This window comes from Nicotiana tomentosiformis, chromosome 4 (genome assembly GCF_000390325.3).
Source record: "Nicotiana tomentosiformis chromosome 4, ASM39032v3, whole genome shotgun sequence".
NCBI classification, from domain to species: domain Eukaryota; kingdom Viridiplantae; phylum Streptophyta; class Magnoliopsida; order Solanales; family Solanaceae; genus Nicotiana; species Nicotiana tomentosiformis.
In genome coordinates this window covers 54,796,931-54,869,019 of record NC_090815.1, presented here as the reverse complement: position 1 = coordinate 54,869,019, position 72,089 = coordinate 54,796,931, and the positions used below count along the sequence as shown (strand labels likewise).

The 72,089-nt window shown below is 40.3% G+C and overlaps 1 protein-coding gene and 1 long non-coding RNA gene across 3 annotated transcripts; one reads left to right on the top strand and one right to left on the bottom strand.

Annotated features, from left to right (window-relative positions):
- Window positions 1-32,320: 32,320 nt before the first annotated feature.
- On the bottom strand, window positions 32,321-51,155 carry LOC104107142 (uncharacterized). Of its 2 annotated transcripts, XR_688713.4 has the most exons (7): window positions 50,554-51,155; window positions 41,490-41,588; window positions 40,009-40,186; window positions 34,058-34,155; window positions 33,187-33,247; window positions 32,905-32,966; window positions 32,732-32,809 (listed from the first exon to the last, which is right to left on the bottom strand). XR_688713.4 is itself a non-coding variant. In XM_009615874.4 (6 exons), the coding sequence occupies exons 1-6, from the start codon at window positions 51,007-51,009 to the stop codon at window positions 32,686-32,688; spliced, it is 1,017 nt and encodes a 338-aa protein (XP_009614169.1). In that variant the 5' UTR covers window positions 51,010-51,154; the 3' UTR covers window positions 32,321-32,685. The 2 variants fall into 2 exon arrangements, 1 of the variants encoding a protein (XP_009614169.1); XM_009615874.4 differs by lacking the exon at window positions 33,187-33,247 and having other exon boundaries at window positions 32,321-32,809; window positions 50,554-51,154.
- A 2,525-nt stretch (window positions 51,156-53,680) lies between these two features.
- LOC108947011 (uncharacterized) lies at window positions 53,681-69,128 on the top strand. The gene is made up of 2 exons (XR_001971399.3): window positions 53,681-54,384; window positions 68,851-69,128. It is a non-coding gene; the product is annotated as an uncharacterized lncRNA (long non-coding RNA).
- The last annotated feature ends 2,961 nt before the right edge of the window (window positions 69,129-72,089 follow it).

Below are 72,089 nucleotides of genomic sequence, written 5' to 3'. Positions count from 1 at the left end.
ATAATTCTTGGGTATGGGAGTTGTTATCTTACATGCATGTGTTATCAAAGAATGTGGGAAGGTTGTGAGCTAAAAATGATAGAGAATGGGTTTGGGATTGATGGAATCTTTTACAAAAGGGCCTTAAAAATATTAATGCACACCTAGTATTTTATAATGTGCTCAAATGAGCTAGAATTATGACCATCTTCCTAATTTTGGTCCAACTTGTTATATTTCTAAAATAGATTGAAGTTGCTAAGAATTCCGGAATGTTTTAGAGTTTAAAGGAAGCTCAATTGAGGTATGTTGGCTAAAGCCCCTTCTTCTTAGAATCGAATCCCACGGTGTTCATGTAATTGGTGTAAGTCCCAAATTGATCATAATAGAATTGGCTATTCTGAATGTGCTTGTGTTGAAGGATATATGCTCAATATGTATTGTAAATGCTTCATCATATAACCTTATCATTGAGGATGTGTTCAAAACATGGAATATGTGTTAAAAATGTTAAGACTTCAAGTCAAGATCGGAATAAAGGTTGTTATGCCAAATTGTATGAAAAGTCTCGATGTGCCTAAGATTCCCAAATTTCTCATATGTGAATTTAACATCTTGAATGGAAAGCCTTATTGTTGTTGATAATGATAATGATGTTTGAATGTGGAAAGGGGAACTGGAATTATAAAATACAGCCAAGTGCCAAGAATGACTTTATAATTGTGGCCACTAGTGCCAATGAATCGAAAGGATATGAAAGAAGTATGATGTGAGATGATTGACTGAAAAAGGTAATGTCTTGGGTGAGACGGCCTAGCCGATCGGGCCGTGATCGGATGCCATGCCGCACACATGGTGGTGACTGTGCAGGAAATTATAATAAAATTGTGGTTATGGTTGATGTCTCAAATGAGACGACCAAGCCGATCGGGTAGTGATCGGACTCCGTGTAAGAATACGGTGGTATTGTAAATTATGGTATATCGGCACTAAAGATCACCCAACCTAATAACATGAAAATTGACTTGAAAACTTATGTGATCTTTAACTTGATGTTTTATTATTATTTGAAGCTCTTATTGAATTCTTGACTGTTCCCCCTTGTATTATTATTCATTATATTGAGATGGTGTTTAGTTTTACATACTAGTACTATTCGACAATACTAATGTCCCTTTTGTCGGGAGCGCTACATCTTCAAATGGATGCAGTTGGTTCCATAGCAGGCAGTGTTGATCAGCGATAGTGGTACATCCTCTTCCCATCAGACTTGGTGAGCCCCACTTCATCCAGAGGTCACATATTGTATTTTTTGTTCATATTATTATCATGTCTCAAGGTATAGCCGGGGCCTTATTGCCAGCACTATTATAACACTCTTTTATATCTCTTTAGAGGCTCCGTAGACACTATATGGATTGTACATGGGTGCTAGAAAAGTCAAACAAGTTATGTTGTATTTTGATCACTTGTCCCACTCAAACTATAAGAATATGTGTATTTTGAGATTTTAAAAAATAAAGTAGCAAATGGTAAGGATTGGTATTGCAGACATGATCACTTTATTGTTTGATTAATGAAAATATGTATTCTCTTTATTCATAGATGAGTTTGGGTAGAAGGAAATCCAACAGGCTTGCTCGGCCGGGTTCACTCGGTTGAGCGCCGGTCGCGCTCCCCGAGTTTGGGGCGTGACAAACTTGGTATCAGAGCCTAAGGTTTTAAAGTATCCTAGGATGTCTCGGAGCTGTGTCTAGTAGAGTCCTTCTTATCGGTGTGTTATCGACCACATCTATAAGTTGGAGACTAAATGGACATTTTAGGAATGTTACCCTTCTTCAACACTCTAGATCATGCGATAGAGCTTGACTATGAGATTGTCTTCTAACTCGTGCGTTGAGGTTCAAGGTAAGTTTAAATGCTCTTTTGTTTATTCCAAGTAATGTTGTCATATGACATAACAAATGGGTAAAGGCCTGAATATTAAATAGATGGCACATGTATCATGTTGAATGAAATGGTATGGACATAAAAGATAAGTATATAGTACCATGAGCATACTTTATATGAGAAGAGTGCTAGAAGTGATTACCCACCTCCAAAGAGGCATTGACGTGATAAATGAGACCTAAGCTTAACTAGTGCATGTGGATAGTGTGGGAACCATGTATATGATTCTAAGATGTAATTTGTTACATAGGCACATGATATATGAAAGGCATGGCCTGGAGAGTAATGATAAATGTGTAGGTGTCTCACGGGAGACAAGAAGTTATGAAAGGAGAGTCAATTGAACACACAATGAGAAGAACCTAGCACTATGAATATTTTAAAAATCCCAGGAATGTGCAAAGTTGTGTTACACTCCAAAAAGGATATAGACACGAGGAATTTGGATCCCAAGCCAATGTGGTTGAATAAGAGTAGAGAACTTATGAGGTTACTACCATGGGGACTTAAATCTCCCTAGTAGTCAATCATATACAAGAGGACTAGAGATGTGAAACATGTGTCCCTCAAATTGCTAAATTCAAGACTTGTGTCGAAATGTGAAACATTCACCCCAAGTGGGGAGGGAAGGGCCATGGTGAGGCTACTTAAGTATAATAAAATGAGAGTAGGGCTATGTAGCAATGATGTTTGGATATTTTGTTGAAGACATGTGTAGTCTAGAAAAGTGGTAAGGGATAACGTGATTCTCTAAAAGGATATGCAAATGATAAACCACTAGTAAGAAAATAATATGGAAGGTTAAGAAATGTAAATTCTTCATACATGACAATATACATGACAGGGTCAACGATACTAGAAACTAAGAGTAATGTTTGCAAAAGGGTTTTATACTTGTTAGAGAGTCAGGGACAATGGAACCCAAGGAAGTACTACAGATCAAATGTGAAAGGCTTGCGAGTTCTTAGAATGAGTTAATCACGGATTTGCGATTTAGCTAAAGATCCAAGGCTTTAAGAAAGACAAAACGAGTGGGAGAGATAAATGTGATGTTATAATAACCCAAGAGTGCATCTGGACTTGATAGAGAGTCTCTTAAGAATCTTACAAGCAAGGAAGTGTTAAGTGATACACGGATGAAGACACTTTCCCATGGATATCCCAACAAGGGTCGAGAGGCGAGAAGGATGAATTTCCAACTAAGGGAAAAGACCACGTAATGTATGGAAGAGCGCATAGCTATTCACTAACTAGGAAGAATGAGGCGAGAAGAATTGGAAGAAAATCTATAAATTGAGATGGTCATGATTATCGCAAAATAGTTCATATCAGAATGGTGGACTTGCCTAAAGCACAAGTGTTAATAGAAGATATAAAGGATCAACTGTAATGCAGCCGACTTGAGTGACACTGAATATCAACTAAAAGATTTAGAGGGAGTTAAAGTCTACATATTACATTGGGAAGTGAGACTACTGGTGATGAAGTGGCGGTGTGATAAACTCAACAAATCAGGCACAATGATACTACGAGTTCATGGGAGGCAGACAAGTGTGTGGCATAATAAGGCATCGTATCGAGTTGTTTGTGTCTAGATTCGAGGCGTTCAGAGGACGATTCGCAAGGCAATGGCTTATTGGAGTAGATATTTGCACGGTTTGAGGTAAGTAACACTTCTAAACTTGGTTATGAGGGTATGAATCCCTTAATTACGTGTTACGTGGTTGGTGTTGAGGTGATGCATATGCTAGATGACGGGCGTATGGGCATGCACCGTGGTAATTGTAACTCGGTCGATTTCGTGGTACTGTGTAGTCATCAAACCTTGTTTCTATTCATGTGACCCCTATGTGTTAGAGTAATTGAGCTGCAATCCACGTTTGAAATCATGTTAGGCTTTATGCTTATCCGGTTGAGACCCACTGGGGTCATTTGTGCTGTTGAATTATTTGCTTAGATGGAAATTTTATACTCAGTCACATCCATCATTTGCATATCATATCTCAATCTCTGTTACTATTTATTATTGTATCATATATAATTGTTTGGGCTGATTGGCATGAGATTTGTGAGCATGAGAGACTGGAAAGATTATTAACTGAGTTGGGGCTTGAGAGCCGTGTTGTGAGTGATATCTGTGGATCGGGTTGCACGCTGCAGCAGGCCTTATGGATTTATATATATTATTATATGGATCGGGCAGCAAACTGTAGTTGGCCTTTTAGCTTTATTATTATGGGATCGGGCTTCACACTGCAGCAGGCCATATTGGCTCTATATTAGCGCTTGGGAAGGATCCGCTCCTCCGGAGTCTTAGATACCAGCAGTGTGCATAGGTACCGTACAGTACTGAGTGACTGAGTGTGATGAACGAGAATTTAGACAGACAGATTGAGTACTCTAAGAGGGTGAGTACGTGAGGTTTTCATTGTGATGCATCACATGTGACATGCACATTGACATGTAGATATATAGATGTAACATTCCTCATATCGTCATACTTGGCATATTTTATCTGTATTGAGCTTAACTATTAAACCTGAAAGCATGTCTACATTCTTGTACTTTGTACCAACAGATTTCGAGTTTCTCTTAGATATTATTGTCATATTTCTAGACTTATCTGTATTGTTTAAAAAACTGTATTTGGACTGTATTGGTGAGCTCGTCACTGCTTTCAGCCCAAGGTTAGTCTTGTTACTTATTGAGTACGTTGGTCGGTTGTACTCATACTACACTCTGCACTTCGTATGCATATCCAGGTACTTCCAAGCACGGAGGTTGCTAGTGTTGGAGCTTATTCAGTTCGGAGACTATCGAGGTAGCGGCCTTGGCGTCCGCAGACCTTGACTCTCCTCCTTTTTCTTTTAGTTTTATTTATATTGTTCTACCTTCCTAGACAGTATTTCAGCAGTCATACCATGTTATTGTATAGATGCTCATGTACTCAGTGACACCTGGATTTTGGGGTATTCTGTATTGAGTTGCGGTGTTTTCTTCCAGTTATTATGATATTTTATTTACTTAAGCCTATATGAGAATGTTTTAAATTAAAGATGCCCGTATTTGTGAGTTGTCAGCTTGCCTAGTATCGCGATAGGCTCCATCACGGCACATGTGATTTTGGGTCATGACAAGATGGTATCAGAGCCTAGGTTACATAGGTCTCATGAGTCATGAGCAAGTTTAGAAGAGTCTTGCGGATCGGTATGGAGATGTTTTGTACTTATCTTTGAGAGGCTGTCGAACCCTTAGGAAAACTTCACATTCTTATATTCTTGTCGTGCAAATTTATTGATTTCGAAAACTAAACTTCTGTTATTCTATTCTCTCACAGATGATGAGGGCACATGCTACCGGATCAGGTAAACGACCACTAGTACCACCAGTTAGGGCCACGAGAGGCCGGGTCTGCGGTAGAGGCCGAGGTGTAGCTTGTATAGCAGCTAGAGCAGCACCTGTAGAACCACCAGTTGCTCCAGCTCAAGAGTAGATTCCATATGAGGTTGAGCCGATGGGACCATCTCAGGCACCAGCTGTGCCCATTGTGATTCCAGGCCTTCAGGAGGCTCAGGACTCCTTGGATAGGTTCCAGCGGATTCTTCACACGGCGGGTATTATGGAGACTAGTGAGGTCTCATTTACTACCTTTCAGGTGTCGGGGCAGCCTTTAGAATGAGCGGGGCAGGCAAACCGATGCTGCACCACTTTCATGGCACGAGTTCTCCGTTCTCTTCTTGGAGAAGTTTGTGCCACCGACTCGCAGGGAGGAGTTGCGTAGGTAGTTTGAGCTGCAACACTAGGAGGGTAAATCTGTGACCCAATATGAGATGAGATTTTCAGAGTTGGCTCGTCACGCGATCTGGTTGGTTCCCACAGAGAGGGAGAGGATTAGGAGGTTTATTGATGGCCTCAACTATGGACTGCTCTTTGTTATGACTCGAGAGAATGTATCAGGTGCTAGGTTCTATGAGGTGGTTGATATTGCTTGGGCTAGAGTTAGTCCGTAGTCAGGAGCGGGAAGAGAGGGAGGCTAAGAGGCCTCGTGGTTCGGGTGGTTTCAGCGGTGTTTCTTCTAAGGGTCAGTCCCACCACAATAGGGGTCGTCCTTATAGGTCCGCTTAGATGACTTGTCTGGTTCATCATGGTGCATCAGCTAGCCATGGTTCATACAGTGCTCGCCCGGGGCAGTCATCTATAAATGCATTTCCCAACTTATAGTTCATCTCATGCTCTATCAGTTCAAGGTATCAGATTCTAGCAGTTATTCTGGTTCTCGAGGTCCGATTTAGTCCCCACCACCATTGACATATCGGAGTTTCTACGAGTGTGGGAAGTTTGGACATGTGAGGAGGTATTGCCCCCCGCCTATTGGGAGTTCCAATTCAGCAGAGGGGTCAGTCTATGACTTCTGCATCAGTTAATTCACCACCCGCTCAGCCAGCTCGGGGTGGGGCTCAGGCAGCTAGAGGTCACCCTAGAGGGGGGAGGCTGGTCAAGTGGTGGTCAGGCTCTATTCTATGCTATCCCTGCCAGGCCAGAGGTTGTTGCTTCAGACACATTGATCACAGGTATTGTCTTAGTATGCCACAGTGATTCTTTTATATTATTTGACCCTAGTTCCACTTATTCGTATGTATCATCATATTTTGCTCGTTATTTAGATATGCCCCATGAGTCCTTAGTTTTGCATGTTCATGTATCTACACCGGTGGGTGATACTATTGTTGTGGACCGTGTGTATCAGTCGTGTGTGGTGACTATTAGGGATTGGAGACTAGAGTTGATCTCTTATTGCTTAGTATGGTTGATTTCGACGTGATTTTGGGTATGGATTGGTTGTCCCCATGTCATGCTATTCTAGATTGTCATGCTAAGACCGTGACGTTGGTGATGCCGGGATTGCCGAGGATCGAGTGGAGAGGTTCTCTAGATTATGTTCCTAACATGGTAATTTCTTATCTGAAGGCCCAACGGATGGTTGGGAAGGGGTGTCTGTCATACTTGGTCTTTGTGAGGGACGTGGGTGCTCTTACTCCTACTATTGATTATGTTCCGGTAGTGCGAGATTTTCTGGATGTGTTTCCTGTAGACTTGCCAGGCATGCCACCCGATAGGAATATTGATTTTGGTATTGACTTGGGGTCGGGCACCCAACCCATTTCTATTCCTCCGTATGTGCATCGACTATAGGCAGTTGAACAAAGATACAATCAAGAACAAGTATCCTTTGTCGTGCATTGATGATTTATTTGACCAGCTTCAGGGAGCTAGAGTGTTCTCTAAGATTGATTTGAGGTCTGGGTATCACCAGTTGAATATTCGGGGCTCGAATATTCTGAAGACGGCAATCAGGACCCGCTATGGTCACTATGAGTTCTTTGTGATGTCTTTTGGGCTGACCAACACCCTTCATGCATTTAATGAACAGTGTATTCCAGTCATATCTTGATTCGTTTGTCATAGTATTTATTGATGATATCTTGTTGTACTCACGTAGCCATGAGGGGCATGCACAACATTTGAGGATTGTACTACAGTGGTTGATGGAGGAGACGCTTTATGATAATTTATCCAAGTGTGCGTTTTGGCTCAGTTCGGTGGCGTTCTTAGGGCACGTGGTGTCCAGTGAGGGGATTAAAGTGGATCAAAAGAAGACAAAGGTGATTCAGAGTTGTCCCCGACCGTCTTCAACTACTGAGATTCAGAATTGTTTGACTTGGCAGGATATTAACGTCGATTCGTGGAGGGTTTCTCGTCTATTATAGCACCCTTGACCAGGTTGACCCATAAGGGTGCGCCATTCAGGTGGTCAGATGAGTGTGAGGAGAGCTTTCAGAAGCTCAAAACTGCCTTGACCACAGCTCCAGTTCTAGTTTTGCCCTCAGCGTCAGGTTTTTATACTATGTATTGTGATGCTTCTCGGATTGGTATTGGGTGTGTGATGTAGGAGGGCACAGTGATTGCTTATGCTTCGTGCCAGTTGAAGCCTCATGAGAAGAACTACCCTTGTCATTATTTGGATTTGGCAGCCATCGTTCATGCATTGAAGATTTGGAGGCATTATCCATACGGTGCGTCTTGTAAGTTATTTACGGATCATCGGAGTCTCCAGCACTTGTTCAAGCAAAAGGATCTAAATTTGAGGCAGCGGAGATGGTTGAAGCTACTAAAGCACTATGATATTACCATTCTATATCATCCCCGGAAGGCCAATGTGGTGGCCGATGCCTTGAGTAGAAAGGCAGTGAGTATGGAAGCCTTGCATTTATTCCGGTAGGTGAGAGACCGCTTGCATCAAATGTTCATGCCTTTGCCAATCAGTCCGTGAGGTTAGATATTTTGGATCCCAATCGGGTTCTAGCTTGTGTGGTTTCTTGGTCTTCCTTATATGATCGTATTAAAAAGCATCAGTATAATGATTCCATTTGCTTGTCCTTAAGGATATAGTTCATCCGATGATGCCAAGGAGGTTACTATTAGGGATGACGGGGTGTTACGGATGCAGGGTCAGATTTGTGTGCCCAAGGTAGATGGGTTACGTGAGTTGATTCTTGAGGAGGCCCATAATTCGCGATATTACATTCATCTAGGTGCCGCAGAGATGTATCAGGACTTGAGGCAGCACTATTGGGGGAGGTGGATGAAAAAGATATAGTGGGGTTTGTAGCTTGGTGCCTAAATTGCCAGCAGGTGAAGTACGAGCATCAGAGACCAGGCGGATTGCTTTGGAGGCTTTAGATTCCGGAGTAGAAATGGGAGCGTATCACTATGGACTTTGTAGTTGGGCTCCCACGGACTTCGAGGAAGTTTTCTTGCTATTTGGGTGATTATGAATCGGTTGACCAAGTCCGCACATTTTATTCCAGTTGGGACTACCTATTCTTCGGAGCGGTTAGCTGAGATCTATATCCGCGAGATTGTTCGCCTTCACGGTGTGCCGGTGTCCGTCATTTCAGATCGGGGCACACAGTTTACATCGCAGTTTTGGAAAGCAGTATAGCGAGAGTTAGGCATACGGGTTAAGTTGAGTACAACATTCTACCCTCAGACGGACGGACAGTCCGAGCGCACTATTCAAATACTGGAGGATATACTATGCACTTGTGTCATGGATTTCAGGGGTTCTTGGGATCAGTTCTGCTGCTTGCAGAGTTTGCCTACAACAACAGCTACCAATCGAGCATTCAGATGGCTCCGTATGAGGCTTTGTATGGGAGGCGGTGTCGGTCTCCGGTGGGTTAGTTTGAGCCGGGTGAGGCTAGGTATTGGCTACTGACTTGGTTCAGGATGCTTTGGACAAGGTTAACTTGATTCAGGATCGGCTTGGCATGGCGCAGTCTAGACAAAAGAGCTATGCCGATCGAAAGGTTCGTGATATTGCTTACATGGTTGGGGAGAAGTTACTACTCAGAGTTTTACCCATACCCATGAAGGTAGGTTCGGGAAGAAGTGCAAGTTGAGCCCTCGGTATATTAGGCCTTTTGAGGTGCTTGAGAGGATTGGAGAGGTTGCTTACAACCTTGCATTGCCACCTAGTCTGTCGAGTGTTCATCCAGTGTTTCATGTTTCTATGCTCCAGAAGTATTTCGGTGATCTGTCTCATGTTTCAGACTTCAGCACGGTTCAGTTAGATATGTATTTGACTTATGATGTGGAGCCGGTGGCCATTTTGGATCGGCAGGTTCGAAAGTTGAGGTCAAAAAACATAGCTTCAATGAAGGTGTAGTGGAGAGGTCAGCCAATCGAGGAGGCTACTTGGGAGACCGAGCAGGAGATATGGAGAAGATATCCATACCTATTTGAGACTCCAGGTATGATTCTAGACCCGTTCCAGGACGAACGTGTTTAAGAGGGGGAGAATGTAACGACCCGGCCAGTCGTTTTGAGTAATATAGCCTCATTCCCCTATTTATTTCCTTTTCTATGTTCATTTTTGATATATGATGTGCCGGGGTGGTTGGTTTAGTTCCGGGGATGTTTCGGAATAAATTGGAACACTTAGTCCCAAGGTCGGAAGCCAAAGTTGGAAGAGTTGATCGGATGTTGACTTATGTGTAAACGAATCTGGAATGGAGTTTTAATGGTTCTGATAGCTCCGTAGGGTGATTTTTGACTTAGGGGTGTGTCTGTATATTCATTTGGAGGTCCGTAGTTGATTTTGGCTTAAATTGGCGAAACTTGGAAAAATCGTAGTTTGGAGAGTTGAGAAGTTTGACCGAAAGTTGACTTTGTGGTTACCGGGCTCGGATTTTGGTTCTAGAAGTTGGAATAGGTCTGTCATTTCGATTATGACTTGTGTGTAAAATTTGAGGCCAGTCGGAGTTGATTTGATAGGTTTCGGCATTGATTGTAAAAGATAGAATTCATTAGTTTTCATTAGGTTTGAATTGGGTGCGATTCGCAAAAGCAGACGTTTGGAGTGCAGGTGCGGATTTGTGAGGGATTAAGTGAATTCCGCAGATGCAGAGGTTTTACCGCAAAAGCGGTTACGCATATACGGAATTTTGGCCGCATAAGCGAAATGCCTGGGCAATGTATATAATTGTAGGGTTCCAAGATTTTATTCATTTATGGATTTTGGGCACTCGAATTAAGGCGATTTTAGAAAGAGATTTCACTATAATTCAAGAGGTACGTTACTTTTGATCAGTTTTATTCATTAATATTGAATACCCATTGAATTTCCCACCTAGTTTATGTTTTTTTAAGGTTGAATTTTGGGAGTTTTGGGCTAGGGATTGGAGATTAAGAATTGAGGATTTGAGTAGTGATTTGGTGTCATATTTGAGTAATTTTGGTATGGTTGGACTCGTGGTTGAATGAGTGTTCAGATTTTGTTAATTTTGTTGGAATCCGAAACGTGGGCCCGGGGTTGACTTTTTGAGCTGACGTTTTGACTTTTTCTTAAAAACTTAGCTTTATCATATGGAATTGATTACTGTAGCTTGTGTGGATTGTATCGAGTTGTTTGTGGCTAGATTAGAGGCGTTCGGAGGCTGATTCGCTAGGCAATGGCTTATTGGAGTAGAGATTTGCACGGTTTGAGGTAAGTAACACTTCTAAACTTGGTTATGAGGGTATGAATCCCTTAATTACGTATTTTGTGGTTAATGTTGAGGTGATGCACATGCTAGATGACGGGCGTGTGGGCGTGCACCGTGATAATTGTGACTCTGTCGGTTTCGTGGTACTGTGTAGTCATCAGACCTTGTTTCTATTAATGTGACCCCTATGTGTTAGAGTAATTGAGTTGCAATCCACGTTTGAAATCATGTTAGGCTTTATGCTTAACCGGTTGAGACCCACTGGGGTTATTTGTGTTGTTGAATTATTTGCTTAGATGGCAATTTTGTACTCAGTCACATCCATCATTTGCATATCATATCTCAATCTCTGTTACTATTTATTATTGTAACATATATAATTGTTTGGGGTGATTAGCATGAGATTTGTGAGCCTGAGAGACTGGAGAGATTGTTGACTGAGTTGGGGCTTGAGAGTCGTGTTGTGAGTGAGATTTGTGGATCGGGTTGCACGCCGCAGCAGACCTTATGTCTTTATATATATTATTATATGGATTGGGAAACACGCTGCAGTTGGCCTTTTAGGCTTTATTATTATGGGATCGGGCTGCACACTGCAGCAGGCCAAATTGGCTTTATATTAGCGCTTGGGCAGGATCCGCTCCTCCGGAGTCTTACATACCAGCAGTGTGCACAAGTATTGTACAGTACTGAGTGACTGGGTGTGATGAACGAGAATTGAGACAGTCAGATTGAGTACTCTGAGAGGGTGAGTACGTGACGTTTTCATTGTGATGCATCACATGTGGCATGCACATTGACATGTAGATATAGAGATGTAACATTCCTCATATCAGTCATACTTGGCATATTTTATCTGTATTGATCTTAACTATTAAACCTGAAAGCATGTCTACATTCCTGTACTTTGTACAAACAGATTTCGAGTTTCTCTTAGATATTATTGTCATATTTCCTGACCTATCTGTACTGTTTAAAAATTGTATTTGGACTGTATTGGTTGAGCTCGTCACTGCTTTCAGCCCAAGGTTAGTCTTGTTACTTATTAAGTACGTTGGTCGGTTGTAATCATACTACACTCTGCACTTTGTGTGCATATCCAGGTACTTTCGGGCACGGAGGTTGCTAGTTTTGGAGCTTATTCAGTTCGGAGACTATCGAGGTAGCTGCTTTGGCGTCCGCAGACCTTGACTCTCCTCCTTTTTGTTTTAGTTTTATTTATACTGCTCTACCTTCCTAGACAGTATTTCAGCAGTCATACCATGTTATTGTATAGATGCTCATGTACTCAATGATACCCGAATTTTGGAAAATTCTATATTGAGTTGGGGTGTTTTCTTCCAGTTATTATGAGATTTTATTTACTTAAGCCTATTTGAGAATGTTTTAAATTAAAGATGCCTGTATTTGTGAGTTGTCAGCTTGCCTAGTATCGCGATAAGTGCCATCACGGCACATGTGATTTTGGGTCGTGACAAGTTGGTATCAGAGCCTAGGTTACATAGGTCTCATGAGTCTTGAGTAGGTTTAGAAAAGTCTTGTGCATCGGTACGGAGACGTTTGTACTTATCTTTGAAAGGTTGTCGATCCCTTAGGAAAACTTCACATTCTTATATTCTTGTCGTGCGAATTTATTGATTCCGAAAACTAAACTTCTGTTATTCTATTCTCTCACAGATGGTGAGGGAACGTGCTACCAGATCGGGCGGGCGACCACCAGTACCACCATCTAGGGCCATGAGAGGTCGGGTCCACGGTAGAGACCGAGGTGCAGCTCGTACAGCAGCTAGAGCAGCACTAGTAGACCCACCAATAGCTCCAGCTCAGGAGCAGATTCTAGATGAGGTTGAGCTGGTGGGACCAGCTCAGGCACCAGTTGTGCCCATTGTGATTCCAGGCCTTCAGGAGTCGCAAGACTTCTTGGATAGGTGCCAGCGGATTCTTCACAAGGCGGGTATTATGGAGACTAGTGGGGTCTCATTTATTAACTTTTAGCTGTCGGGGCAGCCTTTAGAAGGTGGGAGGCTTATGAGCGGGACAGGCCAGCCGATGCTGCACCACTTTCATCGCACGAGTTCTCCGTTTTCTTCTTGGAGAAGTTTGTGCCAGATGCGTAGCCAGTTTGAGCAGCTACGCTATGAGGGTAAGTCTGTGACCCAGTATGAGATGATATTTTCAGAGTTGGCTCGTCACGCGATCTGGTTGGTTCCCACAAAGAGGGAGAGGATTAGGAGGTTTATTGATGGCCTCAACTATGGACTGCTCTTTGTTATGACTCGAGAGAATATATCAGGTGCTAGGTTCTACGAGGTGGTTGAAATTTCTCGGTGGCTAGAGCTAGTCTGTAGTTAGGAGTGGGAAGAAAGGGAGGCTAAGAGGCCTCGTGGTTCGGGTGGTTTTAGCGGTGTTTCTTCTGGGGGTCAGTCCCACCATAACAGGGGTCGTCCTTATAGGCCTGCTTAGATGACTTGTCTGGTTCATCGTGGCACATCAGCTAGCCATGGTTCATACAGTGCTTGCCCGGGTCTATCATCTCTCATTGCATTTCCTAGCTCAGAGTTCATCTCGTGCTCCATCAGTTCAGGATTCATCTGTGTCAGATTCTTCTAATAGTTATTCTGGTTCTTGGGGTCCGATTCAGTCCCCACCACCATTGACAGATCAGAGTTTCTATGAGTGTGGGACATTTGGACATATGATGAGGTATTTCCTCCCACCTATTGGGAGTTCCAGTTCAGCAGAGGGGTCAGGCTATGACTTCTGCACCAGTTAATTCACCACCTCAGGGTGGGGATCAGGCAGCTAGAGGTCGCCTTAGAGGGGGAGACTGGTCAAGTGGAGTCAGGCTCGATTCTATGTTATCCCTGCCAGGCCAGAGTTTGTTGCTTAAGACACAGCAATCACAGGTATTGTCTTAGTATTCCACATGGATGCTTCTATATTATTTGACCCTAGTTCCACTTATTCGTATGTATCATCATAATTTACTCATTATTTAGATATGCCCCATGAGTCCTTAGTTTCACATGTTCGTGTATCTACGCCAGTGGGCGATACTATTATTTTGGACTGTATGTATCGGTCGTATGTGGTGACTATTAGGGATTGGAGACTAGAGTTGATCTCTTATTGCTTAGTATGGTTGATTTCGACGTGATTTTGGGTATGGATTGGTTATCCCCATGTCATGCAATTCTAGATTGTCACGCTAAGACCGTGACGTTGGCGATGCCAGGATTGCCAAGGATCGAGTGGAGAGATTCTCTAGATTATGTTCCCAACAGGGTGATTTCTTATCTGAAGGCCCAACAGATGGTTGGGAAGGGGTGTTTGTCATACTTGCTCTTTGTGAGAGATGTTGGTGCTGTTACTCCTGCTATTTATTCAGTTCCGGTAGTGCGAGACTTTTTGGATGTGTTTCCTGCAGACTTGTCGGGCATGTCACCCGATAGGAATATTGATTTTGGTATTGATTTGGGGTCGGGCACCCAACCCATTTCTATTCCTTGGTATCGTATGGCACCAGCAGAGTTGAAACAAATGAAAGAGCAACTTCAGGAACTTCTTGATAAGGGGTTTATTAGGCCTAGTGTGTCGCCTTAGGGTGCACCAGTTTTGTTTGTAAAGAAGAAGGATGTTACTATGTAGATGTGCATCGACTATAGGCAGTTGAACAAAGATACAATCAAGAACAAGTATCCTTTGTCGCGCATTGATGATTTATTTGACCAGCTTCAGGGAGCTAGAGTGTTCTCTAAGATTGATTTGAGGTCTGGGTATCACCAGTTGAATATTCGGAACTCGAATATTCTGAAAACGGCATTCAAGACCCGTTATGGTCACTATGAGTTCCTTGTGATGTGTTTTGGGCTGACCAACGCCCTAGCATCATTTATGCATCTGATGAACAGTGTATTCCAGCCATATCTTGATTTGTTTGTCATAGTATTTATTGATGATATCCTGGTGTACTCACGTAGCCATAAGGAGTATGCAAAGCATTTGAGGATTGTACTACAGCGGTTGAGGGAGGGGAAGCTTTATGCTAAGTTCTCCAAGTGTGCGTTTTGGATCAGTTCGGTGCCATTCTTGGGGCATGTGGTGTCCAGTGAGGGGATTAAAGTGGATCCAAAGAAGATAGAAGCGGTTCAGAGTTGGCCCCGATCGTCTTCAACTACTGAGATTCGGAGATTTCTCCGCTTGGCAGGATATTAACGTCGATTCATGGAAGGTTTCTCGTCCATTACAGCGCCCTTGACCAGGTTGACCCAGAAGGGTGCGCCATTCAGGTGGTAAGAGGAGTGTGAGGAGAGCTTTCAGAAGCTCAAGACTGTCTTGACCACAGCTCCAGTTCTAATTTTGCCTTCATCATCGGGTTCTTATACTATGTGTTGTGATTCTTCTTGGATTGGTATTGGGTGTGTCTTGATGCAGGAGGATAGAGTGATTGTTTATGCTTCGTTCCAGTTAATGCCTCATGAGAAAGAACTACCATGTTCATGATTTGGATTTGGCAGCCTTTGTTCATGCATTGAAGATTTGGAGGCATTATCTCTACGGTGCATCTTGTGAGTTATTTCCGGATCATCGGAGTCTCCAGCACTTGTTCAAGCAAAAGTATCTAACTTTGAGGCAGCGGAGATGGTTGGATCTGCTAAAACATTATGATATTACCATTCTATATCATCTCGGGAAGGCGAATGTGGTGGCCGATGCCTTGACTAGAAAGGTAGTGAGTATGGGTAGCCTTGCATTTATTCTGGTAGGTGAGAGACCGCTTGCATCAGATGTTCAGGCCTTGGCCAATAGTTAGTAAGGTTAGACATTTCAGATCCCAATCGGGTTCTAGCTTGTCTGGTTTCTCGGTCTTTCTTATATGATCGTATCAAAGAGCGTCAGTATGATGATTCCCATTTGCTTGTCCTTAAGGATACGGTTCATCACGGTTATGCCAAGGAGGTTACTATTGTGGATGACGGGGTGTTGCGGATGTAGGAATGGATTTATGTACCCAATATGGATGGACTACGTGAGTTGATTCTTGAGGAGGCCCATATTTTGCGGTATTCCATTCTTCCGGGTACCACAAAGATGTATCAGGACTTAAGGCAGCACTATTGGTGGAGGTGGATGAATAAGATATAGTGGGGTTTGTAGCTCGGTGCCAAAATTGTCAGCAAGTGAATTGCGAGCATCAGAGACCGGGCGAATTTCTTCGGAGGCTTGAGATTCCAGAGTGGAAATGGGAGCGTATCACTATGGACTTTGTAGTTTGGCTCCCACGGACTTCGAGGGGAATTTGCTTGCTATTTGGGTGGTTGTGGATCGGTTGACCAAGTCCGCACATTTTATTCTAGTTAGGACTACCTATTCTTCGGAGCGGTTGGCTGAGATCTATATCCGTGATGTTCGTTTTCACGGTGTGCCGGTGTCCATTATTTCAGATTGGGGCACATAGTTTACATCGCAGTTTTGGAGAGCAGTACAGCAAGAGTTAGGCACACAGGTTAAGTTGAGTACAGCATTCCACCCTCAGACGGACGGACAGTTCGAGCTCACTATTCAGATGCTGGATGATATATTATGCACTCGTGTCATCAATTTCAGGGGTTCTTGGGATCGGTTTCTGTCGCTTGCCGAGTTTGCCTACAACAACAGCTACCAATCGAGCATTCAGATGGCTCCGTATGAGGCTTTGTATGGGAGGCAATGTCGGTCTCCGGTGGGTTGGTTTGAGCCGGGTAAGGCTAGGTATTGTGCTCTAACTTGGTTCAGGATGCTTTGGACAAGGTTAAGTTGATTCAGGATCGGCTTCGCATGGCACAGTCTAGACAGAAGAACTACACCGATCGGAAGGTTCGTGATGTTGCTTACATGGTTGGGGAGAAGGTACTACTCAGAGTTTTACCCATACCCATGAAGGGTGGGTATGGGTAAAACTACCCTATTCATGATTTAGATTTGGCAGCCATCATTCATGCAATGATGATTTGGAGGCATTATCTCTACAGTGCATCTTGTGAGTTATTTACGGATCATCGGAGTCTCCAGCACTTGTTCAAGCAAAAGGATCTAAATTTGAGACTGTGGAGATGGTTGGAGCTGCTAAAGCACTATGATATTACCATTCAATATCATCCCGGGAAGGCTAATGTGGTGGCCGATACCTTAAGTAGAAAGGCAGTGAGTACGGGTAGCCTTGCATTTATTCTAGTAGGTGAGAGACCGCTTGCATCAGATGTTTAGGCCTTGGCCATTCAATTCATGAGGTTAGATATTTCGGATCCCAATCGAGTTCTAGCTTGTGTGATTTCTCAATTTTCCTTATATGATCATATCAAAGAGCGTCAGTATGATGATTCTCATTTGCTTGTCCTTAAGGATACAGTTCATCACGGTTATGCCAAGGAGGTTACTATTGGGGATGACGGGGTGTTGCGGATGCAGGGTCGGATTTGTGTGCCCAAGGTGGATGGGCTACGCGAGTTGATTCTTGAAGAGGCCCATATTTCACGGTATTCCATTCATCCGGGTGCCATAAAGATGTATCAGAACTTGAGGCAACACTATTGATGGAGGTGAATGAAGAAGATATAGTGGGGTTTGTAGCTCGGTGCCTAAATTGTCAGCAGGTGAAGTTCGAGCATCAGAGACCGGGCGGATTGCTTTGGAGGCTTGAGATTCCGAAGTGGAAATGGGAGCGTATCACCATGAACTTTGTAGTTAGGCTCCCACGGACTTCGAGGAAGTTTTCTTGCTATTTAGGTGATTGTGGATCGGTTGACCAAGTCCGCGCATTTTATTCCAGTTAGGATTACCTATTCTTCGGAGTGGTTGGCTGAGATCTATATCCGCGAGATTGTTCGCCTTCACGGTGTGCAAGTGTCCATCATTTCAGATTGGGGCACACAGTTTACATCGCAGTTTTGGAGAGTAGTACAGCAAGAGTTAGGCACACGGGTTAAGTTGAGTATAACATTCCACCCTCAGACGGACGGACAATCCGAGCGCACTATTCAGATACTGGAGAATATACTACGCACTTGTGTCATGGATTTCAGAGGTTCTTAGGATCAGTTTCTGTCGCTTGCAGAGTTTGCCTACAACAACAGCTACCAATCGAGCATTCAGATGGCTCCGTATGAGGCTTTGTATGTGAGGCAGTGTTAGTCTCCGGTGGGGTGGTTTGAGCCGGGTGAGGCTAGGTATTGGGCACTGACTTGGTTCAGGATTCTTTGGACAAGGTTAAGTTGATTCAGGATCGACTTCACACGGCGCAGTCTAGACAGAAGAGTTACGCCGATCAGAAGGTTCGTGATATTGCTTACATGGTTGGGGAGAAGGTACTACTCAGAGTTTTACCCATACCCATGAAGGGTGTTATGAGGTTCGGGAAGAAGGGCAAGTTGAGCCCTTAGTATATTAGGCCTTTTGAGGTGCTTGAGAGGATTGGAGGGGTTGCTTACAACCTTGCATTGCCACCTAATCTGTCGACTGTTCATCCAGTGTTTCATGTTTCCATGCTCCGGAAGAATTTTGGTGATCTGTCTCGTGTTTCATACTTCAGCACGGTTCAGTTAGATGGGGATTTGACTTATGATGTGGAGCCGGTAGCCATTTTGGATCGGCAGGTTCGAAAGTTGAGGTCAAAGAACATAGCTTCAGTGAAGGTGTAGTGGAGAGGTCAGCCAGTCGAAGAGGCTACTTGGGAGACCGAGCGGGAGATGCGAAGCAGTTATCCATACCTATTTAAGACTCTAGGTATGATTCTAGACCCGTTCGAGGATGAACGTTTGTTTAAGAGGGGGAGAATGTAATGACATGACCGGTCGTTTTAAGTAATATAGCCACGTTCCCCCATTCTTTTCCTTTTCTATGTTCATTTGTTGATATATGACATGTCGGGGTGGTTGGTTTGGTTCCAGGGATGTTTCAGAATAAATTGGGACACTTAGTCCCAAGGTCGGAAGTCAAAGTTAGAAGAGTTTACCGGATGTTGACTTATGCGTAAACGGCTCCGGAATGGAGTTCTAATAGTTCTGATAGCTCCGTAGGGTGATTTCGGACTTAGGGGTATGTCTAGATATTCATTTAGAGGTCTATAGTCGATTTTGGCTTGAATTGAAGTTTGGAGAGTTGAGAAGTTTGACCGAAAGTTGACTTTATGGTTACCGAGCTCGTATTTTGGTTCTGGAAGTTGTAATAGGTCCGTTGTTTCATTTATGACTTGTGTGCAAAATTTGAGGTCAGTCAGAGTTGATTTGATAGGTTTCGTCATCGATTGTAGAAGATAGAAATCATTAGTTTTCATTAGGTTTGAATTGGGTGCGATTCATGTTTTTGATGTTGTTTGATGTGTTTTGAGGCATCGACTAAGTTTGTATCAGTTTTTGTGACTTTTTGGTATATTTGGTTGAGGTCCCGAGGGCCTCGGGTGGATTTCGGATGATTATCGGACTGAAATTTGGACTTAGGAAGTTGCTGAAGCTGGGGGTTTTCTGGTGTGAACGCGCCTGCGAGGGATTGGTCGCAGGTGCGAGCTCGCAGAAGTGAGCCAGGGGTCACAGGTGAGGGCGTGAAGGAGCTGGCCAGTGGTCGCAGGTGCGAGGGATCTTCCGCATCTGCGAGCCCGCAAATGCGACAAGGCTCTGCAGATTCGAAGATGGGTAGGCGAGGCTGGCTTTGCAAAAGCGGACGTTTGGGCGTAAAAGCACTTCTGCATATGCGGATCTTGGAGCGCAGGTGCGGATTTGTGAGGGCTTAAGTGAATTCCGTAAATGCGGATTTTTGGCCGCAGAAGCGAAATGCCTGGGCAGTGTATATAATTGAAGGGTTCCAAGATTTTATTCATTTATGGACTTTGGGCACTCGAATTAAGGCAATTTTTGAAGGGGATTTAACTAGAATTCAAGAGGTATGTTACTTTTGATCAGTTTTATTCATTAATATTGAATACCCATTGAATTTCCCACCTAGTTTATGTGTTTTTAAGGTGGAATTTTGGGAGTTTTGGGCTAGGGATTGGAGAGTAAGAATTGGGGATTTGAGTAGTTATTTGGTGTCATATTTGAGTACATTTGGTATGGTTGTACTCGTGGTTGAATGAGTGTTCAGATTTTGTTAATTTTGTTGGAATCCAAGACGTGGGCCTGGGGTTGACTTTTTGACTTTTTTCTTAAGAACTTAGCTTTATCATATTGAATTGATTACTGTAGCTTGTGTTGATCGTATCGAGTTGTTTGTGGCTAGATTCGAGGCGTTCGGAGGCCGATTCGCGAGGCAATGGCTTATTTGAGTAGAGATTTGCACGGTTTGAGGAAAGTAATACTTCTAAACTTGATGATGAAGGTATGAATCCCTTAATTATGTGTTATGTGGTTGGTGTTGAGGTGATGCACATGCTAGATGACAGGTGTGCACCATGGTAATTGTGACTCGGTCGGTTTCGTGGTACTGTGTAGTCATCAGACCTTGTTTTTATTCATGTGACCCCTATGTGTTAGAGTAATTGAGCTGCAATCCACTGGGGTCATTTGTGTTGTTGAATTATTTGCTTAGATGGCAATTTTGTACTCAGTCACATCCATCATTTGCATATCATATCTCAATCTTTGTTACTATTTAGTATTGTATCATATATAATTGTTTGGGCTGATTGGCATGAGATTTGTGAGCCTGAGAGACTGGAGAGATTGTTAACTGAGTTGGGGCTTGAGAGTCGTGTTGTGAGTGAGATTTGTGGATCGGGTTGCACGTCGTAGCAGGCTTTATGGCTTTATATATATTATTATATGGATTGGGCAGCACGCTGCAATTGGCCTTTTAGGCTTTATTATTATGGGATCGGGCTGCACACTACAGCATGCCAGATTGGTTTTATATTAGCGCTTGGGTAGGATCCGCCCCTCCGGAGTCTTACATACCAGCAGTGAGCACGGGTACCGTACAGTGCTGAGTGACTGAGTATAAAGAACGATAATTGAGACGGTCAGATTGAGTACTCTGAGAGGGTGAGTACATGAGGTTTTCAGTGTGATGCATCACATGTGGCATGCACATTGACATGTAGATATAGAGATATAACATTCCTCATATCAGTCATACTTGGCATATTTTATCTGTATTGAGCTTAACTATTAAACCTGAAAGCATGTCTACATTCTTGTACTTTGTACCAACAGATTTCGAGTTTCTATTAGATATTGTTGTCATATTTCCTAACTTATCTGTATTGTTTAAAAATCTGTATTGGGACTGTATTGGTTGAGCTTGTCACTGCTTTCAGCCCAAGGTTAGTCTTGTTACTTATTGAGTATATTGGTCGGTTGTACTCATATTACACTCTGTACTTTGTGTGCAGATCCAGGTACTTCCGAACACTGAGGTTGCTAGTGTTGGAGCTTATTCAGTTCGGAGACTATCAAGGTAGCTGCCTTGACGTCCGCAGACCTTGACTCTCCTCCTTTTTCTTTTAGTTTTATTTATACTGCTCTACCTTCCTAGACAGTGTTTCAGCAGTCATATCATGTTATTATATAGATGCTCGTATACTCAGTGACTCCCGAATTTTGGAAAATTCCGTATTGAGTTGCGGTGTTTTCTTCCAATTATTATGAGATTTTATTTACTTAAGCCTATTTTAGAATGCTTTAAATTAAAGATGCATGTATTTGTGAGTTGTTGGCTTGCCTAGTATCGCGATAGGTGCCATCACGGCACATGTGATTTTGGGTAAGCTCCCCCACTTAGTTTTATGCCACAATCACATAAATCCAGAACCACAATGATGCATCCTTCTAAGTTACGATGATCTCACACTGTTACTCGGTCAAATTTCTCATAAGTTCTTGTTGCACTAATCATAACACATATCGAATTATCATTCCCAAATGCGCACTCGACCTATTGACAGTTGCACCATCTTCTCCAAGCGCGCAGTACATTCCTCCGGTTGGATAGAAAGTAGAACTCTTCATAAGAACTTCACCAGAAATCATGCAACCCCTAACATGCTAACAGGAGATAGCCCACCTGTGTAATTCCATAACGACATCTTCCAATGTCATTATCGTAGTTACACCTACTATGAAATCTGTTAGTTCTCATTAATTCGCACCCATCCGCCAGCCGTAAGAATCCATTCATTTCCATTAACATCAACTAAAGATCCAACAATGTGTTAAAGACTCGAAGTCATATTACATCCCGGAACAATAATCAAGCCTTCATGTAGGGACATTCCTAGTAAACTCTTCCCGTCGCATTCCAACTTCCTAAGCAAACCATGAATCGATGATCAAAATCCTTCTTTTAACTTTCCACTCTCAAACTTCGCTGAACGTGTCTGAATCACACTTAGACATTCTGGAATGACATCAAATTTTATATGCAAGTCACAAATCACAATACGAACTTATTCCAAGGCTTAAAATCCCAAACGGAAATCGATAGCACCAAAGTCCACTTCAAATCGAATTTAGAAAACTCTAAAACCTTCAAAATGCTAACTTTTCACATTAAGCGTTGAAATGCTCTCGAACCATCTGATACTCAACCCGAACATACACCCAAGTCCAAAATTATCACCGAACCTATTGGAACCTTCAAATCCTGATTCTGAGGTCGTTTACTCAAAATTCAAATATTGGCCAACTCTTTCAGCTTAAAGCTTCCGAATTGAGAATTTTCCTTCCAAATCAGCTCCGAACTTCCCGGAATTCAAATCCGACTACACGTGCAAGTCATAATACACATGAAGTGAAGTTACTCAAGGGCTAAAACCGTCGAAAGACATGCTAGAACTAAAAACAACCGGTCGGGTCATTACATAGAGTGATGCGATCGCAGTCAACCCGGAAGATGTCTATCGCAAACGCGAGCTATTACACGATGCAGGAAAGCTGGTAAACGGCTGGTCAAATGTTTCTATGTGAACGCGAGGTGCAGTTTACGATCGTGGTTCTTTGCCTTACTGTTTAACGCGATCGCATGGTCTTTTTCGCGAACACGTAGCATATTAAATGGGCAAAATTTGGACAGAACTGGAATTTCACGTTTTTGACTCCCAAACCATTTAATACTCGACCCATCTCATTTGGAAGGGATTTTGGCAGTTCTTTGGTCCTCTTGACTAGGAATACAAGTTTTGGAGCTAGGGTTTCTTATACCACACTTTGGAGTTGAAGATTTGAAGATTTTGGATGAGATTATCTTACTCGTTTTACTCATTTCTTCAATTCCTTGATTTGTATTAAATATCTAAGTGTGTAGTATCTATTACATTATTGAATCTTGCTTATGGAAATATTCATTATTAAAGTTTAGATTAAATCTCTTGTTATGTTTATGTATTGAAGAATTTTTATTAATTATGAAGTGAGTTATTATATCTTTAATTATTCTTGTTCTTTAATGTCTCCAAAGGGATTAGCTAACTCTAAGACTTGTACATTGACTTCGAATTAATCTTGGAAATACAACTCAGGATTGGGAAAGATTAATTAACAAGAACCTGAGGTGTTAACCCTCATTTTATAGATTCTACCTAGGGGTAGGATTGAACTACTTGTATCCACATTCGGGTGCACTTAATTCTCTTAATTATTTTAGGGATAATTCAATTAAATAATCTTGTTAGTATTCGGAAGAAGGTAATATAGAATTATTATTCGAGGCTAATTAACATAAACTTGCTCATATTTGTAAAAATTGTAAAATACATTGGATTGTTACTTGTGTAATTTCCTGTGTATCCATGCTTGTAGCCATTGATCACTTTACTTGCTTTATAGGTTAGTTTACATTTCCGCATCTAGATATAAATATTTTCTCAAAACCCTTTATTAGTGTTTGGCTTAGCATAATAAGTGATAATTCTCTTACTTGCATAATCATTTGTGGGTTTCGATCCCGATTTTGTAGTTGGGTATATTATATTGTATATGAGTGTATACGCTTACTCTTTGAGGAGTGGACTTGGACGCAACCAAAATTGGCGCCATTACCGGAGAATAATTTGGCGCATTTAGGTTATTTGGAAGTAAGTGTACGTACTTTGGTCCAAACATGTGAATATTTGTGTAGTCATTGTTTTCTTATCTTTGTTTGTTTTCTTGTTTCTTTGTATTAGATTTTGAAAATGGCATCATATAACGAAAATTGGTCGGATGGTAATTGTTCATACTTTGATGACTCTTGTCCTTATTGTGGAGGACCACACTCATGGCAAAATTATTTAAGTGATTATTAGACACCGGGGTTTTTTCTGTGCAACCAGGCATTGTAGCTCAGCCCGATATTAGACCATCCTTGATTGATGAGAAGTAGAAGAGACTAGAGAGATTTCAGAGACTTTATCCTCCTTATTTCAGCAGAGAGCCTACTGAGGATGCACAGAGTTTTCTTGATCAGTGTCAACGAATGCCACGCACATTGGGTCTAGTGGACTCAAATGAGGTTGACTTTACTACTTTCCAGTTGGCAGGACCAGCATACAAGTGGTGGAACACTTATGAGTTAAGTAGGCTAGCTGGTGCAGCGCAGTAAGTCTCAGTTCTCACTCCTCTTCTTGGAGAAGTTCATACCACAGACTCACAAAGATGAGTTGTGCAGTAAGTTTGAGCATCTATGCTAGGAGGGCTTAATTGTGACCCAGTACGAGATGAGGTTCACGGAGTTAGCTCGTCATGCAGTGTTTTTGGTTCCTACTAAGAAGGAGAGTATCGAGAGGTTCATTGAGGGCCTCAACTATGGTATCCGATATAATATGGCCCAAGAGGCTGAACTGATACTACTTTCATCGGGAGATTGAGATTGCCAGGCGCTTTCGCAAGCAGGAGCGGGAGGCCAAGAGGCCCCGTGGTTTGGGTAGTTTTGATGGTGCCTCATCTGGGGGCTAGGAACATCACAGTGGATGTCGTCCTTTCAGGACCGCTCAAGCAGCTCGTTGGATTTCTCGTGGTTCTTCAGTCGGCCATAGTTCTTATAGTGCTCGCCCTGGCCAGTCATCCTTCAGTGTACTACCAGTATAGAGTTTATATTGTGCCACATATGCTCAAGGTTCTACCGGCGGATATTCAGGTTCTTAGGGTCAGTAATAGAGTCAGCGGCCTCATCAGAGGATGGGTTGTTTTGAGTGTGGGGACTTGAATCATCTCAAGAGAGATTTCCCCAGGCTTCTGAGTAGCGTACCACATCAGGGCACCCAGTCAAACGGTCCAGTGCCAGCAGCTACACCACCCACACAACCAGCTAGGGGTAGGGCTCAGTTTATTCGAGACCCCTAGAGAGGTAGGTCAGTCAGGTGGAGGACATGCCCATTGTTATGCATTCCCGACAAGACTGGAGGCAGTTGCTTCAGATGATATGATCATAGGTATAGTTTCAATGTGCCACTGAGATTCTTCAATGTTATTTGACCCTGGTTCCACTTATTCTTTTATGTCATCATATTTTCCTCGTTATTTGGATATGCCTCATTGTTCTCTTGATATTCTTGTTTATGTGTCTACACTTGTTGGTGATTCTATTATGGTAGATCGTTTGTATCAGTCTTGTGTTGTTACCATTGGGGTTATAATACTAGGGTTGATCTTTTATTGCTCAATATGGTTGATTTTGAGGTGATTTTGAGTATGGATTGGCTATCTTCGTACCATGCTATTCTTGATTGTCACACTAAGAACATGATATTAGTGATGCCGAGTTTGCCAAGGTTGTAATGGAGGGGTTCTGATGGCTACACTCCTAGTAGGGTGATTTCATTTTTGAAGGCTCAACGGATGGTTGAGAAGGTTTGTCTGGTGTATCTTGCCTTTGTGAGAGATGTCAGTGCTGATACTCCAACTGTTGAGTCAGCTCCAGTAGTGAGAGAGTTTCCAGATGTGTTTCTTGCGGACCTAAAGGACATATGACTCCTGATAGGGAAATTGATTTCTTTATTGATTTGTTGTCGGGCTAGTCCATATCTATTCCAGCGTATCGCATGGCACCAGCGAAGTTGAAGAAATTGAAGGAAGAGTTATAGGAGTTGTTGGATATGGGTTTCATCAGAATGAGCGTTTCACTTGCGGTGCGCCGGTATCATTTGTAAAGAAGAAGGATGGTTCCATGAGGATGTGTATTGACGGTAGGCAGTTAAACAAGGTTATCATTAAGAATAAGTATCCCCTATTTTGCATTGATGACTTGTTTGATCAGCTTCAGGGTGCTAGGGTGTTCCCATAGATTGACTTGAGATCAAGTTATTATCAATGGAAGATCACGACTTCGGACATTCCTAAGACAGATTTCAGTGCCCGTTATGGCCACTATGCATTTGGTTATGTCTTTTGGCTTAACTAATGCCCCAACAACTTTTATGCATTTGATGAACAGTGTGTTCAAGCCTTAGTTTCATTGATGATATCTTGGTATATTCCCATAGTAGGGAGAAGCACGAGCAGCATTTGAGGGTTGTGCTTCAGATTTTGATGGAGAAGAAGTTTTATGATAAGTTCTCCAAGTGTGAGTTTTTGTTGGATTCAGTTGTATTCTTGAGCCATGTGGTGTCCAGTGATGGGATCAAGGTGGATCTGAAGAAAATTGAGGCAGTTTTGAGTTGGCCCAGACCTTCTACCGCTATGGAGATCAGGATTTTTAAGGTTTAGTTAGTTACTATCGTCGGTTTATGGAAGGATTTTCATCTATAGCAGCTCCATTGACTAAATTGATTCATAAGGGTGCTCCATTCATATGGCCTAATGAGTGTAGGAGAGCTTTTAGAAGCTCAAGACTTCTTTGATTATGGCTCTAGTTTGGTATTGCCCACAGGATCGGGGATGTATAATATTTATTTTGATGCTTCGCGTATTGGCCTTGGTTGTGTATTGATGCATGATGGTAGGGTAATTTCCTATGTGTCACGCCAATTGAAGCCCCATGAGGAGAACTATTTGGTCCATGATATGGAGTTGACAGTTATTATGCACGCGCTCAAGATTTTGAGGCATCACTTATATAGCGTGTCTTGTGAGGTTTACACTGATCACCGAGTCTCCAGCTTTTTTTCAAATAGAAGGATTCAAATTAGAGCAGCAGAGATGGTTGGAGTTGTTGAAGGATTGATATAACTATTCTATACCATCTGGGGAAGGCTAATGTGGTATCAGGCACCTTGAGTAGAAAGGTAGAGAGTATGGAATTTTGGCATTTATTCTAGTTGTAGAGAGGCCTTTAGATATGGATGTTCAGGCGTTGGCTAATAGATTGGTGAGATTGAATATTTCTGAGCCTACCAGAATTCTTGCTTGCGTTATTGCACAGTCATCCTTGTTTGAGCGTATTAAGGCCCACCAGTATGATGATCCCCATTTGTTTGTCCTTAAGGACACGGTACAGCGAGTGGTGCCAAGGAGGTGGCTATTGATGATGATGGTGTGTGGAGACTTCAGAGTCGGATTTGTATTCTTAATATTGATGGCTTGAGAGAGTTGATTCTTGAGGAGGCTCAAAGTTTGAGGTATATTCACCTAGGTGCTATAAAGATGTATCATGACTTGAAGCAGCATTATTGGTGGAGAAAGATGAAGAAGGACATTGTTGGTCATGTTTCGTAGGGTTTGAATTTTCAACAGGTCAAGTATAAGCATTAGATACCGGGCGGTTTCCTTCAGAAGATTGATATACAGGAGTGGAAGTGGGAGCGTATTACTATGGACTTTGTGGTAGGGTTTCCACGGACCTTGAAGAAGTTTGATGTTGCTGGGGTCATTGTGGATCAGTTGACCAAGTCGGCACATTTCATTCTGGTTATGACTTCCTACACTTCGGAGCAGTTGGCTAAGATCTACATTAGAGAGATTGTCTGCTTGCATGGTGTACCTATTTCTCTCATCTCGGATCGCGGCACTCAGTTTATATCGCACTTTTGGAGAACTCTTCAGCGTGAGTTGGGCATGCAGGTTGAGTTGAGTATTGCATTTCACCCGATGGAGGGAAATCTGAGCAGACCATTCAGATCTTAGAGGATATATTGAGAGCCTCGTTATTGATTTTGATGGTCTGTGGGATTAGTTTCTACCTTTAGCGGAGTTTGCCTACAACAACAGGTACCAGTCTAGTATCCAGATGGCTCCATATGAGACATTATATGGGAGGAGATATCGTACTCCGATTGGTTGGTTTGAGCTTAGTGTGGCTAGATTACTAGGCGGTGATTTGTTTTGTGATGCTCTGGAGAAGATGAAGTTGATTCATGAGAGGCTTTGCACAATGCACTCCAGACAGAAGAGTTATACTGATAGGAAGGTTCGTGATGTGGCATTCATGGAGGGTGAGAATATTCTTTTTAGAGTTTCACATATGAAGGGCATTATGAGATTCGGGTGGAAGGACAAGTTGAGTCCTCGATACATTGGTCCATTTGAGGTTTCGGAGAGAGTGGGTGAGGTGGCTTACATGCTTGCTTTGCCACCTAGCTTGTTAGGAGTTCACCCGGTGTTTCATGATTCTACGCTTTGGAAGTATCATGAAGATAAGTCACATGTTTTGGACTTTATCACAGTGCAGTTCGATGAGAATTTGGCTTATGATGGGAGTCAGTGGCCATATTGGATAGGTAGGTTTGGAAGCTAAGTCAAAAGATATTGTATTAGTGAAGGATCAGTGGAGAGAACAACCGGTCGAGGAGGCAATTTGGGAAACTGAGCATGATATGCAGAGCAAATATCCTTACCTTTTTGGCACTTCATGTATAATTCTAAATTCGTTCGAGGACGAACGTTTGTTTAAGAGGGGGAGAATGTTTGGTTTTGGAGCTTTAGACTAGCCAAGATGAGGTGAGTGTCTTCCTAGCTTTGGTTGAAGGAAGTTTTCCTGATAAATGATATTGTTTGCTACATGCGGGAGTGATGTATACATGAAGTAACGAGCGTATATACATATTCTATGGGTATTCGTGCTCGGGGTAGATTCTATACTACTTTATGCCTTGTTTGGATTGTGTGTTCTACTTGTTCTATGCTTTACTTGATTGAATGACTATGTGAGCACAATGAATTATGCTAGAGATAACGTTAGGTTAATTATACCTTATTTTGGGCATGATGAGCCATTCTTAAGATTGACGATATACTTGACTTGTCTGTAGTTGCACATTGTATTATGAATACACATTTGCACATATTATTCTTGTGATATGCTTCAAATTATTGTATGACTGCTTGAATTACCTTATTGTTAGAGATCGTGATTAGGTCTTTGATGATTAATTGGACATAATGATTATTCGAAAGTTGAATCACAAGAAACTAAAACAACAAAAAGGCCATAATAGCACCAAAAGGAGCATTACAATGCTCTTGAAAACAGTAATAACCAAACTATATTAAAATCACAACAAAGACAACGCAGGAAATAACAACAAACAACTTCATCCTTCGTAATTTATCCTCCATCTTAGACACATTCGCTAAATTGGCTAAATTAATGCCCTCCATTTCAGCCACCACGTTCTGCCTTTCGAGACAAACAGCATCCTCCAAGTCAGCCACATTTTATTCAAATAATTCCTTTGTACTTCTGCGCACTTCACTGAGATATTCAAGTTGTTGATTACCATTGTTACATATGGTGGCATGTTTTGCATGCGCCTATCTCAAAGACCATATGTTGATAGAGATGGAAAACGGTGCGGGGCGGGGCGGGTGCGGGGCGGGTTCTACTTTAACCCGCAAAATTTCACCTCGCCCCGCATTACATTTTCACCCGCATCCACCCACCTCGTATCCACACCCGCGTTACCCGCCCCGCCCCGCCCCGTCCCGCAAAATTTTCATCTTCTTTTTTTTTCAATTTGTCTTATTTTTATTTTTATCTTTTCAATTATGTTTATATATGTCATTGCTAATGTACAAGTTTCTATCAGAATTCAGTGGCAAACCAAGGAAGTCATATTTTGAATACGCATAACTAGGGAATAACTATAAATCCTACCGAATGCTATTAGTATGTCATTCTGATATACAATTCAGATTGTACAATGTAATGAGATCATATACCTAAACTTAGCTTAAAATAAATTAACTATATAGTTAAAAGTGAGACTTTGGAGCAGTAAATAAAATATAAAACAAGCAGCTCTTCTTCCCAGTGATGCAATTAGCAGAAGCATTCATATTTACAATAAACTGAATAGACGTCTACTATGAATCAATTTAAAAAACTAAATCAATATGAGACTATAATGATCCAATTCGTAGGAGAACGAAATTACAAGTTCAAAACTGGAAAACAAATATTTCTTGGTTGAATATTAGTGATCAATAGCTGAAAAGTTGTACTTATTCAAAAAATTTAAATCTTAACACGCACCCGCAAAAAACTGAATTTGTTTTTATGTTGACCCACCCCGCACCCGCATATGTTTAAACCCGCACCGCCCCGCATATGTATAAACTCGCACCGCCCCGCACCCGCACCGTCCCATTGCCATCCCTATATATGTTGATTCTTCATTAATACGAGGGCATTTATAAAATCTACGTCCAGCATTCATATGAGTCTTAGCCATAAAATGATTGACAATCAACCAGTAACCACATGGTGGGCTTTTGTTTTCCCCTAAAAGGAACAACTTTTACAAACCAAAGCAAGTTTGGAAGAAAAGGGAACAAAAAATTAAGAACTGAAAGGAGGAAGAAATTTTGAAGAGAAAAAAATTGAACTGCCCGAGTTTGCTGAAGAAGGGGATTGAAATCTGGGGCTACGACAATATACGAGGTTATATGGTAAAAATTGTACGGGGCGCCCTATTTGGTCGCCCCCATTTAACCTATATCTACTTTTTTAAAAAGTTTTAACTTGTACTCACTTTTTAAACAACTTCAGGCTTCTTTCTCCTCCTCCTTCGTTTTCTGAATGCTGAAATTTGAGATATTGTTATGCGTTCTAGCCTGATGATTCATATATATCTGTTTGTCCCATTATGTTCAGTTTGGTCTTATTCACAATAATTTAACCTCTTAGATATTTTAGCTTTACAGGCACATTGGTTTTTGGATCTAATTTATCTGTAGTAACTTGTTTTCATGTCGAAAATATTTTTCATTCTTTAATCTTTGAAATGAACAGCATCAATCGCTGCTAATCATGATCTATTAAATTCATTGTTGTTTAGTACTATTTCATTTATGTACAATATATTCTTATGTTGAATTCTTTTTTTGAAAGATTATCTTCCTCATTTTCGTGTGCAGACTTAGAACTTCAGCTCTAAGAATGCTGAAGTTCAATAAATATAAACAAAAATCTCAGCTCCTAGAATGCTAAAATTCAGCAAATACAAAACAAACTCCAGCCCTAGAATGCTGAAGTTCAGCAATTACAAAACAAAATTCTGCTCCTAGAATGCTGAAGTTCAGCAATTACAAAACAAACTTCAGCTCCTAGAATGTTGAAGTTCATCAATTACTAAACAAAAACTTCAGCCAAAATATGCTGTAGTTTTATTGAGCAGAAGTTTGTCATTGCACTATGAACTGAAGTTTGCGTGATTGCCTTTGCAAGTCAGGCCAAACTTCAGGCAAAAATATCTGAAGTTTTGCTACACTTCAGGCAAAACATTCTGAAGCTCAAACTTCAGACATAAATTTTTGCTACTTCAGGCCCGTATGTCTAAAGTTACCCAAAAAGTGGGTACGCTTGCAATTTTTTTTGCAAAGCGGGTATAAGTTAAAAGTTGACCCAAAAACTAGGTATAGATGCAAATGCCCCGGTTATATGGGAGCTGGGTTTTGAAAATGTTTGGGGGGGGGGGGGGGAGGGTATAATTCAATCCAATTTGGGGTGCCACGTGACCAAATAAAGTGATGCCAATGCATTAAAAAAAGACCCACACATTATTCCTTAGTCATGAGGGTATATTTACTCTAAAAGATAACAATGTGCGCAATATTGAACGAAGGGTGAATGGAGATACATTTAACCATTTATCAAACAATAGAGGGTATTTTTGATCTTCCGATTTTTTTAATCTCAACTACTCCGGATCAAAAAGTACGTTTTCCCAAGAGCAATATCTATTTATCATAAACTTCTAAATGAGTCATATTGGATTCAAGTACGAAAAATTAGTCAATTTGACTCATGCATCACTTACTTGCATTGTGTTTTTGTAATTTCCGTTTTATCATAAACGTCTAAATGAGTCCCATCACATTCAACTACGAAAAATTAGTCAACTTGACTGATGCATCAGTTACTTGTATTGTGTTCTGTAATCTCCGTCTAAGTCATCAGTTCAAATTTAAGTTACCATCCTAATTGTTTGCGCCCAATTGTCGACCAATTATAGCATTGTCCACAACTTAAGCTCAAAAATCATGTTCCCTGGCACCAAGGAACTTGTAATAATTTCTGGTGTTTGACGACTTACACCTTTGAAATACACAGGTTTACCTCGAACCAAACACATTCAACAAACACCAAGCATTTTGTATCAAAAGTGGTCTGGGCACAAAATTGAAGCAATTCTAGACCAAATTTCACAAGACCATGGTGGTTTAGTTATAGCTGCAGTTTTGGAGTTATGACTTCTCTTTATCCGCTGTTAGGGATGATGACTTGGCCCTGCAAAGGATGTGTAGGTTATATTGAGTTATCTCATCATAGTTTTGTATTACTTTCCACAATGTTCCCAACCAACAACTGGCCTACACTCAAGCGACGTGAATCAGGAAACATTAGCAGATTCATCACCCCAAACTTCTGAATCTGACTCATTCACCATCCTCTCAAGTGAATACATGTTCCCAGCTTCTGGGATAGTATGTAAACGAAGCTTTTCAGCATCCTCACTGAGAAAGATTAGGTAAGGAAAAGTAAACAGTGATCAACGGAATTCCAATGTCGCGCACAATGATTGACAAATGTTTTTGAAGAAGTCACTTACTCTGCCACTCCAAATATTTCCTTAACAGTTAAGGAGCTATCCCTTGAGCAGAATTCTGGAAGCTGTAAGAAAGACAGTCAATTGAGGTTAAACTCAGAAGCACTTCACAATAAAATAAAAAGTTCTACTCTACTGGAAAGCTTTGAGTGGGTTCATCTACAGTGGTTGAACCAAATTTTACATCTTTAAACAAGATAGGCAGACTAGAAAATCTACCAAAACACAGGAAAATGCAGAGCCACTGAAAAATTAGATGCAGCGTCTCAATATGCTAGAAATTACCAAGGAAGTTAGCTCAGATGAATCCCCTGTCCAATTTTAAGAATGCTAGTTTGACCCGTAACTGATACAAAGAGAATAGCTAAAAGAGTGAGTTATTTAGTATTTCTAGGGGAAAACGTGGGAAATACAATTATCTTTTATTTTCGGATAATAGAATAGAATAAAAGTGGTATTTCATAGAGTAGAAATGCATCCCAGGTAACTTTCGAGTTATATAAAAACTTTCCCTTTTTAAGAGAAACTAAAACCACTCTGTTACAACCCAAAAAGGAAGTACAATTCTTTTTTGGACAGAGGGAGTGTTTCTATATCCAGGCCAGCAACAATCGACCCTGAATTCACCTGACCATAGATGCTAACAAGTTTCATTTTATCTTCGTCCCAGACCAGTGGCAGTTCACACATCCTAGTTAAACATAAACATATAAATCTTTAACTTTATATGACACACAACTGAGCAATCAAGTTGAGATGTAAATGCTAGTGTATCAAAGTCACTAGCTTGTCTACAAATCATTATGAAGTTAGATCATACAGTAAAAACAAAAGCACACATCGGAAAAGAATTAAATAAGCCAACTGAGGAGGAGATACTTTTCATGGCCAATTTAGTAAAGGAAAATATACAACAAAGCATCCAAAAGGAGGGTATTTAACATGAAAGACAAGGAGAAGATACTTTTCAAAGTAAATTTAGTAAAGAAAAGAATAACCAAGCAATGTTATTCAGGATGAAGGGATCAAGATATCATGTCACCACCAATATAACCCGAGGAAAGAAAAAGAAACAATATCTGAAAACATTCTGATGCACAATATGTTAAGAAGTAAGATACCACCTCATTTGATAGCCCCCCCCCCCCCCCCTTACCTCAGAGAGATAATAAATCTTCCCAAAAAGAGCTTGCACAGCAAGTTTTCTCTTCAAACCCTTCTCAGAATAGCCTGATATATCCATAACCACTGGACCTGAAAGTTGAGAGACTTGTTTTCAGTAAATAAACTGTTGCAGAGATTAAAAAAAAAAAAAAGTTAGCCATGACAAATTTTTAGCAGATTATGTCCACTATAAGTGGCTATATGGGTGGGGGGATAATTTATGAAGAAAACAATTCAAGACCATGCTACAGAGTTCTTTCGACTGAATGCTGAAATAAGTTAACAAATGATGTCAACATTGAATTGTTTGTTGAACTCATTTTAAACCAAACCTAAACGATCATTCATTCAGATTGCAATGCAATCTTTTTTGGCTTTAGGTCCTTAAAGTAGTTGATGTCATGCAGTTTTGACCAGTGGAAAGAACAATAGATAATTGGAATGTATTGGGCCTATAGGCTTTCTGTTAGTTAGTTATTATGTAAATAAGCATAGTCCTACCTGGAATAGGAGTGGTGTAGGTATTGTGTATTGTTATAAATAGGGGTACTTGTATTATAGTTAACATTATCAATAATATAATTTTCCCGTGTACTATTTCTCACATGGAATCAGAGCGTGAGTGAGACACATCCGGAAAAAAAAAGTTGGACAGTTGTCGTGCATCAAATTCCGGCGACTTTCTACTATTTCTCACATGGTATAAGAGCGTGAGTGAGACACATCCAGAAAAAAAAAGTTTGACAGTTGTCGTGCGTCAAATTCCGGCGACTTTCTAGGGCTGATTTGCGTCAGATCAGTCTGTTGGTGTTGTGCGAAAACCAACACCACCACAGGGTCCCCAAGCCTTCCGCCTATGTTGCGCAGACTCTACAAAATATTGCCGCACCCGTGTCGGATCCTCCAAAATACACTACTTTTGGAGGATCCGACACGCACCTCGGAGATATTTTTGGAGGGTCCGAGCAACATAGCCTTCCGCGATCAAACCCCATAAAAGATCTCCGGCAACCGATCTCTCACGCGCCCATTGGAGGTCAGAAATTCCGACGACTGTTTCTCCACGCGCCGGCGCGTGTGGCCTTTTTCCGGCCAGATTTCGAATTTTTTTCTTCAGGCAGCTTGTTCGTGAGGCTTTTCCGAGCCTACCCATCCAAGTTTCACCAAAATCCGATGACTTTTTTATTTTCCGGCGAAAAAATCCAGGTTTCGGCGACTGCTTCTGATTTTTCAGGCAAAATTATCCAGATTTCGGCTTTCTCTTCTGTTATTTGCTGATTTTTTTGTTAACCCTCTCTTCAATCCAACCATGTCTCTCGGACTTGATGCTTTTAGGTCTAAAAACACAGATTCTGAAAGTTCCAGTATTATGATTACCTCAGAACTTTTAATGGGAAGTTCAAACTACTTAGCTTGGGCTTCGACTGTCGAATTGTGGTGTAAAGGTCAAGGTGTTCAAGATCATTTAACAAAAAGGGCTAGCGAAGGAGATGAAAAGGCCAAAGCACTTTGGGAGAAGGTCGATGCTCAGTTATGTAATATCCCGTGGCGATCTATTGATTCCAAGTTGATGCCCTTCTTCCGTCCATTCCAGACATGTTTTTTAGTTTGGGAAAAGGCTCGTACTTTATACACTAATGACATATCTCGATTCTATGATGTGATATCGCGAATGACAAGCTTGAAGAAACAGGAATTGGATATGTCTACTTACTTGGGGCAAGTACAGGCAGTCATGCAAGAATTTGAGAAGTTGATGCCAGTTTCTGCTAATATTGAAAAGCAACAAAAGCAACGACAGAAGATGTTTCTAGTTCTTACACTCACTGGACTTCCTAATGACCTTGATTCAGTACGTGACCAGAATTTGGCTAGTCTGAGGAATTATTCTCTCGATTACTTCGCCTTGTTGCAGCACCAAGTCACCCAGTGATCTCATCACAGACACTTGACTCCTCTGTTCTCGCATCTCAGACAGTGAAAAATCGGGCATCTCAAACTATGGAGAATAGACGAGGAGAAGGTCGTTTTGGAAGATCTAGACCCAAGTGTTCTTATTGTCATAAACTTGGACACACTCGTGAAGTGTGCTATTCTTTACATGGTCGACCACCCAAAAATGCTTATGTTGCTCAGACCGAGACTACAGGTAACCAGGGATTTTCTTTATCTGAAGGAGAATATAATGAGTTCCTTTAGTATCGAGCAAGTAAGCAAACATCTCCACAAGTAGCCTCGGTTGCTCAGACTGATACTTCTGTTGCTGGTAATTATTTTGCTTGTGTTTCCCAATCTAGTACTCTTGGACCATGGGTCATGGACTCAGGCGCTTTTGATCATATCTCTAGTAATAAATCTCTTTTGTCGAATATTGTGTATTCACAGTCTCTTCCTACTGTTACTTTAGCTAATGGGTTTCAAACTAAAACAAAAGGAGTTGGACAAGCTAATCCCCTATCTTCTGTCACTCTAGATTCCGTTCTTTATGTCCCTGGCTGTCCTTTTAATCTTGTATCTGTTAGTCGTTTGACTCGTGCCCTCCATTGTGGTATATATTTTATTGATGATTCTTTTATTATGCAGGACTGCAGTACGGGACAGACGATTGGCACAGGGCGTGAATCAGAAGGCCTTTACTACCTTAACTTACTCAATCCCGCCAAAGCATGTCTAGTTACAGATCCTCCAGAGCTAATTCAAGACGATTAGGACATCCGAGTTTATCCAAACTTCAGAAGATGATGCCTAATTTGTCTACATTAGATTGTGAGTCGTGTCAGCTTGGGAAACATACCCGAGCCTCCTTTCCGCGTAGTGTTGAGAGTCATGCAGAGTTTGTTTTCTCTTTAGTTCATTCTGATATATGGGGTCCTAGTAGAGTCAGTTCAACTTTGGGATTTCGTTATTTGTTAGTTTCATTGATGATTATTCAAGGTGTACTTGGCTTTTCTTAATGAAAGATCGTTCTGAGTTGTTTTCAATATTCCAGAATTTTTGTGCTAAAATCAAAAATCAATTTGGTGTCTCTATTCGCACTTTTCGCAGTAATAATGCCTTAGAAAATTTATCCTCTCAATTTCAGCAGTTTATGACTTCTCAAGGAATTATTCATCAGACATCTTGTCCTTATACCCCTCAGCAAAATGGGGTTGCAGAGAGAAAGAATAGGCACCTCATTGAGACTGCTCGCACTCTTCTCATTGAATCTCGTGTTCCGTTGCGTTTTTGGGGCGATGCAGTTCTCACGGCTTGTTATTTGATTAATCGGATGCCTTCATCTCCCATCCAGAATCAGATTCCATATTCAGTATTGTTTTCCCAGTCACCTTTATACTCTCTTCCCCCTCGTATTTTTGGGAGCACATGTTTCGTTCATAACTTAGCCCCTGGGAAAGATAAGTTAGCTCCTCGTGCTCTCAAGTGTGTCTTCCTTGGTTATTCTCGTGTTCATAAGGGATATCATTGTTACTCACCTTCTTAGGTACCTTATGTCAGCTGACGTCACATTTTTTTAGTCTAAACCTTTCTTTACCTCTTCTGACCATATTGATATATCTGAGGTCTTACCTATACCGACCTTTGAGGAGTTTACATAGCTCCTCCTCCACCTTCAACTACAGAAGTCTTACCTATACCAACCGTTGAGGAGTCTAGTATTGCTCCTCCTAGATCCCCAACTGTTGAGGAGTCTAGTGTTGCTCCTCCTAGATCCCCAGCCACAGGAACACCACTCTTGACTTATCATCGTCGTCCGTGCCCAGCATCAGGCCCAGCCGACTCACGTCCTGCACTGACCCTGCTCCTACTGCGGACTTGTCTCCTAGTACACCAATTGCACTTCGGAAAGTATACGGACCACACTTAATCCTAATCCCTATTATGTCGGTTTAAGTTATCATCGTCTGTCATCACCCTATTATGCTTTTATATCTTCTTTGTCCTATGTTTTCATCCCTAAGTTTATAGGTGAAGCATTGTCTCATCCAGGATGGCGTCAGGCTATGATTGACGAGATGTCTGCTTTACATACGAGTGGTACTTGGGAACTTGTTCCTCTTCCTTCAGGTAAATCTATTGTTGGTTGTCGTTGGGTTTATCCAGTCAAGGTTGGTCCGGATGGCAAGGTTGATCGACTTAAGGCCCGTCTTGTTGCCAAGGGATATACTCAGATATTTGGGCTCGATTACAGTGATACCTTCTCTCCCGTGGCTAAGATAGCATCAGTCCGTCTTTTTCTATCCATGGCTGATGTTCGCCATTGGCCTCTCTATCAGCTGGACATTAAGAATGTTTTTCTACATGGTGACCTTGAGGATGAAGTTTATATGGAGCAACCACATGGGTTTGTTGCTCAGGGGGAGTCTCGTGGCCTTGTATGTCGCTTGCGCCAGTCACTTTATGGTCTAAAGCAATCTCCTCGAGCCTGGTTTGGTAAATTCAGCACAGTTATCCAGGAGTTTGACATGACTCGTAGTGAAGCTGATCACTATGTGTTTTATCGGCATTCTCCTTCAAGTCTCTGTATTTATCTGGTGATCTATGTTGACGATATTGTTATTACTGGCAATGATCAGGATGGTATTACTAAATTGAAGCAACATCTCTTTCAACACTTTCAGACTAAGGACCACGGCAGACTAAAGTATTTTCTGGGTGTTAAGGTCGCTCAGTCTAGCTCAGGTATTGTGATCTCACAGCGAAAGTATGCCTTAGACATTCTTGAAGAGACAGGAATGACAGGCTGTAGACCTGTTGACACTCTGATGGATCCGAATTCTAAACTTCTGCTAGGACAGGGGGAGCCGCTTAGCGATCCTGCAAGATATAGGCAGGCTGGTTGGTAAATTAAATTATCTCACAGTGACCAGACCTGACATTTCCTTTCATGTGAGTGTTGTAAGTCAATTTATGGATTCTCCCTGTGATAGTCATTGGGATGCAGTTGTCCGTATTTTTCGGTATATAAAATCGACTCCAGGTAAAGTATTATTGTTTGAGGATTGAGGCCATGAGCAGATCGTTGGATACTCAGATGCTGATTGGGTAGGATCACATTCTGATAGACGTTCTACGTCCGGATATTGTGTTTTAGTAGGAGGCAATCTAGTGTCTTGGAAGAGCAAGAAACAAAATGTAGTTGCTCGGTCTAGTGTAGAAGCAGAATATCGAGCAATGGTTATGGCAACATGTGATCTAGTTTGGATCAAACAATTGCTCAAGGAGTTGAAATTTGGTGAAATCAGCCAGATGAAACTTGTGTGCGATAATCAAGGTGCCCTTCATATTGCATCAAATCTGGTGTTCCATGAAAGAACTAAACACATTGAGATCGACTGTCACTTCGTCAGAGAAAAGATACTCTTAGGAGATATTGTTACAAAGTTTGTGAAGTCGAATGATCAGCTTGCAGATATTTTCACCAAGTCCCTCACTGGTCCTCGTATTAGTTATATATGTAACAAGCTCGGTATTTTGTATGCATTGGCTTGAGGGGGAGTGTTAGTTAGTTATTATGTAAATAAGCATAGTCCTACATGGAATAGGAGTAGTGTAGGTATTGTGTATTGTTATAAATAGGGGTACTTGTATTATAGTTAACGTTATCAATAATATAATTTTCTCGTGTATTATTTCTCACACTTTCAATCAAGAAGTCCAACCATAACCCACAAGTTAACTTCATTGGCTATATAAAAACATGAGTTTCTTCTAGGTCAATGAGGCAGACTATTTTTGCTACTACTTCTCCTTTGGTGTGTGTGCCTCTGCGTGTGTGTGTGCGAGTGTGTAATCAGACCTTTCGTTTTGACAAGTGTAGATCAGACCTTATACTGTAAAAAAGAACAACAGATATTCAAGGAGAAAGAAAGAGAGAGAGAGAGAGAGAGAGAGAGAGAGAGAGAGAGAATCAAGGGCTTGAAACAAATTCAGTAAAAGCAACACCTTTGTCTTGAACAATTCGACGTGAAATTTCGTTCAGTACTACAGCTACTTCAGAATCAGTCAGCATTGATGCTTTCCTCAACTGAATTAAATCTGCTACTAAATCCGGGCTAAATGGCTTCTCATTCAAGGAGTACCGAATATATTTTCGGAAAATCTCCTCCATATCAAAACCTGCCTGCATTACATGGTTTAATTCAAGACTCTATAATGAGCAATTAAATCAATAACAGGCAGATGACATATTTTAGATGTACTGAAACAAAAAGAAAGCAATTGGGCATTAAAAAAAGATGTGAAGCAGAAACCTATCTTCTCCACCACTAAAGATGGATGCCTAATTCAAATATTTACCTCCACAAGAAAAGACTAAGTGCATTTCCTACCAGTAAAGACGAATCTCTAGTTAAAATTCATTACAACAAGCAAAAACACAGCACCTTGAGAAGATGCCAAGTTATAGGCAGAAGAAGTGGGGACTAGTGGTCAATGAAGTGGGTGAGAACTGAGAACTATGAGGTCTCAGATTCAAATCCCAGCGGAGGCAAAAAACACTAGGTGATTTCTTCCTATCTATCCAAGCCTTGGTGGATAGAGTTACTTGGTACTTGTTGCTGGTGGGAGGTGGCAGGTATCCTGGGGAATTAGTCGAGGTGCGCGCAAGTTGGCCCGGACACCACGGTTATCAAAAAAAAAAAGTGGCAGTCGGTTTAAAGGAAAAGAATATTACTGAATATATTGAAACAAAGTTGCAGAGACATTGCACCCAAAAAGAGTTTATCACAACCACTAGAGATAGGAAAAGGTAAAAGGGAGTGATTCTACTATATCATCCTGTTCAACAACTTTCTAGACAGAAATTTCCAGAATCATTAAGCTTCAAGTCAATAATATTCATAACCTCATCAAATAAAATCAGTAAACAATTATTTGCTTTGTTGATTAAAAGCTAACTAGATACTGAAAGTAATCCAAACGGTTAGCTCCTAGCAGAAGATTGTCTAAACTGCAAACTAGTTGATCAGATTCTCAGAAGCTCTCCTAATTACTTCAGGGTAAGACTGATATTTACATGAAGATAAAAGATAACAGAGGCAGGAAAGAATGAGAAGGGGCAACATGCTCAAGAAAAATTGCAATACCATGAGAACGTAGAGGAGAGACTTACAAGTATAATGGACAAAACTAGCTACAAGATGAGATTATGACCTAGAAGCATTTATTTTATTATGTTGACTATGATTATGACCTAGAAGCATCTAATCGACAATGGTACAATAGTTAAAAATATTATATCGCTATCTCACAGTAGATAAGACATAACTGTGAACCCTGAACATACAAGGAAAAAGAAACAGGATTTTGAAAGCCTACCTTTACTGCTAACAAGGAAAGCTAGATGTTGTACCGTGGAGAAGGAGAATTTGCTTGATGACATGTCAAATTAACCTAAAGAAAGAATTACAGACAATAAATCATACCTTTTGTGCCAGTCCCTTCAAACTTGCAGGCTCAACATTGTCTTTTCCTTTCTCAAATAATTCATCGATTAACTTGCATAGCACAGCATTTTTGTTGACCTAAAAAGTCGTACTTGTCAGGCTACTCATCAAGAAACACAGAATAGTTCCCCTTCTACAAGATGACCATTCACACACTACATTCTTAAACCATGATATTACAGCAAACTCAGCATATATATCTCCACAGCAGGCAAACTGCTAATAAGCAACTTGATCTTATTTGTTGTACTATACTTGAGAAGTTCTATTGGAAAATAAAAAAGAATAGAAGTGCATCAGCAGAGCTATGCACTTCATTTCTGTCATCAACACTGAAAAAGGACATTTGTTTACTAGTGTAGTCAGGTAGAGATGGAGCAAAATGACTGGATGAATATTAATCTCTTCAACAATTTCTATTCAGGAAATATTCATATAATCCTATTCCATTGTTTACCCTTTTTTTTTGGATAACAATTAAACTTATAATGTGGTTCTAAGGACACGTGATTTCACTTAATATCAATTGATAAATATGAAGATTAATAACAGAAATGAACTATAAAGTAAAGCAAACCAGTGTTACAATGGAACTCGGCCCTCGAGTTTGGATACCCTCGAACCGGTTGATGCAAAAACAATTAAAATATAACAAGCTGATGAACAATAGTATAAACGAGAAAAAGAATTATATTGCTTTGATATCTGTGAACAATGTGTGTTACAAATGATTAGAACCCCCCTTTAAATAGTAGAGGAATTCCACTTATGGTATAATTCTAATTACAGAAGGAAATCTCATGATTAGCTAATTAACCGTTTCTGATTTGATCCGTTCCGAGATTTACGCCATGATCCTCGACCAATCACGGATATCTCGCCTTTTTGTTATTGTGTTATCTTCGATTTTGCTCGATGTATGTATCATTTGGCTTCGATCGCTACTAGCCTCGATCTCAACAGGTACTTCGATTCTGAACTCGGTACCTTATCCTCGTGATTTAGTCTGTTCCGTTACGAGGCCGTCCTTCGATGCAGCTTCCCGATCTCGGTCAAATAGTAAAATCGGATGGGCCCGGTTTTAACCGTATACATCCTTACAATAGCTTCCAGTTTAGTCCTTTCTATTATGAACATCGGAAACAATAATAATCAACAATTTGCTTTGAAAGAGTTTGACCATAAATGTCCATTTGTTATTGATATAATAAGGGAATTAACTTTTGAATGACTAACCAAGCAATAAAACTCAAGGCCGATATGGCCTCAAAAGAATGGCTTTTCCCCTTTTTCGGCTTGAAAAATTAATCATAAAAATTTGTCATGCCTTAGCACGAGATAAATTTGTACCCATTAGGTTTTTCGAGGATTGGTGTTATCGAAATCATTTGCTTTGTTATGCCTTAGCACAAAATTGTCCGGGAGTTCGAACAATTCGATACCCCTTAGGATTTTTCGAGGGTCGATATTATCGAGACCCTTAGTAATTCAGCCGAGGGTTGCCTTTTTTAACCAGTTTATGAGAATATTTGAAGGCCTGTTTTATAACGGAATTCGGACGTCTCCGAACCGTGTTAATTTGGTTGTAGCCTTTAGTTTGGGATTTGCCCCTTAGGCTTGTTTCCCTGCTATACTTCGAACTCGTTCGAAGTGTCAGTCCCCGAGTGGGGTGGCCGTGGCCTATAAAATCGAGGATTGCCTTTTTAAGGTCTTACGATTTCGAGGTTTAGTAATTCGATCATGTCGATTTTTGGACGGCAATCCCCGAGTACAGGGTAAATTGTTATAACTTCAGTTGTGATCGGCCCTTAAGCCAGTTTCCACAATAGATCATAAGTATGAAATTGTAAAGTATAAATTTCTCTAAGGCATGGAACATCTGGTAACGAAAAATACTTCTTTCAATAGATTATACATGCGTACATGTTTTGCCATTAAGGCTCGAATAATCTACATGGACACGGTTCATTTGACCGTTTGGTCCTTTACCTATCGAGACCCTGTCGACACGAAGTATTTTTCTTGTAACTATCCAAGGGTGATGCCCCCAGTATTCGAGGTTGATTGTAAAGGAGCCTCGGATACTGTTGAATTGCTCTAAGTTAGCACAAACAATGGTTGCCTCGTTAAAAACCTCGCCGGAAAAACCCATTTGGGACAAAAACCGGTCTAAGGGAAAAAGAGTGCAACGCGTGCTTTCAAACCTAAGGACTTTGTGTTTGAAGAATCCTTTGGTGTCTTCGATTAAACACCTGCAAATGGTTAGTATAAAATATAAACGAAAATGGAGAAGGTTGTACCTTAGCAGTAATATCGTTTGAGGAGTGATATGTTTCAATTGTTTGGTAATTGTTCGCCGTTCATCGTGCCAAGTTTGTAGGATCCCTTTCCGATGATATCGAGGACCCGATACGGTCCCTCCCAGTTCGGGCCAAGTTTTCCTTCGTTTGAGTCTCGAGTATTGAGGGTGACCTTCCTCAGAACAAAGTCCCTGATTTTAAAGTGTCGAAGATTGGCTCTTCGATTGTAGTACCTTTCGATCCGTTGTTTCTATGCGGCCATTCGAACGAGGGCGGCTTCCCGTTTTTCATCTAGCAATTCGAGGCTTGTATTCATAGCCTCGTGATTTGACTCTTCCGTTGCATATCGAAACCTGACGCTAGGTTCCCCGACTTCAACCGGGATCAGAGCTTCGACGCCATATACTAAAGAGAACGGTGTTGCCCCTGTACAGGATTTTGATGTTGTTCGATACGCCCAAAGGACTTCGGGCAATATTTCTCTCCATTATCCCTTAGCGTCGTTCAGTCTTTTTTTTAGATTTTGAATGATGGTCTTGTTTGTCGATTCGGCATGTCCGTTCCCACTAGGATGATATGGCGTCGACAGGATCCTTTTTATTTTGTGATCTTCGAGAAACTTTGTCACTTTGCTGCTGACGAATTGCTTTCCATTGCCGCATACGATCTCGGCAGGTATCCCGAATCGGCATATAATGTGGTCTCAGATGAAGTCTATGACTTCTTTCTCTCTAATTTTCTCGTAAGCATGTGCTTCAACCCACTTAGAGAAATAGTCAGTTATAAACAAAATAAATTTAGCTTTACCTGGGGCCGATGGTAGAGGGCCGACGATATCCATTCCCCATTTCATGAATGGCCATGGGGATAAGACTGAGTGGAGTTGCTCTCCGGGTTGGTGAATCATCGGCGCATACCTTTGATATTTGTCGCACTTTCGGACAAACTCTTTTGTATCCTTTTCTATATCGGCCCAATAATATCCTGCTCTGATGACTTTGTGAACCAATGATTCGGCACCGGAATGATTTCCGCAGGTGCCCTCGTGGATTTCTCGTAGGACGTAGTCGGTATCTCCTGGTCCCAAACATATTGCTAATGGTCCATCGAACATCTTCTATATAGTGTTCCATCTTCGGCCAATGTGAATCGTGCGGCCTTCATATGTAGAGTCCTCGATTCCTTAGGATCCGATGGAAGCTTCCCGTTCTTTAGGTACTCGATATATTTGTTCCTCCAATCCCAGGTCAGACTTGTGGAGTTGATTTCGGCGTGGCCTTCTTCGATTACTGACCTTGAAAGTTGTACGACAGTCCCCGAGCTAATCTCGTTATCTTCGACTGATGACCCCAAATTTGCAAGGGCATCGGCCTCGCTATTTTGTTCTCGAGGCACATGTTGTAGGGTCCATTCTTTAAACCGATGTAGAGTCACCTGTAGTTTGTCCAAGTAACTCTGCATTCGATCTTCTCGAACCTCGAAGGTTATATTGACTTAGTTTACCACAAGCAGGGAGTCACATTTGGCCTCGATGACCTCTGCTCCCAAACCTTTAGCTAGCTCGAGTCCTGCAATCATGGCCTCATACTCGGCCTCATTGTTAGTTAACTTGAAAGTTTTGATAGCTTGTCTAATTGTATTACCCGTGGGCGGCTTCAAAACTATGCCTAGCCCGGACCCCTTCACGTTCGAAGCGCCGTCTGTGAAAGAGGGTCCACACCCTCGATGATGTACCCGACTTTAATAATAGTTCCTTTTCGACCTCGGGTACGAGGGCTGGCGTAAAGTCGGCCACGAAGTCCGCTAAGATTTGAGACTTGATGGCCGTTCGGGGTCGATACTCGATATCGTACCCACTGATCTCGGCGGCCCATTTGGCCAATCGGCCCGAAAGTTCGGGCTTATGCAAATTATTGCGAAGGGGATAAGTAGTCACCACACAGATCGGGTGACACTGAAAATATGGTTTTAATTTCCTAGAGGCGCTTATTAGGGCAAGCGCTAATTTTTCTAAGTGTGGGTACCGGGTCTCGGCCTAACCTAAAGTTCGACTAACATAGTAAACAGAAAATTGCGTACCTTACTCTTCTCGAACTAGGACCCCACTTACCGCGATTTCCGAGACTGCTAGGTACAAGTAGAGTTGCTTGTCCGCTTTCGGAGTATGAAGCAGTGGCGGGCTCGAGAGGTACCGCTTTAATTCTTCCAATGCTTGTTGGCATTCCGGGGTCCATGCAAAATTGTTCTTCTTTTTGAGCAGTGAGAAGAACCTGTGACTTCTATCTGTAGACCTCGAGATGAATCGGCTTAGGGCGGCTATGCGCCCTGTTAATCTTTGTACGGCCTTAACATTGTCCACGACTGTGATGTCTTCGATTGCCTTGATCTTATCGGGGTTGATTTCGATCCCCCGATTTGATACCATAAAGCCGGGGAACTTGCCTGAGCCGACCCCAAACGCACATTTCTCCGGGTTGAGTTTCATGTAGTATTTCCTTAGTCTATTGTAGGTCTCCTGCAAATGTGTCAAATGGTCCTCTGCTCGCAGGGACTTAACTAGCATATCGTCAATATAAACCTCCATTGATTTACCTATTTGTTCTTCGAACATTTGATTTACTAAGCGTTGATAGGTGGCACCAGCATTTTTTAGTCCAAACAGCATTACATTATAACAATAGGTGTCGTACTTAGTGATGAACGAAGTCTTTTCCTGATCCTCCGGGTTCATTTGTATTTGATTGTACCCGGAGTAGGCATCGAGAAAACTAAGGATCTCGTGGCCGGCCGTGGCATCGATCATGCGATCGATATTTGGCAGAGGAAAAGAGTCTTTAGGATATGCTTTGTTTAAATCTTTATAGTCTACGCACATTCTAAGTTTATTTCCCTTTTTAGGGGCTACGACTACGTTTGCTAACCATTCGGGATATTTTACTTCCCGAATGGATCTTATTTTGAGAAGTTTGGCTACCTTGTCCTTGATGAATGAATGTTTTACCTCGGACTAGGGCCTTCTCTTTTGTTTTACCGGGCAGAACTTCGGGTTCAAGCTCAGTCGATGTGTAGTGATCTCTGGCGGGATCCCTGTCATATCTAGGTGGGACCAAGCAAAACAATCCATATTATTGATAAGAAGTTTAATGAGTTTTTCCCTAAGCTCGTGGGTTAACCCCGTACCCAGATATACCTTTCGATCGGATAGATGCTCGATCAGTATGACTTGCTCCAGCTCTTCGACTGTCGATTTGGTGGCGTCTGAATCCTCACGGATTATGAAGGATCGAGGGGTCCAGTAGTCATCGTCCTCGTCTGTTCCCTGCTTCTCCGACTGAGTCGAGGCTGGTGGTTGTGGTTGCTATTTAGCTTCATGTTTTCCTTTGGACTCCGATCCCTTTGTTGACGAAAGCACCGATACCGATATTACTTCGTCGACCGCGAACATTTCTTTGGCAGCATTTTGTTCCCCACACACCGTTTTTACTCCACCCGGTGTTGGGAACTTCAGCATTTGGTAAAGGGTTGAGGGGACCGCCCTCATGTTGAGAATCCAGAGTCTTCCGAGCAGTGTTGTATCTCATATCGCCCTCTATCACATGGAACTTTGTTTCTTGAATAATTCCGGCTACATTTATTGGTAGGATGATTTCACCTTTAGTTGTTTCACTCGCCATGTTGAAGCTATTGAGAATCCGAGTTGCGGGTACGATCTGATCTCGTAGGCCGAGTTACTCTACGACCCTCGATCGAATAATATTGGCAGAGTTTCCTGGATCAATTAAAACACGTTTAACCTGAATTTTATTCATAAGGATGCTCATCATTGAAAGATAAAGTGCCTTCTGGCACATAGTCTCGAGATCGTTTTTCCCAGGTGATTGATACTTTAGTGCGTTTGAACACGGCCCCTTGTGGAATATCGACCCCACCAACGATCATGTGAATCACGTGTTGTGGTTCTTCCTGCTCGTTTTTCCTGTTTGCATCCCTGTCTCTGAAATGGTTTTTAGCTCGGTCGCTCAAGAATTCTCGAAGGTGACCCTCGTTGAATAGACGGGCCACCTCCTCCCTTAGTTGTCTGCAGTCTTCGGTTCTATGACCATGTGTACTATGGTATTTGCATATTTGATTGGGGTTTCTTTGGGATGGATCGGTTTGTAGGGGTCTGGGCCATCTAGTATCTTTGATTCTCCCAATGGGTGACACAATACCTGATGCGTCGATGCTGAAGTTGTATTCTGATAATCGTGGTGCTTCTGTGGGATCGGCATGTTTATCGAAGCCACTTTTGCTCATGAGCCCTCGAGAGCTCTGTCCTCAATCGTTCCTTCGATTATTTCGGATGGGATTGTGTCCTGGATCGTTGTTTCTGCGATCTGCGTTGTATGGTTGATACCGATCTCTGTTCGGCCGGGGTTCTCTGTCGATATCCCTTTGAGTTCTACCGACGGGCCTGTTTGGATAAACGGAACCGGAAGGGGTCCCCAATTGATCATCCTCGACCCTGATCTTTGACTGGTACCGATTATGTACATCGGCCCAGGTTACCGCTGGATATTCAATTAAATTCTGCTTTAGCTGTCGTGATGCCACCGAACTTAGTTCGTTCAAACCTTGAGTAAAGGCTTGAACGGCCCAATCGCCTGTGACCGGTGGTAGTTCCATGCGTTCCATCTGGAACCGAGATACGAATTCCCTCAACATTTCGTTGTCTTTTTGTTTTACCTTGAAGAGGTCCGACTTCCTAGCCACAACCTTTATTGCTCCGGCATGTGCCTTTACGAAAGAGTCTGCAAGCATGGCGAAGGAATCGATGGAATTAGGCGGCAAATTGTGGTACCATATCATTGCTCCTTTCGACAAGGTTTCTCCAAATTTCTTCAGTAGAACAGATTCAATTTCATCGTCTTCCAAGTCATTCCCTTTTATTGCGCATGTATAAGAAGTGACATGCTCATTAGGGTCGGTGGTCCTATTATACTTAGGAATTTCTGGCATTCGTAATTTCTTCGGAATGGGTTTCGGAGCCGCACTTGGAGGGAAAGGCTTCTGCACGAATTTCTTTGAATACATACCCTTTAGAATCGGCGGTGCCCCCGGTATTTGGTCAACCCGGGAGTTGTATGTCTCTATTTTCTTGTCATTTGCCTCGATTTTCTTTTCTCCTGATTTAATCCGTTTAGTGAGCTCCTCGAGCATTTTCATAATGGCGGGGTCAGTCCCCGATTCGTTGGCGTTCGACCTTTCCGGCACAGGCTCGGTCCTGTGGACAACTTCTGGTTCGATCCTACTCGGTGTTCGGTGTTGATTTTGTAGTTGTGCTATAGCGGCTTGTTGAGCCTGTAATATTTCGAATATCAATTGAAGGCTAACTCCACCATCTTCTCCGCCCTGCGTACCTCGACCACCTTATCGAACTTCCCTGCGTACGCTACCTTCGGGATCAACGCCCAAATTTGCATTTAAGGCGACATGTGAACTGACATCGACGGGATTTGCAATTGGTGCTCCCTCGAGGTCAGCCTGAGGCGGCTCGATCCCTGGGCGGCTATATTGTCATTTTTCCCGTGAAATCCGAGGCCGTGGTCACCATGTGTAGGCGTTGCTTGTGAGTTTGACATGTTTATCCTGAAAACAAAGATTCTTACGAGAACAAATGTAAAGCAGTGTGTGTTATCGAAATCAGTATTAAGCAATCACTATTATCCTTGGCCCCACGGTGGGCGCAAACTGTTTACCCTTAAAATTGGATAACAATTAAACTTATAATGTGGTTCTAAGGATACGTGATTTCACTTAATACCAATTGATAAATATGAAGATTAATAACAGAAATGAACTATAAAGTAAAGCAAACCAGTGTTAGAATGGAACTCAGCCCTCAAGTTTGGTTACCCTCGAACTGGTTGATGCAAGAACAATTAAAATATAACAAGCTGATGAACAGTAGTATAAACGAGAAAAAGAATTATATTGCTTTGATATCTATGAACAATGTGTGTTACAAATGATTAGAACTCCCCTTTAAATAGTAGAGGAATTCCACTTATGGTATAATTCTAATTACAGAAGGAAATCTCATGATTAGCTAATTAACCATTTCTGATTTGATCCGTTCCGAGATTTACGCCATGATCCTCGACCAATCACGGATATCTCGCCTTTTTGTTATTGTGTTATCTTCGATTTTGCTCGATATATGTATCATTTGGCTTCGATCGCTACTAGCCTCGATCTCAACAGGTACCTCGATTCTGAACTCGGTACCTTATCCTCGTGATTTAGTCTGTTCCGTTACGAGGCCGTCCTTCGATGCAGCTTCCCGATCTCGGTCAAATAGTAAAATCGGATGGGCCCGGTTTTAACCGTATACATCCTTACAATAGCTTCCAGTTTAGTCCTTTCTATTATGAACATCGGAAACAATAATAATCAACAATTTGCTTTGAAAGAGTTTGACCATAAATGTCCATTTGTTATTGATATAATAAGGGAATTAACTTTTGAATGACTAACCAAGCAATAAAACTCAAGTATGGAAAAGACCAATTTAAAATGAGTAGGGCAAATGCACGTCTATGTTTCTTAAGATATACTATTAATTGTCTTTCTAAGGATGATTTCGCAGCTATTTACACACTTATGCAAAAATCCAAGTAGTTTGTAAAGGACAGAAGCAAAACCAGTGATAATAAATGAAGCATGGAAATAATATGAGAGAGTTACAAGGAGGAAAGACGGACCAATTTACGGCGCTTCTCCCGAGGGGAATTGAACTTGCGGACGGTTTTGACGAAGGCAATGACAAAAGTAATACCAAAGTAAGCCAAGGGAACTGTTAGAATCCATGGGAAGGAGGTCTGGCCGACCCTGGGGCCAGGAAGAGCCTGAGTCACAGAACCGGTGAATTCAACCAGGTCCAATGCTTTCTCCTGTATCCATGGAAGCTCCTCTTCTTCTTCCAACTCTTGTTGTTTCTCTTCTTTCCTTTTATCACTACTCACATTTGCGCCGCTGTCACTCTTTGCTGCTGTAGTTGAAAAGCGCAACGCTGAAAAGCTGCTTCTACTACGACGGGGAAAACTGAAAATTTTACTGCTGTTGGGAGGAGATAGGGTTTGAGAAGTGGAGGCTACGCGGAGATGAGAAAAACGGTAAACTGTACAAGTAGAAGCGGCCATGGGAGACGCCGTTAGCATCAAGTGACTGTGATTGTTGTTACGTTGCCGGCAGAGAAAGAGGAGTACTACTATAGGCTAATCCTTTAAGGCCAGCGCGCCTCTCAATGACGGCGGATGTTCACACATGACCCTTTTTATTTTCTTTTTTTTGGGTCCTCCGTTTCCGGAGCTGTAGCTTATAGCTTATTATGAATATTTCTTTGGACATAAATACTCCTAATTTACCATAAATGTTCAAAAATATTCTACTGATTTTCTAAATCACTAGTTTTAGAGTACGCGCGTTGTAATAAATATAAATTTTATAAAAATTACATAAATATTATTTACAAAAGTTCTGAATGATAAAAAAAAATTAAATTTAAATTCTTGAAAAAATTGATGAACGTTAATCATATTTATCTAACTCAATAAAAGAATATCTCTACTCTACAAATACCTTATTATTTGGACTTTCGTTAGGGATAGATTTGGGTTCTCACATCATCCTTGCTAGGTATATTTGATCATTATCATGATAAAGAGACTATAAATGCTAATAATATTGTTATTTTCTTTCGCTCAATAATAATGGGTAATAACATCCGGCCACAAATTTTCAATTTAATATTTATTTGCGATTACATGCAATATATGCCTGCTAGATAGATTTATCGACGCCATGAGAACCTATCAAACTCTATGACAACACTTTTGAAAATATTTTATTAACATTCTTAAAAATAAATAGCTTAAAATAACTAACATTTTAAATATTACCAACCTTAAATCTTTAAAATTTTAGCAATCTAAAAGTTATCGTGAACTCCTGAGTATGAATTTATGTACAATTTGCTTTAAATTTTCGTCTCTTGGTATTTTGAAGTGGAAGATATCTAATGTCACCTAGATTATTGTTGTTTCGGGTGAAATAATAATTCCTAAGATTATAAATTATTGTAAAAATTAACTTACTCGATTTTTATATAAGTAATCTTACTGTGTTTATATTCCTAAATATTAGGAGTTCCTATATAGTTTAAATATAAAATATTTAATAGTCAAAACTTTAGTTAATTTTAACGTTCTAAAGATTAGAAAGTACCAATGAAACAATGATTTTGTCCAACGTGAAATTTATTTTTAATGATAAAAAGGTCAATCAATTTTGCATTAAGATTGCATGCTCCTATAATAGTCTAGATTGATTGAAGAAGAAAAAATTAAAAGAAAAGTGAAACATTATTTTCCTATATATTTATTAGTTTTTAATTTTAGTCACATATTATTTACAATAATTATATAAATTAATGTAGTTTAATGCAAATACTAAGTGAAGCAAAATTGTTCTTCAACAAAAAAGAAATTATACATTTGATGTTAAAAAAATTATTGTGTTCATCATGATACAATTGGAGTACCATTAGGATGTGTCACTTAATTGCCAACACTACTTCAAAAGAATGTCTACAACTTTTGCACTAACATTCCAAACGACTGACTTTTTAAGTATTTATTTAAGGATCTTTTTAAACTGATTTAAAGGCCTAAATTTTAGGTATCTAGTTTAAATGAAAAAAGATTTAATAACCTAATTTCAAGGAATTTTCAAGTCCGAAATATTAGGAAAATAATTAAATTACTATTTTATCTAGTGCGAACTCTATTTTTAAAGGGTAAATAAGGTGAACGACATTTCGCTAAGGGCCTTCGTGCTTTTAATATAGCATAGATATTTTTAGGTCACTATTTATATTAATGGTCGGGTAAATTTCACAAATAATCATAAAACTATGACTTTTTTTACCAAAGTCATATAACTTTGTTTTCTCACACAAAAATTATAAACATTTCAATAACTCACACAAAAATCATAGTGATAAGAAATTAATTTTTTTATTTATTTTCAGTCTAATATATAATAACCCAATTAAAATAAAAAACATATATATGTTTAGCCCTCTAAAAAATTATATATATATGTGCATATATATATATATATATATATATATATATATATATATATATATATATATGTGTGTGCGTGCGTGCGTGTGTGTGTGTGTGTGTGTGTGTGTGTGTGTGTGTGTGTGTAATAAACATATAATATGCATATTATATATTTTTTGGCTAGCGAATGCAATTAGTTTCGGCTGACGGTCAGTTTTGTACTTTCCCCTTAAAATAGGAATTACCCAACCCGATCCGACCCGACCCAATACCCATTTACATAAATTAAAATAATACTAAAAGTGAATCCTTCTCTCACAAAAAAACTTAGTTTGGAATGCATGAGATTCTGATAAAAAAAGATATAATTAGAGAAAACTTAGAACAAAAATGCTATCAATTTGAATGAATATCTTGAAAAGAAAAATAAAAAATAGAAGTATCATGTCTTGAAGGATTCACTTTTAGTATTATTTTAATCTAGGAAAACTTTCAGAAATGTCTATTGTTTGGAGGCTTATTATTGGGCGTAGCTATAATTTAGTTAATTACATTCTGTAGCTACTAATTGCTTGTCATGGGATGTATCTCGTTGTATTCAATTCGGTTGCATACACTGTATTCAATTCGAATGTATTCATGCTTATATATTTTACATTATATTCAATTCTACTGTATTTAAATTCAGTTGTATTCAAACAACAAAATATCAAGAAATAGATTGTATACTGTTTTATTCAATTCGGCTGTATACATTGTATTCAGTTCGACAATATTTATTCTTATCTATTTTACATTGTATTCAATTTTACTGAATTCAATTCGACTGTATTCAAATAACAAAGTCACAAAACAGTGATATTCGGTTGTATTCAATTCACTATATTCACTTGTAACTGCTTTTACACTGTATTCAATTCACTATATTTAAATACAGGAAAAAATATATTTAAAAAAATACATTTGCATTGAAAAATAAATAATACACTCAAATACGAGTGTATTTGTACAGAATACAATGTATTAGTATCATTGTGTGTGACTCAATAGCAAAGAAGAAAAGAAAGTTCGCCGGAGATGACGTTTTTCGGTCAAGCAAATCACCACCATCCGTCTGGATCTAACATTGTATCTGGATATTAAACCTCTTTCATTTTCAACTGAAAAGAAAAAGGTTCAACAAAAGAAGTTGGGCGTTGACCTCAAATAGCATTTGATGCATGCTCATCTATCTTGGCTTATTGCATTTTAAAAAAATAAGTCGATTTCCCAATCAATAGGCTAAGGTTTCGTAATCTCGTTCTGTTCGAGGAACTTGTTTTAACGCTGGCCAAGCAAATCATCACCTGGATCTGGATCTGATGCCAAATCTGGATCTAACGCCAGATCTGGACGGCGGTCTTGCCGAGGGCATAGAGAGAGGGATTGAGCGAGAAGAAAGAGAGGGTTGAAGGAAAAGTTGAGGTATCAATTATATATATTTGTACTTTGCTGTAAAATATAAAAAGTGGCTATAAATAATAATATTTTTAAAGTGCTTTGGTTTATATATGTATAGTTATTGGGTCGGAGGTCGGGTCGGGTCGGGTTGAGTCATTCCTATTTTAATTGAATTATTATTTACTAAACTGAAAATAAAAAATAAAAAACTATGGAATAAGAAAATACTATTGAAAAGTTATATTTTTCGGTCAATATGATTTTTATGTGAGAAAACATAGTTATATGACTTTGGTGAAAACAATCATAGTTATATGACCATTTGTGAAATTTACCCTATTTTGATCTCCTTCTAGAGAGTTTCTTAAATATAATTTATGCACTTCACAATAGAAAGAATAAAAAACTTACTGCAACAGATTTTGAAATTTTTAAATTTATAACTTTTATTTTGGTTATGATTTTTTTATAGATAGTTTAGTTTTTTCAACACCTTAAGTTCTCAGTTAACTTGTGGGAAACCTTTTGGATAACTTTATTTCAGTTGTTATAAAATTTTCTTTTTGGTAATTCAGTTTCTTCTATAATTCTAGACCATAGCTAAGGTTTCCAATAAATTTGTGTGATACATTTTCACTTCTAGGATTTAACCTATTCTTGATATTGTCATAGTTTTTCCTTTATTTCTTGTTCTCCCAACAGTCCACGCATAATTTTCTTCATACTCAAAACCAGTGTAGCAAACGTGTTGGGCTCATTAGCCTGTAGATATTCTTAATATAATGTGATATCGTTCGTTTTTTGGCAAAGTTCGTACGACTTTCACTAAAAGGTCTTACACCATTAAAAAATTATTATTATTTCCGCTAATTCTTCATGTATGTTAGGCTTACCTAGTCTTAGAGATTAGGTGCCATCACGACATCCTACGGAGGAAAATTGGGGTCGTGACAAATTCCTATACCTTATATGTAGGCTTCAAATCTTTTCAGCTACCAATGAGGAACTTTGTTCACACACCTAATAATATCCCATCACCCCCAAACTAAGTTCCATGTGGGCAACTACCACGAACCACGAGTCAAATTTTGAGATTCATTATGTGCGACCCACATCATTAGAATATTTATGGCAATCGAAGCATGTTGTCCTGACCCAAACCGCAGGGCCGCGATGGGCACCTGATTCCTTACACAACTGAATACCAACGTAACATATCTTTCTTATCATACCGTCATGGGTAAGTGGGCCATAAGGGCCATCATAAGATAAAGAGAATAAAACATAAGGGAATACTAGACATAGGACGACTCAACATGATATAGAAACTTATACATGTGACATACGGGCCTATAAGGTCGACATAATAATTTGTATACTCAAAACATAGGCCGATAAGGCCATACAAGTATCCATATACATGACATCTGTCTACAAGCCTCTAAGAGTACATAAATGTCATAAAGCTCGGGACAGGGCCCCGTCATACCAATCAATACATGTCCAAATCATACTGACCAAATAGGTAACTCCGGAGCAAGTGGAGTGCATAAACACCTTCCGCTGAGCTGATAGCCTACTAGGAAAACTCTCAACCTGTCTATCGGGACCTGCGGGCATGAAACACAGTGTCCCCAGGTAAAAGGGACGTCAGTACAGATAAAGTATCGAGTATGTAAGGCATGAAAGCAGTATATAAAAGACATGAAAGAAACATGGAGTAAAGAACTGAACCTGTAAGTCTGAATAGCTCTGTGAATCATGAAACATTTATAATGTCATGCATGTGCGTATAAATGTCATACCATGCATAGGTATATGCATACATAACATCATCAAGCCTCTGAGGGCATCCCATCATATCATCTCAGCCACTGTGGGCAAAACCATCAACGTATATCAGCTGATCAGGTGGTGGTGCGTATATAACGCCATAACCTTTTCCCATATCCCATATACATATAATATACACGTACATAACACTATCTGGTCATGAGTCAATGTACATGTATAAATGAATGCAATGCATAATGAAGTAAGTTAGTAAGATTTCTCGGAATGTCATAAGATAAATATGCTTTCGGATAAACTTTAGCAACTTACATATTTTTCGGATACCCATGAACAGGAGATATAATAATAGGACACATGGGGAATCAAGAACATAGGCACCCCTAGTACTTCTATGAATAGAGTCATTTATGAAAGTTTCGCGTTTGCACGTTTTGTTTGTATCATATGAATCATGTCAAAAGGAAAGAATGGATGGCCTTAACATACCTAAAGTCGTTAATGCAACTCAACAACAAGCTTACGACAACTAGAGCGCCAACCCTATAATAAAGAAATACATGTACAACTTAGATAGCGGTAGTATATCATGTATCTCAAACGATAACTCGATTCTTAAAATAAAATGGACAGCATTTCCCCTGACTTTACTGCTCCCTCAAGCCTACTATAGGCGAGATATAAACACAATACAATCAGCAACTCAAAAACAACCCAACTACAATTCGGGACCTTCAATACAACAAAAGCCCCAAATATACCACAACACGCCCAATCAACAAGTTGTCAATTAGCCTGCAATTGCAACGACGAGTGACCAACCTACTACCCTACCACATGTGGCATTTCTCCATGCTCTTCATCCTTCCAAACTCCATAAATCAGAAGCACAATAGGCCAACACGAGTGGACTATAAAACAGTCCACTAAAAGTGAAATAAATCGAACTCACGGCTTCTGATCACCGTCCCGCGAGTTCTAATATTTGGAAATGAATTTATCAACCTTCCTTGATATTTAATAGCTTAAATACAGAAAGTATACATTTTCTTAATTATGAAGTACCTTCCAAAACTCAAACTATAAAGAAAAAGAGAGGCGATATAGCGATACTTACGTCGTAGGGATCGTTTTAGTGTTATCGCTTCTTGATTTTGTACCCGGGATGTTAATAATATTTGAAACCCTAGAATAGAGCTTAAGGATATGTTTATGGGTGTTATATGGTTGTGTGCTATGGAAAATGAAGATAAACACGGCCTAAGACCTATATATATCAAGTTTGGAAAAGTCAAAGAGGTGCTAGCTTGGCACCCTCTCATTGGCCCATCTTCCGACGCTTATATCTTTTTATTTGGATATCGTATGAATGAATGGTTAAGAGCGTTGTAAACTAAATTCCATGACCTTCAATTTGGTATATAATATGTCTCAAAAAGATCTAATATAACACATGAAATGTATTGCTCAAAAAGCTTTAGTGACACACCTATTTGTCACTTATGCAGTCTGCGCAATCTCGCAAAACTGCAAATATATCTGTACTCCAATGTCGTATCGACAAACGGTTTAATGATTTAGAAACTAGACTAGTAGATATTCAATTTGATATGTGGATCATCCTGTAATTCCAATTATATTGGGAGAAACACTCAGCTACATCTGACCTGATTTTCAGCACATTTATGAATATAACTTGTCATGACCTTTGCCAACTTTTGTTCCACAACTCGCTTGGATTCAAAATGTAATACACGACTATAATAAGCCTAAAATAACTCATAACATAACCTCCTTATCATGTTAACCACCATATTCTTATCCCAAGATTACATGTTATAATATTCCTAACTTGTCGACTTTCGACGAAACTTATTTTCTTCAGTTTGCTTAGCTTCTAAGTCTTTCAACCCTCTTGGTACTTGTTATCTATGATATTAAAGATTTGTAACCTCCAAGGTAACATGATTAACTTACCATATGTACTTTCAAAGATGATCTCATTTCTGAGCTTACATCAATTGACTTATGATGTATTCTCACGTACGAAAACATGAGGTGTAACACATATAACTAGCTTCTTCTTGTGTGTGCGTTCGAGGACTATTGGTGGAGGATAATGAAGAAGGACATAGTGGCGTATATAGCCCAGTGCCTAAATTGTCAGCAGGTGAAGTATGGGCACCAGAGTCTAGGAGGTTTGCTTCAGAGACTTGAGATTCCCGAGTGGAAATGGGAGCGAGTTACTATGGACTTAGTTGTTGGGCTCCCACAGACTCAGAAAAAGTTTGACATTGTATGGGTGATTGTGGTAAGGTTGATCAAGTCGGCTCATTTCATTCCGGTGGTGACTACCTATTCTTCAGAGCAACTGGCTCAGATCTATATCTGCGAGATTGTCCGACTTCATGGAGTGCCGGTATCCATCATCTTCGACCAGGGCACATAGTTTACATTGCGCTTCTGGAGAATCATACAGTGTGAGTTAGGCACACGGGTTGAGTTGAGTACAACATTCCACCTCCAGACGGACGGACATTCTGAGCGCACCATTTAGATATTGGAGGATATGTTTCGTTCCTATGTTATGGAGTTCGGGGGTTCTTGGGATCAGTTCTTTCCACTTGCGGAGTTTGCCTACAATAATAGCTACCAATCGAGTATTCAGATGGCTTCTTATAAGGCCCTATATGGGAGACTGTGTCGTTCCTGAGTTGGTTGGTTTGAGCCGGGAGAGGCTAAGTTATTAGGCACATATTTGGTTCGAGATGCCTTGGAAAAGGTCAAGTTTATCCAGGATCGGCTTCGTACAACCCAATCTAAACAGAAGAGTTATGCGGATCAAAATGTTCGTGATGTTGCATTCATGATTGGAGAGTGGGTCTTGCTCCGGGTTTCGCTCATGAAGGGTGTTATGATGTTCGGGAAGAAGGACAAGTTGAGCCCTAGGTATATCAAACATTTTGAGATTTTTGAGAGGATTGGTGAAGTGCCCTACAAGCTTGCATTGCCACCTAGTCTATCTGCGGTTCATCCGGTATTCCATGTTTTTATGCTCCGGAAGTATCACGATGATCTGTCCTATGTGTTGGATTTCAGCTTAGTCTAATTAGACAAGGATTTGTCTTATGTTGAGGAGCCGGTAGCCATCTTGGACAGACAGGTCCGAAAGTTGAGGTCAAAGAGCATTGCTTCAGTGAAGGTTTAGTGGAGGGATCAACCAGTCGATGAGGTGACTTGGTAGACCGAGCATGATATGCGTAGCCGTTATCCTCATCTTTTCATCACTTCAGGTATGTCTTTATACTTGTTCGAGGATGAACGTTTGTTTTAAGAGGGGGAGGATGTAATGACCCGATCGGTCATTTTGAGTATTTTAGCCTCGTTCCCCTATTTATTGCCTCCTCTATGTTATATTGTGGTTATGTGACTTGTCGGGGTGGTTGATTTTGGTTCGGGTGAGTTTCGGAGTGAAATGGGACACTTTGTCCTAAAGTTGGAAGCTTAAGTCGAAAAAGTTGACCGGAGTTTGACTTTTGTGTAGACGGCTCTAGAATGGAGCTTTGACGGTTCCGTCAGCTCCGAATGGTGATTTCGGACTTAGGAGCATGTTCAGATATTGATTTGGAGGTCTGTAGGTCGTTTTGGCTTGAATTGGCAAAAGTTAGAAGGTTTGGAAGGTTGAGAAGTTTGATCGGGAGTTGACTTTATTGATATCGGGGTCGGATTCCGATTCTGGAAGTCGGAATAGGTCCGTTGTGTCATTTATGACTTGTGTGCAAAATTTGAGGTCAATCGGAGTTGGATTGATATGAATCGGCATAAGTTTTGGAAGTTGGATGTTCATGGTTTCAATAGGTTTGAATTGGATTGTGATTCATAGAATCGATATTGTTTGATGTTATTTAAGGTCTCGAGTAGGTTTGTTATGTGTTTTGGAACATATTGGTGTATTCGGACGGGGGCCCCATGTGTGAATCGGATTTAAATCGGATTATTTTTGGATTTAGTTGCCACATAAGCGAGATCGCTGGGCAGAAAAGGGGCAAATCGAGGGTTTTATTTCATTCTTCATCTTTTGACTTAGAGAGCTCGGTTTTGGGCGATTTTGAGAGATAATTTCAAGGAGTTGATCAGAGTAAGTGATTCTAACTCAAATTTGGCTATTAAACATGAATCAATCGTTGCTTTTATCATTTACTTAGTGTTTTGAGTTGGAAAATTTGGGGAAATTGTGAAAACCTCATAGACTATGGACCCGTTTGGCCATGAGTTTTGCCAAAATAAATTTGGGATTTATTTGACAAACAAATATTTTGCCATAGATTTTGCCCACATTTTGGCAAAATCCCAAATCCAAAATCCCAAAATCACCTCAATTGCTGATTTTGGGCCAAAACATGACCGTTACATTTTTAAATATTACCCCAAACTTTTATAGTTTGTAAAAGAGCCCACATTTATTACGACCAACTAAATATTTGATGAATATGCTCCCTTATCAGCTCAATCCTTTGTGCATTGCTTCTGATTTGTAGGCTAGATGGCTTTCTGAACACTCATATCAGTTAACTTTTTCTTTTTAATTAGAAGCCGTAATTCTCTAATGGGATTTCACTGTAATTAATGATTTATATAGTTCATTATAAAAATGATAATTTTGTACCAAACTTATTTATGTTCAGGACTATGGTTTATGATAATGGTACTATTGGATATTTGTGATAGTTTTTAGAACTTGTGGGGTATAAGTCATGTTTCATGTTTTTTCAAATAAAAAGTGAAATATGTTTTGAAAAATTATGTCCAAACACATTTTCATCTTCAAACCAAACTTCACCCAAATCAGATTTTTCAAAACAAATTTGGGAATCTATGGCCAAACGCTAGCTATATTTTGAGAATTTGAAGGTCGATTTGAGATCAAAATTGATTAATTTTAGTATGGTTGGACTCGTTATTAAATGAGTGATCGGATTTTGTAAGTTTGGTCGGGTTCCGAGACGCGAGCTCGAGGTTGACTTTTTGATTTTCTTTAAAGATTGAAACTTTATTCGGAATAGTTTCCTATGGTTTGTATTTATGGTATAAAGTTATTTTGGCTGGATTCGAGCAGTTCGGAGTTGGATATTCGCGGAAAAGGCTTACTAGTGGATTGAGTTAGCGTGTTGTGAGATAAGTATCTTGCCTAACTTTGTGTGGGGGAATTACCCCTTAGGATTGGTGTTGTTTTATGTTAATTGTGGTACGTGAAAGCCGCGTACGCAAGGTGACAAGTGGGTAAACGGGCTAAATATGGTAATTGATTGGTTTAAGCTATGTAGATTCTTTTCATGCCTTTAATTGAGTTGTCATAACCTGTTATATTCGTTATCATTAATCTATCCTTATATGCTTTACTTGACATTGTTAATACCTTTTCATCTCTTACTTGTTATTTGCCCTTACATGCTTAGTTGAAGTTATTGTTTTCTTATTTCCTTGTTAAATACTTAACTGTTGAGTTACCTTACTTGAAGTTGTTATTTCTTGGAATATCTTATTGTTGAGTTTTGGTGTTGAAGTGCTGTGATCACATTGAGGTAAAGTTTTAAATTGTTGAAATACCATTCTTAATGATGGGCCAGCCTGGAGGACTTGAGGCCGGGTTTTGACTGTAGCTTGAGCACGATGATTTCAGTGGTGTGAGCATGTGCTTTTGGACTTATATGTCCGGTAGTGTTCTTATGAGTGAAATTGTGGCTCGATGAGTGGCTGGATGGCTATATGATGAGCATGACGTGACTGCGAGATGTGTTCAAATGGTTTGAGTGTGACGAGAAGAGTTTTCTTGATATGTAAAAGGACTATTGTGTGCTTGATTTCTGTCGTGATTTGAAGTATAGTCTCAAGTTATGAGTGTGTTGAAGGATCTTTCATTTTGTTTAATTGTGGAATGAATTAGATTCTCATGTCTTGTTGATGAGCTCAGACTCAGGAAGATTAAGTGACAGCGCAGTAATCGTGATTGCGAAAGGATATAGCAAGATGCCAATTTGAGGCTAAGCAGGTGGTTTATCTCTTGTGGAGTAATCTATAGAGGTGTGATCCTTATAATGTTGTGTGGAGAGTTTCCTTTCTACCAGCGGGGTATTATTTTTTGAGATTTGAATTTGAATTTGGTTGAGAAAGTTGACCTGATCGTCATGTGGATGTATGCGAGCTTAGTAGATGATTTGAGGTACTATATGGTTTGTTTTATGTGAGCTTATGAAGGATTTAGTTGAATCTCCCTACGGTATTATGGCAGTAATAGAGTATGGGAATGGTGAGTTATCAGATGTTCTATTCTATGGCATTGAGCTAAGTGGGGGAGTCTGCTATCGACGATTTGATTGCATGGTTACGTGTTGTATTGGTTTTGGTCTGAGGCATACTTATGGATCAATTATGACTTGTAGAGGTTGAGATCGAGGATGACTCGAGTAACGAAATTTTTGGATACAGGATATGTTACACCTTATGGGTATATGGGAATCATGGGATGATTGAGTTGTTATTCGTGAAGGATGTAGTGCGCGGGGAGTAGGAATTTCTCGGTTGCTTAAAGGTGTGGATTACTTCTTTGGCTGTTGTTGTGCTAATAGGGCATATGTCGTTTGGCCTGTTTGGGCGGCGCAATTGAGATTTGAGCATAATGGATGACTCCCGAGAAGGATCTAATGGATTCAAGAATTATATATAGCAATTGAGAATTTATTCGAATTTATATATGGCTAGACTCCGAGATTTGCGTCGGAGGGTCTCGGGACTCACAGTATTTCTGTATCACTATGAATTCTACATTTCAGTATCAAGAAGGTAAAGGAAATAGTTTCAGGTTCACATGACTCTTCGGAGTGGGTGTCTCGATTGTGGTACTTTTGGGGTGCTTGAGAGGGAATACAACGGCTTATGGGCCCTAGGGCGGTGTGGTTTTATTCTAGGATCTCGTGGGGTGAGCTTTGTTTGAGGATCATGGTATTATGGCGAGGAGGAGTGTCAACTTGAGGATAATTCGGACGGAACTCAGAGAAATAGTACAACTTGGTAGTAGGTTAGATCAGCAAGGTAATAGATATGATCGGTTCTTTGTGTACTTATGATGTGGTGAGGCTCTACATGTATTTTGGTGTCAATACTCTTGGGTTTGGCGACCTGCGTGGCTTGGTTGAGTTAGAGAGACTCGTTTCTGATGGTTTGGTTATAGGCAAATGGGTTTCGACGAGTTCTCGATGGTTTCTATCATGGCTTGAGATGGATATTTCCTACTGGCATAAAGAACATATTGCGTATTGTGATTTTCTCCTGGATGAGATCAAATGGAAGGTTTCTGACTGATCGGGTATGTATTCTGCTTGTGACTTAGAGTTGATTATGAGATTCTCGTACTTTTTATATGATGGCATGATAGATGTGGTGTATTGTGTTGTATGGGATTGAGATTTGCATGTGCAAGGTCATGGTTCATATTTGGAGGGAAGGTCATGAATTTTGGACATCATGGACAATTTCAGATATTTAGACGAATGTTATAACTACTTGGTAATTCCTGAGAAAGGTGCACATTTCAGAAGGCACACTGCGTGTTGACTTACGGATGCTTCATTGGTATTGCGGTACTCGCTTGATTGATTGACTGCTGATATTCAGATTTTTACTATGTGGCACAGAAGAATTTTAGAAGTATTCCTAGTGGGATGATCGTGTATGAGAGGTGTGTTAGATATTCGGGCGGTGGAGTTGGAATTAGATATGGTGATTCGTGTGTTCTAGGGATTTGGAGACTAGGAGTTATCAGGAGCAGACTGTTTCATAGTGGTGGACTGTGAAAATGTGGCCAAAGCTAGCCAGATGATGGTATGTGTTATGATTAGGTCATTGTGGACTTTCGGAGGATTATTTATCTATTTGTAGATGATCAGAGTTGATTTGGGGGCCCATTGGTAGGCCTAAAGAGGATGTGTATTCTACACTGGGTTGAATTTGTTGACTCCGTACTGCTATTGTCGAGGGATGTGCCATTTGGTTAGAATTGATTTTTCTCGTATCTAATATGTTTTATGTGTTACTCTTCCATACAATGAGGGGTTGTGATTCGTTGGTTATATGCACACATGGTGCGGTTCTGTTTGGGCCTTATAGCGGGATTCAAGCGAGATGGTGATTGGGGTGTGAAATGCTTGATTGCGCCTGGGTTATGGTCTTTCCAGATTGTGGTATATTATGTTGTTTCCTTCCCCATGGTTATGGTCATGCACTTGTGTACTTAGTGTCAAATTTCCTATGGTTGTTGATTTGAGCATCGGGCTCGAGGTATTTCATATGGATCGGTGTTTGAATGGGTCACGTATTGCAGCGGGGTTATGATGGGATATGATCCTTCGTGATAGATTCATGTGTTTTGGGTTCTATTGTGTGTGATGGGTTCTTAGCGTTGCATTATGGTGGTACCTGTTGAACTTGCGGGACAGTTCTCTCATTCGAGTCATTTTCCATGATTGAGTACATTGAATTATTGCGTATTGGTGCACAGATTGCACGATTTGTGGCTCTGTGTAGTATTGGTGTGGCGTGTCAGTAGAGTAGCTTGTATTTGATAAGCGGAGGTTGTTAGACCTAGAATGGGTGCTATCGAATTTGATTGCGGTATATTTGAAAGGACAATGTCGTTGATCGGCTTAGAAATTAGCTATAGTTTTTGTCGAAGGAGAGGGATCTCCATGGCTTGTTGATCTGATGAGTGGTTATGAGTTTCTGCATGTTTATTTCATCATCGGCAGTGTATGAAGGTTTTAGAGCGAGGTTTTGTTTGATATGAGGTTTATTACCAGTACCGAATTTGTTTTGAGCAATTATTATGGTCAGAAGTTATTGCTACAAGTACGCCAGTTATGCGGTATATCATGTGATTACATCTTGGTTTATGGTTATGGCTTGATACAACTTGTTCAGACTTATATAGTGTGTAGATGCGAGGTTCGGGACCTATAGGTATTCCGGATGTTGGAAGCTGGATTCTATGGTTTACGGGCTAAGGTTAAAGTAATGATCTTTAGTGATGTTGTGTTGTCGGGCCTAAATGGAATAGGGTGACGTGGGATCACCCCCGAGTATGTATATGGTAAGGTTACACGACGGTTTGATGGCTTTGGAATGACTCTTGGCACGTTCAAGGACGAACGCATGTTTAAGTGGGGGAGGATATAACGACCCGACCGGTCGTTTTGAGCATTTGCACTTTGCTCGGTGGTTTGAGGGCATGAGTAGCTCTGTATGATGTATTATGACTTGTGTGAATCATAGGTTTTGGTTTTCGGGTTATTCGTAATCGATTTGGAAGAATGAATTTTATTGTTGAAGCTTTAAGTTGGAAGAGTTGACTAAGTTTGACTTTTGTGAATTTAACCTTGGAACGGAGCTTTGATGGTTCCGTGAGATCCGGATGGTGTTTTTGGACTCAGGCGTATGCCCGGATTTGCATTTGGATATTTCTAGAAGGATTCATCACTAATTGGCGAAAGTAGGAAATTTGAAGGCTTGAAAAGTTCATAAGTTTGATCGGGAGTTGACTTTGATGATATCGGGTTCGGATTGTGGTTCCGAGAATTAGAATAGCTTCGTTATGTCATTTGGGACTTGTGTGCAAAATTTGAGTTCATTCCGATTTGATTTGCTATGTTTCGGCGCGAGTTTTGGAAGTTGAAAGTTCATTTAAGTTTGATTTGAGGTGCGATTCGTCGTTTTGATGTTGTTATGTGTGATTTTAGGCCTCGAGTAGGTCCGTGTTATGTTATGGAACCATCTGGTATATTCGGATAGGGTCCCGAGGGGCTCGGGTGAGTTTCAGACGAGGTTCGGATCGTTTGGATCATTTTTGGCTAAAGTTGCTGGTGGCAGGACCTGGTGTGATCGCACCTGTGACTGGTTTGCGCGGGTGCGATGGTCGCACAAGCGTAACTGGGAGCAGGGCTCCGCAAATGCGAGAAATGGGCCGCACTTGCGGAAGCGCGGAAGCGGTGCCTTGGGTCGCAGGGGCGAGGTATGACGCAGGTGCGATGGCAGAGCCGCACCTGCGGGAGCGCAGGTGCGAAGTGGTGTTCCGCAGAGGCGATGGCTGTTGAGTTTGGTTTGTTCACATAAGCGAAGATTGGGCCACATGTGCGGGTCCGCAGAAGCAGAAATTTGGTTCGCAAATGCGATAATCGCTGGGCAGAACCTATAAATCGAGGTTTTGGTTCTATTATCATATTTTGCGATTTGGGGATCGGATGGAGGCGATTTTTGGAGTGAGTTTCACCACGTGGATTGGGGTAAATGTTCTCTACCCGCTTTTGATTATATTTCGTGATTCTATCTTCGTTTTTGGTAATTGGATTATGAATTATAAAGAGGAATTGAGGGTTTTAGCCTAAAGTTTCATATAGTGAGTTTTTTAGTTTTGAACATATTCGGAGTCGGATTTGAGTGAAACTAGTATGGTTGGACTCTTAATTGAATGAGTTGTCAGATTTTATAAGTTTCGTCGAGTTCCGAGGTGCGGGTCCGAGTTGGACTTTTGGGTTGTTTTTGGGCTTTTGATTAAAGATTCGGATTTTATCGATTAGGTTTGTTTCCTTTGGCATTGTTTGATGTATTTGAGTTGCTTTTGGCTAGTTTCGAGCCTTTCGGAGGTCGGTACGTGCGGGATGGCATTTTTGGAGCATCGCTTGGCTTACTCGGTATTGGATTTGGCTTGTTCGAGGTAAGTAACACCTCTAAACTTGGTGCTGAGGGTATAAAACCCCAAATTACGTGTTATGTGATTGATGTTGAGGTGACGCGCATGCTAGGTGACGGGCGTGTGGGCGTGCACCGTGTGAACTGTGACTTAGTCGATTCCATGGAATTGTGTAGCTACCTTATCTAGACATTTTTACTGTACTCTATGTGTTAGAGCACTTGAGTTGTAATTTATGCTAGGAACTTTGTTTAGGCTATATGCTGGCACTATTGAGACCCACAGTGGTCATTCCTTGCTGTTGAGTTAATTGTTTAATTGCAGTTATGTACTCAGTCGTATTCATCATTACATATCACGTCTCAGTCTCAGTTATTATATATTGTCACATCTCATATCATTGATTTGGGCTGCTTCGCATGAGTGTTGTGAGCCCGAGAGACTGGAGAGATTGACGACTTAGTGAGGCCGAGGGCCTGATTATGAGGTTATTGATACTATAGCACGTGAGTTTTCCGTGCAGCACGTGAGTTGTCCGTGCGGATCCAGATGCTGATACTATAGCACGTGAGTTGTCCGTGCAGCATGTGATATATCCGTGCAGATCCAGATATTGATACTATGGCACGTGAGTTGTCCGTGCAGCACGTGAGTTATCCGTGAGGATTCATGCCATGATTTGCTCATTATAGCGCTTGGGCTGAAGGAGCCATCCGGAGTCTGCACACCCATAGTGAGCGCAGGTACCTATTGAGTGTGAGTGTGAGTGCCGAGCGCGAGTGCCGAGAGACTAGGAGGACTGAGTGGATTGATACTATGAGAGTATGCATATGGTTATTCACTATGTTGTACTACATTCTACATGCACACTTGACATACATGCATAGAGATGCATTTTTTCTCATGCTGTACGGTATCACGTCATTCATGACTTCTCATACACATTGACATGTAGGCATAGAGATGTACTTTTCCTCATGCCATTTGATAATGAAACATTCACCTGTTGAAAAGTTTTTGGAAAAGAAAATCACGATTTTACAAACTTACTCATATTTTAGTGCTTTCGGTAAAAGATTTGGGTTTTCACTGTTATATTTGAAAAGCATGTCTATTTTCCGGAACTGTGAATGAGCTGAACATTATATCTCTAAGTTATTTCCTGTACCACTTTTATTATATTGTTATGAGCTGTTGTTGGCTATTGGTGTTGGAGTTTGACCTTTATCCCAATTCGTCACTACTTTCAACTTAAGGTTAGGTTTGTTACTTATTGAGTACATGGGGTCGGTTGTACTCGTACTACACTTCTGTACCTTGCGTGCAGATGCTAGATGTTGATGTTGCTATGCACGGCGGGAGCTGGATCTGAAGATGTACCTGCGTTTCGGCCATAGCTGCCTCTCGATCTTGGTAGCTTTAGAATTTTAATCTGTTCATATATATTTCAGACAGTTGATGTACTTTATTTCATACCAGCTTTGTAAATTCTAAATCTTAGAAGCTCATGATTTGTACTACCAGTCCTTGGAAATTTTTTGTATAAAAGCAGTTGTATTATCATTTCTTTTCTTAATAAATCTCATTAAATTGGATAGTTGTTAATTGGCTTACCTGACGGGTTGGGTTAGGTGCCATCACGACTAGTTGGATTTTGGGTCGTGACACATTTACATCACTTGTGTTTTGTTTGCATCATTTCCTTGGTGTTCTTATTACGTGTTTCCTCCATTGATGCCTTTATTGCCTTAACTTTTGGTGTAGCTTATCTTGTTGTATTTCTTCATTGTTTCATTCCCTGTTTCCATTATTATATTGTACCATACATGTTCAGTTTCTTTATTTATTTCAGTAGGTGTCTTGACCTGACCTCGTTACTACTCTACCGAGGTTAGACTTGGTACTTACTGGGTACCGTTGTGGTGTACTCATACTATGCTTCTGCATATCTTTTTGTGCAGATCCAGGTACTTCATACAACCTAGGCATCCGTGAGTTGAGTTTGGATCGGAGACTTCATGGTATACTTGCCGGTATTCGCAGGCCTCGCAGGCACCCTCTATCTTAGTTTCTATTGCATACTCCTATTATAGATGCTAATGTATTAGGGATGTTTCAGTATACTCGTGTAGAGCTTATGACTCGGTCTCACCAGATTTTGGGGTTATATTTTCAGTTGTATTGTGGAGTTCTTTTTATGATAGATGTTGGTTTTAATTAGAAGTTTTATTATTATTTCTGTTAATTCTTCATGTATGTTAGGCTTACCTAGTTTTAGTGACTAGGTACCATCACGACATCCTACGGAGGGAGATTGGGGTTATGACAAATTCTTATATCTTATATGCAGGCTCCTAATCTTTTCAGGTACCAATGAGAGACTTTGTTCACACACCTAATAATCTTCCCTCACCCCCCAAACTAGTTCCATGTGGGCCACTACCACGAACCACGAATCAAATTTCACTATGTGCGACCCACATCATTAGAATATTTATGGCAACCGAAGCATGTAACTAGATTCTTCTTGTGTGTGCGTCTCCAAGCTTGTAAAGGTAAGCAAATCGAGCCTCACGCCATCACTGTCCATTGCCATACTCGTCCAGTCGAACCTGGGATTTAATATTAGTTGTTGGGCTCAACTAGCCCGTAGATACTATTAACCTGGTGTGATATTGTTCGCTTTGGTCGAAGCCCGTGCAATTTTCCTCAAAAAGGTCTCACACCATTAAGATATGCCTACAGCTTGTGTAGGCTCCTAATCTTTTCAGCTACCAATGTGGGACTTCGTTCCCAAACCCAATAATCTTTCCCTTAAACTAAGTTTCACATGGCTCACTATCATAATCCACGGACAATTTTTAAGATCCAGTGTGTGCGACCCACATTATTAGAGCATTTATAGCAACCGAAGCTCGCAACTAGTTTCTTCCTATATACGCATGACCAAGTTCATAAGGGTAAGCAAGTTGATCCCCACCCCATGACTATATCATCGCGATACTCGTCCCGACAAACCTTAACTCTGATACCAGTTGTTGGGCTAAATCAGTCCCCATATACTTTTAATATGGTGTGATATTATTCGCTTCGGGTCAAGCCCATTCTTTTTTTTTCAAAGGGCTCTCCATTAAGAGATCCGTATAATTTATATGTAGGCTTCCAAGTTTTTAAACTACCAATGTGAGACTTTATTTGCACATCCAATTTTTTTTTATTATTTATATGATTTGTTACATCATCATCCCCAACTATCATTCTTGCTATTTAAACCCAAGCTTTCCAAAATAGAAAGCAAGACAAAGGAGAAAAAAAGAACCAATGGAGAACTCTACAACTATTTAACATGTACTAATAATGAACTGCTCTCACTTTAAAACTACATAGCCATATTGAGGTGTCCCTCCCCTACGATTTATCCTTCCACTCCAACAAGCGGACAACAAGTATTTAATTACTAAACTAGTACCTAACAGCTTTAACAACATGCTACTCCCTCCATCTCAAATTATCTGTCGTGATCTTTAAAAATAGTTGTCTCAAGTTATTTGTCATTTTAGAAGTTCAAGACAAAATTAATTAATTTTTTTCTCATTTTACCCTTAGTAGTAATTATTATTGAAGATGGAGATGACACATAAATAGAATAAATATTCAATGAAGATAGATTATATCTTAAGACATAAATAAGGGTAAAACTATCAAAAATCCCTTCTAATTAATATTTCTTAAGGGCCGTATAAAAGAAAAATACGACAGATAATCTGAGACGGAGGGAGTATTGTTCTATTTTGCAATTCTATATGTTATGAAATTTACCCTAGAAAGAACAATGTAACAAATCCTAAGAAGTCATAAATGACTAAACAATGGGAAAAACTATTTTTTGGAATTATCACCTTAATGGTTATGAATAGGAACATCAAATTTTGGGAGTTTTATAGCTTTACTCATAAAAATCAAACTAATTATCCTTGTCTATACATTTATTTTTCTACCTATTAAACTAATTATTTTTCCTACCCATTATAGCTTTTGTGGGTAATTGGCAATTTTTTATCCTTTTCTTTTTTCTCCTTTTTCTTTATTTTTTCCATTTTTCTCTTTTTATGTTCTTTTTCTAAATCATATTATTCTTTATTTTCTTATTTTCAAATAATATGATTCCATACTCAATTTTGGCTCCTTTATTTTATTTTATTTTATTTTATTTTTTCTCTTTTTTCTTTCCTTTTGTTCATTTTCTTTATTTCTTCTTCATTTTCTAAGTTAATTTAGCTCTTTTTTTTATTTTACTTTTTTTTCCCTACATCACTAATTACATTCACTTTTTTTGCTCCTTTTCTTTATTCTTCTTTTTTATACAATAATAAAAGATAACCGATACAGTAAATATTTATTCACCTTCTTTAATATAGCTAATAGTATAACATACTATTTGTCTCTTTTTTTCCTCTATTTTTATTCTTTAAATCAACTATTAGAACAACTTATACATTATACCTGTTTTCTCTTCTCTTTTTTTCATTGCATTTTTTTTCTTTTTTTCTTAAATATATGTATTACTGTAAATATTTCTAGCACATAGGATCTATCACGACCCAAATTCAACTAGTCGTGATGGCACCTAACCCAACCCACTAGGTAAGCCAATTAGCAACAATTCAATTCAATGAGATTTACTGAGAAAATAAATGATGAAATAACTAAACTTTTATACACTTCCCAAGAACTAGTAGTACAAATCATGAACTTCTAAGATTTAGAGTCTACAAAGCTGGTATGAAATAAATACATCATCTGTCTGAAATATACATGGACAGATTAATAAATTCTAAAGCTACAAAGAACAAGAGGCAGCTATGACCGGAACGCAGGTACGTCTTCAGTGCCAACTTCCGTCATACACAGCAACATCAGCATCCAAAATCTGCACGCAAGGTGCAAAAGTGTAGTATGAGTACAACCGACCCCATGTACTCAATAAGTAACAAACCTAACCTTAGGTTGAAAGCAGTGATGAGCTTGGACAACGGTCAGAGTCTAACACCAATAGCCAAAAACAACTCATAACAATATAATAAAAGTAGTACAAGAAACAACTCAAAGATATGATGCTCAATTCGTTCACAATTACAGAAAAATAGGCATGCTTTCTAAGTATAACAGTAAAATCCAAATCTTTCACCGAAATCACCAA

Excerpts from the sequence above, each read along its gene's own strand:
- LOC104107142 (XM_009615874.4), bottom strand. The coding sequence starts at position 51,009 with ATGCTAACGGCGTCTCCCATGGCCGCTTCTACTTGTACAGTTTACCGT. Across the intron at positions 34,156-40,008 it reads TCGAATTGTTCAAGACAAAG|GTCCAGTGGTTATGGATATA; the intron begins GTGTTGCTTTTA and ends CTCAACTTTCAG. Across the intron at positions 32,967-34,057 it reads AGATTTATTATCTCTCTGAG|CTTCCAGAATTCTGCTCAAG; the intron begins GTAAGGGGGGGG and ends TCTTTCTTACAG.